This window comes from Strix uralensis, chromosome 8 (assembly GCF_047716275.1).
Source record: "Strix uralensis isolate ZFMK-TIS-50842 chromosome 8, bStrUra1, whole genome shotgun sequence".
NCBI lineage: Eukaryota > Metazoa > Chordata > Aves > Strigiformes > Strigidae > Strix > Strix uralensis.
The window spans coordinates 7778564-7850066 of NC_133979.1; the positions used below are offsets into that span (position 1 = coordinate 7778564).

At 40.1% G+C, this 71503-nt stretch overlaps 2 protein-coding genes and 1 long non-coding RNA gene across 8 annotated transcripts in view; 1 reads left to right on the forward strand and 2 right to left on the reverse strand.

Moving 5' to 3' along the window:
- Positions 1-4226: 4226 nt before the first annotated feature.
- On the reverse strand, positions 4227-27666 carry LOC141946392 (uncharacterized). Of its 2 annotated transcripts, none has more exons than XR_012629826.1 (3): positions 27594-27666; positions 20690-20800; positions 4227-5815 (listed from the first exon to the last, which is right to left on the reverse strand). It is a non-coding gene; the product is annotated as an uncharacterized LOC141946392 (long non-coding RNA). The 2 variants fall into 2 exon arrangements; XR_012629825.1 differs by lacking the exon at positions 4227-5815 and adding an exon at positions 19427-20214.
- A 2645-nt stretch (positions 27667-30311) lies between these two features.
- On the reverse strand, positions 30312-36553 carry CDKN2C (cyclin dependent kinase inhibitor 2C). Of its 4 annotated transcripts, XM_074876085.1 has the most exons (3): positions 36269-36553; positions 35762-35902; positions 30312-32180 (listed from the first exon to the last, which is right to left on the reverse strand). In XM_074876085.1, exons 2-3 carry the CDS (start codon positions 35888-35890, stop codon positions 31806-31808), a joined length of 504 nt encoding a protein of 167 aa, XP_074732186.1. In that variant the 5' UTR covers positions 35891-35902; positions 36269-36553; the 3' UTR covers positions 30312-31805. The 4 variants fall into 4 exon arrangements, with proteins under 4 accessions (XP_074732186.1, XP_074732187.1, XP_074732184.1 ...); XM_074876086.1 differs by lacking the exon at positions 35762-35902; XM_074876083.1 differs by lacking the exon at positions 35762-35902 and having other exon boundaries at positions 36239-36553.
- Positions 36554-41488: 4935 nt separating this feature from the next.
- FAF1 (Fas associated factor 1) overlaps positions 41489-71503 on the forward strand; it is a 172055-nt gene continuing 142040 nt past the window's right edge. Inside the window, exons 1-2 of one of the 2 annotated variants that reach the window (XM_074876081.1) lie at positions 41489-41862; positions 58576-58644. In XM_074876081.1, the coding sequence (XP_074732182.1) occupies positions 41818-41862; positions 58576-58644 (114 nt within the window). In that variant the 5' untranslated portion in view covers positions 41489-41817. Of the gene's footprint in view, positions 41863-53692; positions 53720-58575; positions 58645-71503 lie in introns of those variants that run through there. The other variant, XM_074876082.1, reaches the window with a different exon arrangement.

Sequence of the window (71503 nt, forward strand, 5' to 3'; positions counted from 1 at the left end):
TTACCTAAGAGCAAATTCTGCTGGAACCAGCATGTGCAATAAAAATAAAAATCTTTCTTAGTGTGAGTTGAAGCTATGAAAGGAGCTTTGTGGCTCTTTTCTGTGGAAGGTGTTTCTTCCTCAGGAGAGAGGGAACAGCAGATGCTAGTTCACCCCTCAAGGGAAGAGCATATGAAGTGGGAACAGCTACTTAGAATTCCCTGCACTTAAATAATGAAGCATGAACAATTCAACAAGAGGAGTACAGGCAGATATTAGTATGGTGTGAAATCTAGAGAAGAAGCTGTAGTCTAGGAAAAGAAAATTATTGTGTAAAGCTTGTAATAAAAGGGTATTGGAAAGCAAGAATTTCCTGGGAGGGATTAATGATTGCTCAGAATCCCTGCTCCACCAAGTAAATTCATTGCAGTGCAGAGAACTCCTGGTATAAATCACAGAATCATAGAATGGTTTGGGTTGGAAGGGATGTTAAAGTATCATCTAGTCCCACCCCCCCTGCCATGGGCAGGGACACCTTCCACTAGCCCAGGTTGCCCAAAGCCCTGTCCAACCTGGCCTTGAACCCTTCCAGGGAGGGGGCAGCCACAGCTTCTGTGGGAAACCTGTGCCAGTGTCTCACCACCCTCACAGGAAAGAACAACTTCCTTCTATCTAATCTAAATCTACCCTCTTTCAGTTTAAAACTGTCACCCCTCATCCCATCCCTACACCCCCTGATCAAGAGTCCCTCCCCATCTTTCCTGTAGCCCTTTTAAGTACTGGGAGGCCACTCTAAGGTCTCCCTTGAGCCTTCTCTTCTCCAGCTGAACACCCCCAACTCTCTCAGCCTGTCCTCACAGGGGAGCTGCTCCAGCCCCCTGATCATCTTTGTGGCCTCCTCTGGCCCTGCTCGAGCAGGTCCGTGTCCTTCTGATGTTGGTGCCCCACAGCTGGACACAGCACTGCGGGGGTCTCATGAGAGCAGAGTAGAGGGGGAGAATCCCCTCCCTGGACCTGCTGGCCACACTGCTCTTGATGCAGCCCAGGACATGGTTGGCTTTCTGGGCTGTGAGCGCACATTGCTGGCTCATAGTTTTCCATCCACCAATACCCCCAAGTTCTTCTCCTCAGGGCTGCTCTCAATCTGCTCATTGCCCAGCCTGTATTTGTGCTTGGGATTGCCCCAACCCATGTGCAGGACCTTGCCCTTGGCCTTGTTGAACTTCATGAGGTTTGCCCGTGCCCACCTCTCCAGCCTGTCCAGGTCCCTCTGGATGCCATCCCTTCCCTCCAGCCTGTCGACCGCACCACACAGCTCGGTGTTGTCGGTGAACTTGCTGAGGGTGCACTCGATCCCACTGTCCATGTCACCAACAAAGATGTTAAACAGGACACATAAGGACAGACCATTTCCTTATTCTGAGCAGAAGGATCTAGAAAAAGCCAGTGTTCATGAAAGCAGGTCTGGAGGAGTATAAGACAAGGGCAATCATTCAGTGATTCTTTTTAGATTAGATTTTATTAGAAATTATAATTGCTTGTATATGCCCATATAAGAAGGAAGAAAACTGATGACATCAAGACACTGAAGAGTAATCTGTTATACATTCCCCAGCTAATAGGTACGATAAAATGTTCAGTTGCAGTGTATCATAAACAGAGGGTTAATTGCTAAAAGTTGCAGAGCAATATGAATCTCTCGTACTAATAGATTGTATCAAGGAAATACAGCAGGTCTGGAATCTCAAAGTTTAAGTGTAAACTTGCAGTAATCCACTGGCAGAAGAGTTGTGTAGGTGTATAAAACTGATTCGAAAAGGAATGAAGAGGTGTAACTTGTGAATTGCTATTTTTTAAAGATAAAAAATTAGTGCACATGTAGGTCATGTTAAAAAAGTAAATCTTCATCCTTATGTCTTTATTATGCACATTTTTGTAAATGTTTTCTTTGGTTGTCTCTAGCCTTTCTACTATTTTAAATCTGCATATTAAATTTTTATTGATATAAAAAAGTTAAGAGATGTAATAATACTGATATCAAGTGATTTAACATTTAAAAAGAAATATTTTCAATGGCTATTTGAAAACAAGGCTTGATGTATTATGTTACTACAAAATTAAATATATGCAGTTGAACTCTGAGCACTTGTGTTCATAATAAATGAAAGTCTTCTCTTAAACCTTTGTCTCCATAATGACATTTGAATTTGAACTTTGGTATGTAATTTTAGCATAGTACTTTCTGTTTGATTTTCAGCAGTGTAGGTGTTTGTGGCTAGGTGGCTTATGCTTCAAGCAGATTCTTCTTTTTAATCACTAGTAGGAAAGCTTTTGCTCTACCTCCTTATAAACTCACCAGAGCCAATCCTTCATACCAAATTTCAAGTTTTATTGACCAGACAGTGTTTTATCTTGGCCATTAACTTCTGCAAGGAAACAGTGCTGCAAAAACTATTAAAAGAACAATATTGATGTTACTGTAGTATTTTACCAGAATATTTAAAGTATTTAAAGTATACAGTTCATTACTTACATTTTCATATCTGTGGTATCATGCACCTGTACTGTCCATGCCTTGTGTCTCTTCGTCTTCCAGCCCTGTCCCTTTCTCTGGAGCTGTGGTGGTGCCACATTGCCGTAACCCCACTGCCACTTTTATTAGTCACCGCCGTAGGACCCGCTTCCCCAGAGATGGATCCTGGTCCCTGTGGATAAACAGATCAGCAAGGTAAGAAGAAGGAAAGGCCCCTGCCATCACCAAAGACAACTTGAAACTCTTCTGAACCTTGTCCAAAACGTTCAATAATTCTACTGTTCCTATGGTATTTTTCTGGTATTAATGTCGTGAACATTTTAAAATGGCACCAGCCATTAGTTACTGTCACAACTTTTAATTCTGTGTTTCTGTTTCAAATTTTCCCCAGTTCAATCAGAACCAAAAGTTAATGCCAGTTGGCTAATTTCCAGTGCATGCCTCCACAGAACAACTGTTGCCTTTAACTGGTGGAGAGATCAAGGCTTGAACTGACAGAAGACATCTGTATCTTGGAAAACAAATTAATGCTTATGTTTTAATTTATATGTTCCTGGCTCTTTTATGGTTCCTGTTTTTCAAGTAATGTCTCTTTGGATCCGTAGCTGATGGAGAGTCAAAATGGAAAAGGCCCATGAGAGAATTATCACAATACAACATCTGGTCTGCATTGGAAAAAGCTGAGCAAGATATTCAACATCTCTGAGACTGAGAGGCAGCTATGAGGCACTTTGAAAGTCAGTCTATGAAAAATCGTGCAGGTTGTGGCCACCTGGGCCAATCTAGTATTGTTTTGGGAAGAGCTGCTCTGCTTCCTAGCATCTGAATTTTAATCTCACTTCAGCACAGATATGTGAGAGCTAGGAGTGGTATGAAAGGTGTTTGCTTTTCATGATATTAATCTGAATCCCAGCATTGTCATAATTATATTGTGTTCTTTTGCCAGTCTCCCAGTTTTCTTTTGAGCATGTTAGCTGAAGAGTCAAAATACTTTCCCAGGGCTTTTGGCATAGCTTTATAGGGAAAAGGATATAAAGGATTTTGTGTATTTTTGGAAGAATATTTTGCATCCTGTTTTAAACCATTCCAGAAGGTAAAAGGACATTAGCTAGACTGCGTATTGGCAAGCAGTTTTGCTTTGCCTAATTGTTCCTGTTTTCTGCAGTCACAGACTATGAGAACTGCAAGGAAATCATGGACCAACCCAAGGCATTAAGGGTACTACTGCATTCAGAGGGAACAAACTCCTTCCACCACATGAAACTTCAGTCCTTTAAGTCATCATAGCTCATGCAGAACAGAAACAATTTGACATGTGTAACAAGAAACACTGCAAATTGTTTGCCAAACAAAGACATAGCCTGCAGATGGAAGAACTGATGAAAATTGTTTATAGATGAGGAACTAAATGTAGATTTTTCAAGAACAAGGTTGCTCTCTTCCTTGCCAAGACAAACAAATCTGATAGAACATTTCATTGCTTTAGGCTGCCTGAGGACCCACTGGAAAGTCTAAAGGCCTTTCTCCACAGCAAATTTGTGTGTTGTCAGTACAGAAGTGTGTTGTCCACAGTTGCACTGTGGCAGCTGCAGAGGAAGTGGAAGGTTCTCAGGAATACGTGAGGGAAAACTGGATTTTTGGATTCTGAAACAATATGGATTGGTTTTGGAAACTGGAAGTTTATGAGCTGTATGTTACTGTTACAGAAGTTATCTGTGAGTTAAACATAATGGTGATTAATCTGCTATCTTTAGATCTAAACACTAACAATAGGATGAAGTTGAGAATTCCTGTTCTTTAGAATTGCAGTTTTCCAAGATGCCTTCATTCCTACAAAGATACCCGGATTTGCACTGTTAGAGGTTTTCAGTGTTACCTTCAGAAATCTGTGCACAGATGGTTTTACAAGGCTGTATATAGTCACCCCAAACAACTGTTTTTAATGAGCCAGTTATTTAGGAAAAGCATGCAACAAGAGCATAAATACAATCCCTGATACTGACATAAAACATGTATTAGCAGGATAATATAGTTTGTATTTCCCTGATATATAGCAGGCCCTGGAAATATAAAACTAATCATGTCCTTAAAATTCCATAATATCTGTAAACATATATTGGAAAAGAGGGCCAGTGGCATACTGGGCTGCATTAGGAAAAGCATTGCCAGGAGGTCTAAGAAAATGATTATTCTTTACCCAGCGCTGGTGAGCCTTCAGTGGGAGTAGTATGCCCAGTCTGGGCTCCCCACAACAGGAAGGACTTGGATATACTGGAGCAAGTGCAGGAAAGGGCCATGAAGACTGGAGCATGTGTCATGTGGTTGCCCAAAGAGGTTGTGGAGTTGGCATCCTTGAAGATACTCAAAATCCAACTGGGCAAGCTTCTGAGCAGTGTGCTCTGGGTGATTCTGCTTTGAGCTGGGGTTTGGACTGGATGATCGCCAGAGATGCTTCCAAACTCAGTGATGCTGTGAATATTTGAAGCAGTTTGCTTATGTCTTGTCAGCATTTTAGCTGGAACTTGACTGTGTAGGAATCCTACAGAAAGCAAAGGCTGTGATCGTAGAAATACATCCAGATGGCTGAGGCCCAGAAAAGCCATAATGGGAGCTACTAAGTATTTTGATTGTCTCATCAGAGTAACATTTGACTTAAAAATACAAATATAAAAATGACTTGGGTCTTACTATCCATGACACTGAATACCCATAAAGATCTCTCACTTCAGCTGGACTGCAGATGGTAACAACCTCTCTCTATCTTAATACCTATTTTAGTTTAATCTTGCTCTGGAAAATCTTACCATATACATTACTCTAGAAATGAATAGTTGGTGCTTTATGGTGCAGAACCTGCTTGTTGGTTTGTTACATGCTTTCTTTCTTTACTAATACTGATATTAGCAAACTGCAATGTATTTTGACGTATTACTTCAGTAATAGGCAAGTACTATGTCTGAAGGAGTTGAGAATATCAGAATTTGAGCAAGGTAAAATCAAAATATAATTACATTGCATATTCTATGGCACTTAGTTTGTGACTGTTCTTACAGCACCTTCAGAATAAGAACAAAGACAAAATTCAAAAACCACTTTCATATTTTGATAGACACAAGATTTACTTGGAAAGGCAAAGATAGTATAATTTTTTAGATCAGCTGAATAGTGATAGGAAGATATACCTGTGGTTTTTCATCATGAAAATGCCAAGGAACTAACTTGCAGTGTTAAGAATTTCTGGATCATCCTTCTTTTGAAAACTCTTTGTCTTTCATATTACTTCTAAGAAAAAGGGAAAGCACTCTGGAAAACAAGAAATTGAGGAGCATTGCACAAGAAATTAGGATATAAATATATTATAAAGCTTTTGATTTTTTTTTTACACTTCAACAAATGAAACAGTAAGTAAATAACCTGTTTCTTTATTATCAATATATGGAGTCACATTGGGTCTGGCAGACCAAGACATGTGTAAATAACACCTGTGATAATTATTAGAAGACAGCAAATTTTGCTATGGATGAACCCATCCTCAAACCACAACATTAAGTCTTCAGACATAAATAACATATGAAGGTCAAGTACACTTAGTCCTAAGTTGCCATCTTCTGGTACCACTTTTCCCTGCCTTAAGGCTTTTACAGCGTATCTCCTTTGATTGCAGTAGTCTCTGTGTGGGATGGGTTTTTTGGTGGGGAGAGTATTACTTTAAATTGACACCTAGCAGCAGTTCCTACTTCTACTGTTTTCCTTTTATAAATTTATAGCTTAATATATCTATCAAGGCCTGGCATAGCTCCAAGTCACCCATTTTTCAGTAATACAGAAAATTAATGTCTAATAAGCATAGAGGCTTATACAACCTTCATTAGCTGAAAAAGGTATTAAATAACTTATTAATATTACCTTGTCTTTTGATAGCTAGAGTTGTGCACTTTGTTTTTCTGTAGAACAAATAGGTTCTGCATTTGGACTAGAGAAGGCTGTGTTTATCTGTCCCTTTCTGCAAACTTTCTGAATGTCACCTCAATATTTTTCTCTTGTTGAAGGACCCCCTGAAACTTTCATGTCTAGGGTTTGGTGGCTGTCTCCACTTTTCCCTGTTTCTGTCTAGCTTCTGTAATATGTAAAGTGACATAAGGTCACCGATGCTGTGGAAATTGGTTTTGTAGTTGATATGCTAATTCAGCAAGAAATCAGTTCTTGCAGAAACCCGAAGAAAATTATTTTAATATAGTGCCAGTTGACTTTCAGGAAAGAGATAATTAAAACATTCAAGGGAGTTCTAAGTCTCTGGAGAAAATACCATTATGGAAATACAAGGTTATTTTTACCACACAGGTTATTAGCTTCTTTCTAAAAGCAAATCAACTGGATGTGATGGATACAAAATAACATTTTCACCTGCTCAGGAAGATGAGAAGTAAGGTATTTTTATAAACTGAGTTCAATATAAGAAGAGACTTGGCACAGTCTCTTCTGTGTCACTCACCCCAGGTTTACAGTAACTGCTGCTGCAATTTTCTGGATGAAAACTTCCATCCAGATACATCCAGGGCTGTTAATAAGGCTGCACTAGTGCAACTGATTGCAATGGGGAACAGAATTACATTGATGGTACCTAAGGAGAAGGAGAATCTCTGCCCTCAATATGAAAAAGAGGTAGCAAATGCCTTATTTTTTCAGAAACAAATAATTAATTTAAATTGAAAATAATTTTAATAGTCAATCTCTAGGAATAATTACTAAGAATTTAGAAGCCCTATATTTTTTCCAAACAGTACACTTACACTAGGGAATTACTGAGCACAAGAAGTAAAACAGCTGTAATATTTACTGTATGAAGATACTAAAGGAAAACAATTTTACCAGCATAAACTGCTTCATCTTTTTGAGATGAAGAAGAATAAACAAAATTTTGTTTATTGAAGAATAAACAAAATAAAGTGGAGTTTCTAAGAAACAATTCTGAAAAGATCTATACTGTAAAAATTATATGGTCATTGTCACGTTTTAAAAGATATTTTAATTTTATGAGATATTAAAGGAAAAAAACGACATTTTATTCTATGTTCTTTCATAAAACAGGTACAATACTGCTGTTCCCAAAGGAAGGACAGCAGTTCCAACAGGAGTAGGGTCTCTTCTAGAATGAAGGATAAATGTTTCAAAATATCTACATAAACAAGAAAGTTTAAAAGCTTAATGTGAAAATAACTTTGTTGTTTGTAACAGCATCCACTGTGTTCAGACCATTCTGTTTCAGATGGGCCAGGAATGCAAACAGGTATGACATTACATAATTTTATGTCATTAATGGAAGTGTTTCCTTTAAAAAGCACATTGTTATTTTCTGCTCAAACTTTCTTTCATTAATTCCAAAGTTCTTTTGGCCCAACCATCCCTGTGTATGTTTAGCTATGCTAGCTAAAGGTGCTTTTCCAGTGTTTTCTAATATAGACTTTATACCAAACGATATATTTCATTGCACTACATGACATTTTAATAAACTAACTTTCTAAAACCTATATTCATGTATATTCTGATCTTTCCTGATAATGTGTTTCAGGGTGACATTATTATGAAATGGACTACCTCAGAGGTTGCTTTAGCTATTTTAACTCCATTCCTGTAATCCACTCCGTTCTTCATCTTTCAGGTGGTAACTTCTCCGACAATTAACATTATTATAAAAAGTGGTTATTTAACAAAGAGTAAATTTTACTTTGGATTTCCTTGTAATCTAGGTTTCTTTCTTAGTGCAATACCTGTAAATCGGATTATTTTCGGCTAACAGAGTCTTCAGAGGCCATACTGTACTCCTCATCCCTCTTCTTCCAAGACTACGCAGCAGTGGGTGGCAGCAATGATTATTTACCTCCTTTACTAAAGATACTTAACTGCAAGAATAGAGAAGGATGTGGGTTGTGGAATCCATGTGAGTAACATGTCACCAAATTCCAGTAAGCCACTGCTCCTGGGTAAGATCTGCAAATGCCATTGGAGATGAGTTTGCTTCCCTGGCTGACAGGGCTCAGTATATCATTTTAGCTTGTCTGAGATTTTCTGTGCTTGGTTTCTTCCCAGAGTGGTTTGGTTTTTTTTCAAATGCTAGACCACTTCTTCTAAGAGTTACCTTACATGTCAAGCAAGCATCCCTGTAAAAGTTTGTTAACTACTTGTATTTATTCATTTTGTGAACTCTTATGTTTGCTGTAACACTCCATTTCAGTTAGAAACAGCACAAGGACAGTGGGCAGTTGTGGAGCAGCCTCTGAGGCTACCAGCTGAAAACTTGATTTACTGGTTATTCCTATCACTATAATGATTAATTGGGAAGAGTTTGTGAATGCACAAAAATCCAGAAAGAAACTTGTGCCAACTTCATTTAAAAAGAGATACTAACAAAGAAAAAAAAAATCAACTGAGCTACTTAAAAGAAGTTTTCTCAGCTGAAGGCTGCAGAGTTTCCATGCCTTTCTTTAATAGTTACATATTTGTCTAAGAGTTAAGCTAGAAATAGAAATGCTCTGGTAGGTGGGTGAACTTTCATATACTAATAAGGAGAGTTTGGGGAGGAACTGTGGTATGGTCATTATTAGTCAAAGGGCCTGCGGTGTTTGGGCTGCAGAGGTCCATATCTGAAGAAGAGACATGAAATGAGAGGTCTGTGCCCCAATACTATGCCAGAGACAGAGCAGCTGTTCATCCCAAGCAGAGTTTATGCATGTGAGATCCCCAGATAGAGTTCAGCACAGCCCATTGACAATCCAAGAGGGAGGAACTTGGTTCAAGTCTTCGTCGTCTTCTCCTCCTTCACTTGATGCTAGTGTTAATAACAAGTTGTATGCAGTTACTTTTTGAAGAGATGGAAATAGAACATGCAATTCAATGTTTAATACTGTGCTTTCCAAGCTTACTCAGATGTGCACACACAGGATGGGTGTATGCTGCACACAACTTGGAGATCTCCTTCTGTTTAAAATTCTGACTCCTCTGTGCTTTACTGATTTGCCCATATAGCAGATAGAGTACTCATAACAGTAACATCCTGTTATCTCAACTGTGAAAGGTTGTTCTGGGAATCCAATGGCTAACAGAGTGGAATTTAAATTTATTTATTGTTTTGTTTCTCAGCAAGCATTTAAAAGATCCACCAGTTCATCTCTGTCAGAGATTATTTTTCTTGTGGTTTAGCTTGGATGCTAATCTCACTGTTGAGTTTGCATTTATAGAGTAGGACCTAAGGTTTTCTCCATGTGTTCAGTATTATGGTTCTGATTTGTAAGTCTTGTCGCTTGGGATACTTGCACAAGTCATATCTGTTTGGACAGCAACAACGGAACTGGGGTTCAGATGCTGCTAGTTAATCAAGAAGGAACAAAGATAGTTTTGAAGGCTACCAATTTTCTTGGCTAATGCTCAGAAGAGTTGGTAAAAACTGCAAACACAACTGAGTACACTGATGACAATGTTTATTATACATTTTATTTCATAAGTGGATTTTTAGGAATCAGGTTTTTAATTTAGTTATTTTACTCTGCTTTAGCAAATCATGTGTGAATGTAGTTGTTTTTTCAGAATGCCTGCTCTGTTTTAGTTGCTTTTGTTGCCACTAGTCAACTTTTTTGGCAGTGCTAGGTTAACAGTGGAACTTGATGATCTTAAAGGTCGTTTCCAACCTAAATGATTCTATGATTTTCATTCCATGCAGTAATGTCCACAAGGTGGTGCCACAGCTAAAAAGTTAGCAATAAATAAGACAAATACAATTTGATAATTCTACCTGCTTTTTATAACTGACTGAAGTATCTGCATCGTGAAAGAATTAATAATTATTTTATAAGCATAATATCATCTGCATTTCTAATGACATCACAGGTTTGCAAGCTTTGTTTTTTAAATCACTTGTGTAAGCAGAGCTGGGTCTGTCTGCTGCCTGAGTGGGAGCAGCACCCACACACCTGTGACAGTCCAAAATCATGTACAAAAATTAAGAGACAGCTCAGGGTTAAGTAGACGGGCTGATGAAGAATGAAGACCTGGATCCGTAGAGACTAAGCCCAGCAGAGCTGTGTATGTCCTAGCAGGGTTACCAGTGCAAACACCATGCCCCACAGATGTGTCTTCTCATGGAAAGCATGAGATGTATGTTTAGATCACTTCAGTAGTACTGCAGGAGTCAGCCTGAATCCAGGCAAGCAGAATAGCTCATCCTCAGCTTCAGCTAAGTCAGCTTCCATGCAGTGACCCTAGTGTGGCTATGGCACATTGTAGCCTAATTTTCAGTTTTTTCTACAGCCGGGGATAGCCAGGCTGTCCACTACCCTGTCATGATAATGTACAGTTGACTATTAATTCCAAAGGGGTATGAAGTGCTTATAGGGGGACCTGGTATGAGAGCAGCTGGATTAGTATATACAGGTAAAATTTAGTAGTAGTCTTTTTTCTTCAATCATGGATAAAAAGGCAGCCATCCCAAACTGCATTTAGTACAGGTGGTCAAGTTTATGAGCATCTTTCTACACAAAATCAGACTAGAGAAAGTAAAAGGCAATAACAGGGAATGTAAAATGAGTATATTAATTGACCACCCAGTACAAAAAAGACAATAAAACTTACAGGGAAAAGTTCTTTTTCTGGATCTGAATGGCTACACTGTTTTATAGCAGACTTGCATGTTCCAGAAGAGCTGAAGTGCGGAGGGGCTTGGTCATTCCTCTCAGCATGTGTGTGTTCAGTTCTTCGGCTACCCTTGGCCACGTGGCCATGGTTGCTTCTTGCACCCCTACCCTGCTCCCCTCAATGACCTCTGCAATGCAGGTGTGCATGCTAACACAACAAATATTCTCTATGATCTTCTGCAATGGATAAATTAAGTTTGAGTCATTTATTCATCACATTATTTTGTACCAAAAGCAGCAAGAAAAAGGGATAATTTAAAATACCTTTCAAGCAAGCACTGGACTGATTATTGCGTCCTGCTAGAATCTCTTTTTGGTATGGTAAACCTGTATCGGAAAGAGAAAAATTAAAGGTTTTCCATAATGTATTTTCTCTTAAATTACTGTATTATTATTTTAAAACATACTAAAATTCTGGTGGCTTTTAAGAGACTCAGTGGAAATTATATATACCCAGGAGAGATGGTTCCCCAGCTATAAAGCAGAATGAGAGTTAGGGGCTCATTGAGACCACCTCTAAAAGTTATCAAATACCACAACTGCCACCTCTTTTTTTTTTAAAAAAAAAAAAGGATCATATTTTAAAACTATATTTTAAAGTAGTTTACAGTATTTTAAAACTTTGTATTGGTTTTAACATCCATTTGGAAAAGTCAGAATCAGAGAACTAACTAAAAGTTTAAAGTCCCTGAACATGTCAGCTAGATTTAATTTCGGAGTCGGTCGGTCCAGTTGGTTTGGACTAACTGAATCACAATGGTGACATTCGGTCAGATTATTCCTGTAAGATTATTCTGAGTGTATGGCTGCAATGTGTGCTGCAACTAAAATGACTTTTTCTGTTTTAGTTTAGACTTTGTTTTTTCTCTGACTTCATAAAATTACTTTCAAAAATGTATATTTTTCAGATATTTTACATAGAGAAGTGATGCTCCATTCTAAAGGGTATAGCAGAGCATCTGAGATTATACCTTTAAGTCTCCACTGTATGTAAAATCCAGGTATGCATTATTTCAGTAATTTAACAACCACAGAAATCCTGAACATTTACCCTTGCAATATTTGCAATGATTTTGCATTCTTGTTGGAAATCTCGTCAGTATTTTTAAAACATCAAAACTGTTTTTCCTCTATGTCTGGTTTTCTGGTTTCCCATTTAGGCAATCATGAACAAAACATGCTTTAGCTCTATGTCTATACCTAAATCTATATATAGAACCTATTAAATATTACAAGGAGGTAACTTCCAGTAGTCCAAGTTAGTCAGTCTGAGCTCGGCTCAGAAATCATCCTGCAGATGCACAGTGTTAACCGGAAACAATTTAGAATGGCAGTGGTATCCTGCAGGATGTGTGCAGCTCCTTCGGCTATGTGTTGATTTACACAGGACTACATTATAGATTATACATTCTGGTAATTGTGGTATTGTTATTGCTAGGCTGTATCTAAGCACAGGAAGTACATATAAGCACATTTGAAGTGATAACATCCACTCCTGTTTAAAAAGCAGTATTTTATTCTTGTCAGAAAACTCATACATAATGCAGCATTTGCAAGAGAAAACAGACAATTTCCTAATTAGTACTTAGAAAGACTTTTAGGAAAAAAGCTGATTTGTTATGAGAGGCCCATAACCAGCATTTACAAATAAATTCACATAAACTTTTATTCTTAATCACTTTAAAAATATTTTTTCTAGTATGGACTCTAATCTAGGATCAGGAAGAAGACTACATTTCCAGCTGAAAACACATGAAAGATCAAAATAACATTTCAGTGTGTCACCAAAACCACAGTACTAGGTTTCTGTTAAGGAAAATGAGTAATACCATTCTAGAAATGTAGAATGCTGTGAGTGGGTAGTAATTCCACCTAACTGATAGGACAGATTATGTATTCTGAAACAAAATTGTCCCCTCTAAAATCTTGCCCTATCTCTTGAGCTCAATAAGAAAGCCTACCCACTATACCCGTTTACCTGAAGTCCCTGTATGCCTGCTTGTCTAATATTGGGATTTGGGAATAGGCCCGTTCTCCATCTAACATCCCCAACCCTGTCTTGCCGTTCAGAAACAGATTGGCTCCAACCTTGGCTTGAAAAGAGGCATCTGTTCCTGCTGCTGCTCCCAGGATATGGGATTTGGGTTCATCCTCAGCTCTGCAGCTGGATGTAACATACATTGAGGCCCTTCTCAGAACCTCTCTCACCATTTCTCTTTAATAGCGTAGGCTTCAGACCTGTATATGAACTTAGGAAAATTACTGATCAAGTCAGGGATCTCCCAAATTCCCTCCTGGAAGTGGGTATGGATCTGTCCAGAAGAGGGAGGGAATATCCATCAGATTTTGTATGCCAGCCTCTTCTCCACGGACAACGCTAACTGACAAAACATAGTTAACATATTATATGTGCTATGCCTATTTCTTACTTTGTTTCATCAGGGAAGATAGATTAAAATTGGTATAAAGTTTCCCTCTTGTTCCTCACAACAATAGAAAATTACCAGGGAAGAGAAAATAAGATTTAACTTTATGGAATGATTAGAGGAGAGCATATGATGTTCTCTCAAAAGGCCTTCCAGCTGAACGAGGGTGGGGAGGTTAATATTACAAAACATTCTTGCCTGTATTAATACACAAGAAAAGTAACAGTAGAACTGGTAAGTATGATGCTATGTTTAATTTTAAACATAATCTTCAGTATTTTCCTGAATAGGAATCTCTGACCTTAGTTTAAACTTGTAAAACACTGTTTAACAAAGGAGCAGCTTCAATCGGACTGAGAGTACCTAATGTTATGCAAGTTTCCGAAGTCTGTTACTGGGATCAGGGCTTTAAAAACAAAGGTCGGGTAAAGATCCCTCTTGGAACACACTAGGATATGTTTATTTTTTCTTACCTTTAATATAATTAAATATATTTGTGTGAATCACAGGAAAGGAACACATACATGTATTCTGCTGAACAGCATACCTAACGCAGCTGCGGTGTGTGTGAATCTTTCTGCAGTACATTCAGATGTTGTCTTTCATTAAGCAATAAGAGATGTTGCCTGCAAAAATATCTCACGACTTCAAAAAGAGATTCTAATGTCTGTCTATTTCACACAGGAAATATATTTCATCACTCTTTTACATGACATCAAAATCATTGTGTCCTTCCTTAATTGTGACTGTGGAGGATTAGTTACAATGGAAATGAAAATGCCAAACTGTGCATGCTGTATGATTTGTAATTAGCTCGAGATATCAGGAGGAAATTCTGTAAGTTTCTTTAGTCTCTTCATTTTGCCTTGTCTTAAATCTGCCTGATTTTGAGTTTATAAGAGCAACTTGTCACTGAATTTTTAGTGGAAATATGTTTCAATTGAAGTGCTCTAACGAGTCCTCGTCATTAAGACCCCGTGAGTTCTGTCACTTCCAAGGAACCGCGCAGAGCCCTGGAGCCCTTGTGACTGTTGGATAACTCAGAAGCTTCCTCATCTTGCTTGAGCAGTATCACATAACTCTAAAACACCTGAGATATCTTTAGGGCTTAAATATTTGGTTTAAATATCTAAAAGATAAGAGATTCTTAAGCATTAGAACACAGAGTTTAAAGATCAGATTGAGCCATGCCCCTTGCATTTACTTCTTTAATAAAGCTGTCGGGATGCTGACCAGCTGGTCTGCCAGATGCGCTCTTCCATATTTTGCCTAAGTAATCACTTGGGCCTGGGATCTACTGTACAAGTTATATCTGAACCCATTTGCAGGTATTTTAGGTAACACAGTAAAGTGGCCAGCATAAACCGAGAAAACTTTGTCTAGCACTTTGTCAGCATACCAGAAGAAATTCCTTGGGATTCAGAGTTTAAGGTTTAATTTAAATTAATTGTCAGGATGCTGAATATTATTTATTCCACACTAGGACTCATTTTAATCCAAAACACTGTCAGCTAGCATCAATGCAGGCAAAATTATATTTCTTCCTACATAGAAGCCCATCTAGATATAACCCAGTTTGCTCTCCTGTCTCAGGATTTGGTCTGCAAGGACAACAGGAACGGAAACTGCCTGGGATTCCCTTGCACTTGATTGTGTGTCAGCAGCTTGATCTAATTAGGCAAGGCTATTTTTCCACAATATAAAATTGTTATAGACAACAATATGATGAATTGAAAACTTCTCAAAGTTGTTAAATTACATCTAGTTTTGAAAAGGAGCTATATCAAGCAGATACTCAGCGAGGCAATGAAGCCCAGTGGGCAGAGTGCTGGACAGGGATTGAGAAATCTGGGTTCTTTTCCAAACTCTCCTGACTTTTAAATGACCTTGAGCTGTCACTTCTCTGTGCTTCAGTTTCACTGTCTGTATGAGGAGGATACTAATCCTCCATAATGCTTTCAGACTTACTGAAGAAAGGATCTGTATCAGCAGCAGGCATTTCTTGCAGTAGCCTGAGCTAGAGGCAGCTGTGGTTAAAGATGGCCCAGATTTGGTCAATACCTTGTGTATTCCAGAAAATCTGGGAAACTTTGGTTGTTAAGAGTCCTTGCTTTCAATTGTCTTTCAAAACATATTTCCATGTTAAAGGTCTTTCTTATCTTTCAGGCCATTACAAAATATCTCCAGAACATTTCATATTGTTTAGTTGCTGCATTAATATTCACAGTTCTTACTGATGTTACTGGGAATTGCAAAGTGCCTCTCAAGATCATGCAAATGATAACAGAGATAATGTATTTTTGACCCAAAAAAAGCGTTTTGCAATATTATACTTAACATATCTGGGTGAAATCTTTATCAGCTTATGTTGTAAGATATTGCAATTGGACTTTTAGTTTGAAACATTGAAACTAAAAAAATATGGGTTTTTTAAATTTTATCTTGATTTTACACATTTTGTATTAATATACAACTACAAGCTCTGTGCACAAAAAGAACAGTCTACTTTCAAAACTGTTGAATGCTTTGACCTCAAGGGCATAGAAACTGTTGACTCATTGTTTTTACTGCATATAATATTAGTCCTTTGTCACATCCAGGGAATGACATCATCTTCTTCATTGTTAGCAGCAGGTTTGAATAATAGAAAAAGTACAGCGTTAGTTGTCTGCTGTAGTTGCTCTTAATAAGTGAATGGATATCTGGTACCAAGATTCAGATTAGGATTTTTGAGTAACATTTAGAACAAGTTTGTGCCCAGTCCCTGCAAGGAGCTTCACTCCTGCCCACCATCTGCAGCGCAGGCAAGCTGGCAGGAGCAGACAGCCTGCAGGGTGAATGTCACTGGTGGTACTGGCTTCTCAAAAGCGATAAAGGGAGGGCAGGAAAGGAGGAGAGTAGGCACAGAATGAAACATATCTTTTCTTCAAGGTCAGTTCAGTAAAAGGAATCCCTGAACTTCTGGGAATCATATTTCTCTGGAATCTAAAATTGTGAAAGGTGATTCTCTGAAAATAAGCCATGTCTAGGACAAAATAGGAACTGATTGTCTTCAAAATGCACCAGGATAAGTATTTTACCCATTCCAAATTTGTATTCATATCTATTGGTCTTCTAATCCCTATAACTAAAATGTCTATGTCCTATTCTCAAAGGGTAATTCCCTATTAGAAGGCTTTGCTTATGCCTGCCTGCTTCATGGAAGAAAGATACATCATTATGGGTAGTAATCAGACTAGTGGAAGTCTTCTTTGGGGTGTTAAACCACCCTCTTCTACAGAATTCTGCAGAATTCTTTCATGACAAGCACAATAAATATTCCCAGTGAAACAGAGTTTACTCAGGGAGAGATTCCTTGAGAGTCTGATAAAATGCCAAATCCTAAGATGTCTCCATTATCCACTGCCTTTAAGTTTTCCCAGAAAAACATCATGATGTATTTAACTATAAAATTATAACTTTGTGGTCCCAAAAAGATTTATGTCAAATGTAAGTTCCTGTGTTGACAGACTGAATCAAATTGGACTTTGAAAAGTTGAAATCCATACAGCTGTGAGAGAAGAACCAAGGCAGCAGGCTGGGAAAGTTGGAGGCAGTGGGTTAAGGATCCAAGATTGCTTAATCATGGAGGCCCACATACCAAGAGTGGACTCAGACAAGGGGTACACACATGGAAATACTTCCTAGAATGCCAGAGCTAAAAAAGAAAAAACAAACCTCACTGTAAAAGATCAAATTCAGACCCACTGACTTGGAAGCAACAGGGACCTAGTGTGTTCGCCTTTTTGCAATGGACTTACCTGTTCTCATGCAGGTAGAGACAGCTGCCTTGCAAGTAGATGGCTCAGGTTTGGGCAGGTACATCCTTCCCAGTTCCTATCCCAAACTTGTATTCCAAATTTCAGGATTAACTAAAAACTGTTATGCTTTTTTCTTTATGTTTCATATGCTTTTGCCACATGAAGCCTGACTTCTTTTCTCAGTCTTCTGTTCCAGTCTACAGTTCCTCTTCAATCAACATTTCCAAAAGATCTCAAGTAGCATGAATTTTGGTGAGGCTAAATCACTTGATTTTCCCTTACCCTGCTTAAAAGAGGCCTTACTTGCACAAAAGCAATAATGCCAGCCATTTCCCTTCATCCCTTTAAAATTACTGGCCACCTCTAAAGAACTTGGTCTCTCTTTTATGTCACTTTCTGACAACTCATCTGAGTTAAACAGGTTGCTGTGGCCAAATTAAATGCTTGGAAAATAGACCATACAATTAATTTGCAATAGTAAGTTGTCTCAGCATCATTTCTCTTCCTCTCAAGGGGAATGCTGGCTCAAGCAAAAGAAAAGATTAATATAATAAAAATATTCTAAAGACATCCTGTTAATTGTCCCAAGCTCAGATGGTATTGTCTATTCTTCTGTTGTATGTAGCCAGCAAACAGTGTAAAATTCAGAATATCTTCCCACCACAAAAGTATAGCCTTCAGTGCTACAGGATAATCTCTGTCTTTCTGGAAAGTGGATGAAAATGTGGTGTGGCAGGGCTTTGCTTTGGTTTTCATAGGTGATCTCAAATTTGCCCCATTGATGAATATAATAATAGGACTTGTTAATTTAGACACAGCAGCAACTTTAATGAAGAGAATAAAGGTATGTGAACAAAAGGAAAATTGCAAGCAAAATAACAGCAAATTTGGGGAAAAAAAAGGAAACATTTTTGCTCTGAATATGCAAATCAGGTTTCTCATGTTTGTTTAGGGACAGAAAAGACTTGAGATTTTAAATTCAGCCAAAACAGAAGCTTTCATTTACAACTACATTTGCAATGTTGACCTTGAATATCGCATTCAGTAACAGCAAATCTCATATGAAAAGTAAGATAGTATATCCAGTAAAACTCAGAAATATTCACAAATGACTGAGTGAAGCATAGCTTACAGAAAAATTTAATGTAACAAGTCTGTAATTCTCTATTTGCTCTAAAATGTCCTTTCCTCAAAATGGACAAAGTCTGATTTAAAGCATTTTTGCTTATATGAACATAGTCATAAAATATGTAAGAAAATACAGAATGTTATTTACTTCAGTTCATATAAACTAATCAGGCTGAATGATGAGAGAGTCTTCCTGTAATTCAGAGCACCGCTGAATACTATGCATGAAACAGTGTTCCCCCCCTCATAAACAGCTCGAGATTTGCATATGTATCAGTGTAGAAAAATCAGTATTGACTTATTCACAAATTACTTTTTAGGCACTGGATTCTCAGAAATATATTTGTATAACAGCGTCAAGAAGCAAATGACTTTGTTGATAATTTAATCAGTTTTTCTTTCATTTTATGGCCTTAAAGATGCCTTGATCTTAAAAAATTATGTTTGTCATTTTGAAAAGCAGGACTTTTATCTCAAATATGATGCTCACTTCCTTCTTCTAATACTGATTTTTGACATGGATTCAGTATGCCCTATTTCATTTTCTTTCAGACTGCCAATTAAGATGTTTCTTAATATTTTATCAAACCAGCAGGTTCCCTGCAAGAGGCTAACTTGTTCTCCTGCTTTTATTATTTATGTATCTTTCCAAAATAAAATATTTTGAATGTGGTACAGTTTTTTCATACCTCAAATACGGATTTTTTCAAATTCTGTCATTCTGCAGAACAGTAAGGAGAGAAAATAAATCAAGATGTTCTATCTGATTATACCTTGATCATGTTTTTCTGTGTTCTCAAAAAGAACAGTGTGAAGCTTCACTTGCTCCACAAAAACCATTTTTAGCTTTTGAAAATATTTTAAAGACAACTCAGGAAAGCCAGACCCAACACTAAGAGTGGAGTTCTACTCATCTTACAAAAAGACTCATGTTGCTTTACCATAGTCATATCTGACCATTTAGGATCTCCTGGTATTTAATCTCCATTACATGAATTGGGAAAAACTTATTAGTTGGAGCCAAAATATGGGCAGAATTTCACCCACCATAATATTTCCTATCACTCTCCGTCACTGACATGAGTGGGTGATGAAAACTGTCCATAACTGTGCTTCTGGGTACATCTTGAAACATGGCAACCTAGGAAATACTGACACTGTGTGTTAGGTAGGTGTTAGGGAATTTTGCTGTCTTTGAAGTATAAATTGAAATTAATAATGTTAGTGATAAATTCATGGTGGCCATGGAAGTCTAAAGGTTGTGGCAGGGCTTGTGTCTTTCAACAGACAAGTTAGAAAAGGCAGACAAGGTTTTGGGCAGACAAGAAAGTATAGTTGCACTCCTTGTATGAAACTCTTGCTATGGGCAGAGGACGTTAGAGATTTGTTCTGAATATTAAGTAATCCAAGAAAACAATAGGACTGTGAAAATCCAAAAGTTAGACCTTAATTCTTTTCCATCTCCTTTATTACCTTCTCAAATTATACTGTGAAGATCCAGAGCCTAGACCTCTGGGAAAGCTCCTCAATCTCGGAGGAAAAGGCTGAGAAAGATGTTCTTCAAAATAATTTACCATTTAGTTTCCTCAGTATGTTAGAAGCTCGTTATAGCTCTTCTGGCTCTTTTCAGTCCTCCACAGATGCCTCCCATTTATAAAAGGCACCTAATAACAAGTAAACCTTTTTGAAATGTTTGAAAGACTTCTCAGTGCTCCAAGATAGCTAGTATTCTCATTATTTAAGACATGTACACAAACTGATTTCTCTCTTTTGGTACCTCCGGTGCAAGGTTATTGTCAGAAATAAATCGAGTCTAACTTGTGGGGAAAAGAAATTGGATTCCATCATATGTTTCATATTGTACCATTATGAAAATGTTATATTAAATTCAAATACTTCAATTGTACCATTAGATGGTGTCATTATGTGGCTTGCTAATTGATAGGTTATTCAAATGAACATTATAATTTTAGACTTCTTAGAAACATCCATATGAAGAATTTCCAAACTTCAGAGAAGTAAACTGGGTGTTAGGAAGGAAAAACATCTACTGAGAATATTTCCTAATGCATGTCACTGAAAAATCGTTACATAACTGCTGTGTGCATTCCAGGAGTTGGTGCAGTCTATTTTTAATACCTGGTATGAAAGAACTTCCTGCTACTTTTTCTCTTTCAAGGCTGCTTTGTGGTTCATTAGATCATGCTGGCAGGCCAATTTTTCTTCTAGCCTTAAACCTCATTTTTCCTGCTAAAAAAAAAAAAGGTGAAACTGTATCAAATGGAAGAAGGTGCTGAGCATAAAATACCATTAAGAGTAAGGTATGTTATGTAAATGTTGCAGTGGTCCCAGAACTAAGCACTGCCAACTCAGGCTTAATGTTAAACCTGAAAAGAAATCTAAACATGTTAAACACATACTTTTAAGTAAAGCAAAAGAACTTGTATGCCAAGCAACAGCACCTAGCAAGAATTTTCAACAGATTTTTTTTTTTTTAAATTAAAGTAGTTTTAATTTCATACTCTTCTCCATGCAGTATTATCATAGGTCACCATTTTGACCATAATTTATATAATCATGATAATTAACATAAAGTATTTTGCTTAAATCCAACCAAACTTCTTCAAACATAGGCTATGCAAGATATTTCAGAATATTTTAACTGCACAGAGAGTTTACAGCATTAGTGTAATTTTGCTGTTAAAATCCTAGACAGAGACTGATAGAGATGAAATGGCCAGAGGGACCACCATTTTCACCTCATCTGACTTCCTGCAAAACAAAGGCCCCAGGACTTCCTGAATGAATTTCTTTTCAAGCTAGAACATGTCTTTTAGGCAAACATACAGTCAAGGGACAGACAATCCATTAGATCTGCTAAAAGAATTTAAAAGTATTAATTTTATAGACAATAATGAATGTACTTGCAAATTAACAGGCTGTTCATTGTATATTAGAAAGGACTTCATGACTCTCTTACTTTTATCCATAGCAGAGAAATGGAATGACAGTTTTAAAAGCAAAACAGCATTCAGTGGCAATTGCTGCAACTGTTGCTGCGAACCTGTGTGAAATCTCTAGCAGAGAGGCAGCGGAGCGTTTTAAGTCAGATGACTGAAACAGGTAATAAATACCCTCAGCTGTCCAACCTGCCACTCTGACATACATCACCATTGCCATAAAAGGGAGGTTTCAACATATAGAGCAGCTCCCAAACTGCCTTAGTTTTCAGTTTGGTGTCTGAAGGCAAACAGTCAACTATGGGAGATGTGGAACACCTTTAGGGGCTGTTAGATTATGCTGTCCCTGGGGCTTGTGATGGCAAGCTACACTAACGAGGGTGTGGCAACGAGGGTACCTGCTTTACTCCATGGGTTTAATCCATCAGCACATGTGGAGTGGAGCCAGGGGGATGTAAGAACCCCAGAACTAACAAAATATTTGGACTTCCCTTTCTGTTGCTTTTGTGTTCTCACACCAGAAGCAGTTCCTTTCCCCCCACCCTTCCCTCTGCTGTCTCCATAAAGTTTCACCTCCATAGAATAGTTCTTGATCATTTTTTTCTGCACTTCTGTAGATCTTTCAGGTTGGTTTAGTTGCCAAAGAAACTGCTCCAACCCTCAGTCCCAGTGCTCCCAGTCTCAATCCCAGCACACTCCTTCCTCTCCCTCTTCACATCAGAGCACTCTGGATCATAACCTTTATTTTGAGAGGAAATGTCTTCACCCAAAAGTGTGAAATCTGACTGAATTCTGCTTATTTCGATGAAGTTGTTATTAAGAAATTCATTAGAGGTCACTTAAAAATCTTCCACATTTAGGCCAAAGTTGTGGAACTGCTCTGCTTAATCTTGTCCAGTACTTCATAGTAGCATCTTGTTTTCAGTTGCTTGTAACTCTTTAGGCTGGTATTTTCCAAGCCAAGCATCTGCCCCAGGTTTAATTTTTGGCAGTTTCCAGCTAAACCACTGTAGTAATTTTCAAGAACAAGGTTAAAAAAATATTTTGCCCATATTAAAAAATAATAATTCAGTTGCTTCATTCAGAAGCGTCAGTATCCCCATTTCTCTACAGAAGGAATTTGAAATGGAACACCATCACTGGTCTAGTTTCATCCATGTACCTTTTGAGCAGCAACTTGGAATTTGGCAGCACCATTGCTGTGTTTTCACAGATGTGCATCCAAATGTAACAAAGTTATAAGACCCCATAAAATCTCAGTTTGCACGTGATCAGTTAAGAATTGTTAGCTTTTGGCAGCTAAATTTTCCGAAGATCAGCCTGTGCTGACGGAGCCCGTCCTGCGTTCAGCTGCTGTATGGCGTGCAGGCACCACGTGCAGCTTTTTTGCAGAGCAACCGAGTACGCTCTTTGCCTGAGGCAGTGGGGACCAAGCAGCGTTTCTCTGCAATTTCTCCTCCTGCACTCCTAAGTGAGATCTGGCTACCCTCTCCTAAGGGCGTTATCTCCCTTTCTTCTGTTGCTGCTGAGGCAGTGAGAAAAGGAGGATGGGCCACAAAGATGAAAGAGTTTGGGAGGAGGCCTGTAACCTGCAGAGCGTGGGAGGAGCAGAAAGTGAGAGGCAGAAGGAGGAGATGAAGGTGGTAGATGCCAAGGAGACAACTATTACCGACCACTGCTAGGACTTCTCCTAGGACAACTAGGACATCACGGACAGAAAACAGTTGTGGAAGCAATTCTTCATGACTAGGGGAAAAAAAACATTATGCATATATACCTAATGAGATTCTGCTAGGCAATGGGGAAAGGATATGATATATTAGGTAAGGAGGTTAATAAGCATAATGGAGATAAAGATAAGATGCCAGGGGAAATAATTAAGAAAAAATAAGAGGGTGGATATGCAGATGAAGGAAAGGAAACTAGGAGATTAAAATAAAGCATGAAGAGTGCAAGAAGGCAAGAGCCAGGGAATGGAGGGATGAATAAACAAAGCGGGGAAGAGAAGAGCTGGGAGTTACCAGAAACCAGCACAGAGGAGAAAGAGAAGGCAGGAGCCAGGCAGAAGGAAGATTAGTTAAGAGCATCAAGGGACAGAAAGAGTGTGAGTGCAGACTGAACTCTAAGAATAGGTTGATTTTTTGAGTCAGACATCAGTGCAAATTGTGATTTATCTGTAATGGTATAGGAATAGGAGTGGAGTATGACTAGCATCTATAGCCACACTTTTTTTCTTGTTAGAGAGCTTCTTTATCAAATATTCTGGATCTGTTGAGCCAGAGCTCCAGAGCTAAGGTGACCGCATGTCACTATCCGTTTACTTTTCAGACTTCCTCTGACTTTATTAACAAAAATTTGAAGTGCCTGAAGTGCAATATGCTGCTTTTTTAACCACAGTAAAAAATATATCTGCAAAATATATTTGAAAATATTTTAAGTAATTTAAAAATTATAGGTAGGGCTGCCAGCAATGCCTCTCACTGGCAGAGCAAAGCAAGGCCCTGCGCTTAGCTCGATGGACTTTCACTGTGGGTGTTTGTCATCTAAGAGGGCTTGCACCACCACCACACTAATTAGGCACGCTTCATCACAGGGGTGAGCAGCACTGCCTTTGCAATTTTTTCTGCCACCAGCTAGGAATAACACCACCTGGGAGACATGGGAAGAGAGAGGTGGAGAGGGCTGGGTGCACTGGGTGGCCTCTGTGTGCCCATGGGCAGAGCAGAAATGGAGGTCACTCGAGCAGGAGCCAGGGAGTGCAGCAGCTGGAGGTGGAGTGGGAGGTGTCCTGCCCCATGCTGCAGAGACACCAGAGTTCCACTCTTCCAGCAATAAAGTAGGGGGAAATGGTGATATTTGCCTCTAACAGGATAATTCAGCTTGCAAGCTGGACATTCTTTAACATAAATGGCAAATGCTTCCCCACAACCAGCACGTTTGGTCTGTTATATTCTCTGTCAGCTGGAAGGCAAGCCTTGCAGAGCTGAGCTGCTTTACTTTCCTTTTGAGAATGAAAGTAGCATGCTGTCAGAAGATTAAGTTGTTGGTATGTATCAGGTGAGGAAAAATTACTCCGAAAGTGCAGATGGTCAGACATACATTTATTCTTATATACTTGGGAGCTGCAAGTGTTGATTTGGTGTCTATATATTTGTTGGTCATACTGATAGCTTAAAAACACAAATTACACTCCTAATAACTGCTAGAGGGTAAGGCTGCTGTTACTACTTGATTCCTCCTACAGATTAAACAGAGCTCAGAGTTGATACATTGACCTATTGCTTCTTGAAGCAAATCTCTGTTCAAATTCTGACCTACATCCCAGCTAAAAATGAATTCAATCTTTTCTTAATTTGTAAGAGATACTTGTGTACATTACAAAACCATCTCGCAATTTGGCAAATTAAGTTGTCTGTGGTTAGCTACGGAATTGTAGAGATATTGCAGTGCACTGCAGCATTGCATAACGAGCTTTCCCAGACTTTGCCTTACTCGAGTGAGTAACAGCAGTCCTTATCTCTAGCGAGCATCAGATTCATCCCATTTTTGAGAAAAGAATTAGTATCAAATATACGATGGGCATGTTATGCCTTGTGGCTGCAACGTTTTTTCAATTAACTTCTCTGAATATACCACAATGAAAAGTGTCAGCTTTTTGCCTCAGAGGCCTATAATTAGATTAAATGAATACAGTTAATTATCTACTACCTTCTTTACACAAAACAATATGTTTCTATAAATTAAAATGCTAGTACAGGAAGGAAATTGTTGTTCACTCCAATATATGCATACAGTGCTGGATTGTAAATACTGTGAATATATCATAGTGTAGCACAGCTTTTTGCCTGCAGCCCTTATTTTACATGAGTTCAAACAAATTACATCTGAAAAATCCATAGACATCACACTATTTAGAGCATCTATGTTGGTGCAAGGAGGTGATATTATTAAAAGTTACAGTGCTCATGAAACAAATACACTTTTCTCTTTCACAGATGTTCTCTATAAAATTCCCTTAGAGTGATTAAATACAGCTTTGTTTGTGTACCTACAGACACACCCTCGTAGACTATGGTATGTCCAGATATAAAGCTGCTTTTTCTAGCAGAGTGTACTTCTCCTTTCAGAAAATTTTAAAAAAATCTGTTCTGTAGGGAGTATTTACAATTAACAGCTCAGTTTCCAGGCCTCCTGGTATGCTAGCTAGTGTGGACTGAAAATCTCTGCCTGTTCTCCAGCGTTACTAAATATAAGCAAAAGTTCATGACTGATCAATATGCTCCCATCCTGGCATGCCTGATTTGGAAGTGCAGATATTCAAATGGGGGTACATCACCTCGGTGGTAACATATCTGAAGCAGAAAGCACTCCTTTTGATTTGACAAAGTGTATCCAAATGTCCCTATTTCCATCAGAATAGATGTTAATAACTTAAGGCCTAAACATGCGATCCTCCCTCACCAGAAAATTACAATTAACTTTAGCAGAAGCCCTTATTCTGGCCTGCAGTATACTCTGCATATAAATGCGATGTGTGCCCAGGACTGGTCTTGTGCTTCATTAGGGTCAAACCCTGAAAAGCTTTTGAATACTCAGTGTTCCTACAGGGCATCGCATTTATTGTGGTTTGTGCTGTGTATCTTTTCCTTTAAACGTTCATTAGCTCCGTATATAAGTGTTCATTAAAATATCATTGTGTTGATAATAATCTTAATATTAAGGAGTGAAGAGGGCTGTGTTGCCATATAAATGCTGCCCCGTTTCCTGCTCTGGGGATGTAACAGGAGAAAGAAAGACCATCTTGACAGGCACTATCTGCTGAAGGAAAACTTTCACCAGGAGCTGTGAATTGACTTTAACCTTTTAGTGGCTGCACTGTGAAGCAAAATGTTTCATGCTTCCTACACAGAATGAAGCTTTTTTTTTTTTTTTTTTAATACTGATAAATACCAGTGGCCCTCCTAATTACTTCTACAAATATCAGAAAGCAGTTACAGAGGAACAAAGACATGCAACTGGAAACATGGTTCAGTGGTCTTGTACTTCCCTGAAAAGCTGATTATACTTTTGGCTGATTCAGTTTCTTTCAGAGGGAATTTACCCTTTTTGGCAGTTTGAGTTTCAGCAGTGCTGATTGGACTAACGGCAGAAAATGCATCTTTGGCTGAGGAAATTAACTCAGGGTCCTGTGTGTGTCGAAGTGAATTTTGCCAGCAAGCTCTAGATTTCGTCTTTTAGCCCCTCGGTGTCCCCTGTTTTGTAGGATTCAGGAGCCATTTTAATACTAGTTTAAAAATAGAGACATTTCATTTATGCTTTTGCAGGTGCCTCGCCCAATTCCCTGCTCTCCCTGTATGACTTATCTTTTAGGATAAGCCCTAATGAAGGTCAAGGTTATTCTGAAGTATCCAACATAGAGGCATTCTCTTCCTCATAGCTCCTTAAGATGAACTTCACACAATTATAACTGATACTGTGCTGAAAGGTAATTCAGACATTCTGCGAAAAAGTGCAAAATGACAAGCAGTAACCTTTAGCACTGTAAAATGTCCCTGGTGATTTGTACTTAGTGCTTCTTCAAAATGCAAGAAGCCATCTTACCACTCAGTGCCATGGCAGAAGTTATTTCTTTTCGAGTGGTGCTCTGTAATTTGGGTCTGCAGAGCAAGACCTGGCTCATTTGGCTGTCAGAAATGTGCCATGTAGTTTACATCCGAAGATTATTTCCTAGCTTCTGTGATACAGAAACCAAGAAGCCTAGATTTCTCCACCCCTACCCCCCCCCCCTCTTTCGCCTGTCTGTAATTTTCAAATGTAACAAAAGGTCATGAAAAGCTCTGGCTGGGAAATACACCTTGCTTCCCATTTTTTTAAGGAAACCTGGAGAGAAACCTTCTTCTTTTCGTCTTCTGCGTGGGCTGCGCTGGGAGAAGATGCTTCTGCATCCCTGAAATCTGGGGGGGTGGGGGGGTGGGGAGGAGAGCCCCGAGCTGCAGCGGGAGCGCCGCAGCCCGGGCAGCGGCCACAAATATGTGTCATAAACATCCCCCCGGCAAAGACGTGGGTCCCTTTTCTGTACTCACTGCGGCTGCGGGGCTGCGAAGGCATCGGGGTTGTGCTGAGGATCCAGTCCCGACTGCGGGGAGAAGGAGGGAGAAAAGGGAGGGAAACAGATTTAAAAAAAAAAAAAAAAGAAGAAGAAGAAGAGGGGAGGAAAAAAAAAAAAAAGAAAAAAGGGCGCAGTGCAAGTTGCGAAGAAATGCGGCGGCTGGAGAGGGGGGGTGGCGGGGGTGGCCGGCGGAGCCGCGGCCGGGCGCGGAGCGCTGCGCGGGCCGGCGGCCACCCCCGGGGCCGCCCGCGGCGGGGGGCCGAGGCGAAGCGGCGGCAGAGCCCGCGGAGGAAACTAAATAAATAAAATCAGACTGTTATTTAAGGCGCGTAAATTTAAAAATATTTGGACAGGAAGAGAAAGGGGAGAGGAACCGTAGAAGACAACCTAACGGTTTCGGAGCCGGGCGCCCCCCCCCCGCCCGGCGGCCCCGCTCCCGGCCCCGCTCCCAGGGGCCGCCCGACCTGCCCCGCACCTCCGCCGGCCCCGACCCTCCCTCCTCCCCGGGGATCCCGGCAGAGCCCTCCGGGAGCACCGACATTTTGAATGCATGTTGTTGTGGGGCAGGCTTTTCTCAGACTCGGTGAGAAATCTTTCTTTCTCGCTTGCCTTCTTTCTCCTTTTTTCCCTTCCCCCCCCCCCCCCCCCCCCCCCCGCCATGCACAGTATAACAGTCCTCACAAATAAATGCAGAAGCTTTCCCCCCCCTCGCTTTTTCGAGGGAATTTCAGCACTTTAGTAAGTAGATAATAATGTATGGCTGCTTCTGGCTGCCCAGTGAATTGCCAGGTACATTTGTGGAAGAGACCCTTCTCTTTCTTTCAAAAGCTAAAAAGCGGTGGTTTTCTACTGTTTTAACTCTTTCTTCATGTGAACAATGCAATGGCATTTCCTACGAAGCTCATTTCTTATCCCACCATGGAATAAAGCATTGATTTCATTCCTCTGCCCACCCTGACAACTGGAAAGAAAATCTCTGGGTGTGCTGCAGCGTGCAGTCATTTATTGCCCTGGCGCCTGAGCTGAATTCACCTTCTAATACCTTAGAATTTACGCTCCCCTGCGCAAGTGCAGGGCCAGCCTTGTGTGCCTGCCTCAGCCGGGCACCTCTCCCCCCTCGCCCCCCGCAATCACCGAGCGGCTCTTTCAGCCTCTCTCGGTGCTGCTGCCACAGATGAAACTCTGTCCCTTGCCCGTAGGATCCCGTTAGGATCTGCCCCTTTCCCAAGGGAATTCAGCAGCCCCCGCCGCTGTGCCGAGGATGATTTAGAAACAAAGGTCAAGTGTAACAGCTTTGCTCATCCGTGTAACCGAAATAGGGGAGAGGGCTCTTTCCCCACAGCTGTATTCTCACGCAGCCTGGTCAGCATGAATCCTGCTACAGCCACACTTTATACTCTATTTCTTCACATTTTTCTGTGCTTGCTGTATTTGTTTCTATTTATACAGCTCATCTCGAGGTTATATTGTTTACTGCCTGTCCCTGGGCTGCTGTAGGGCAATCTCTGCTCCTGCATGGGAGACTTACTTTTCGGTTGGTTTATGTCTCAATAAAAGCTCCCAAAAATATTTCGTTCCATCTCACACGCTGCAGTTTTGCATCTCCGGGTAAATATTATTCACAAATATGCGAATTGGTAAAACTGGACTTTCTGATGTTGCCAGGCTACTAGGGAAAATATCACAGAAGGCATTTCTGAAACCACGTATTAGAATCCTTTTTCGGTATTAAAAATCCCTATTAATAAGAATTGTTTTATATTATTTTCTCCTTGCTCAGTGAATGTAAAAACTGCAGGAAAGCCGACCCCCCCAGCACACCCCTGCAGCTAGGCACGTTTTATCACCTGCAGACCCCGTGAGGTGCACGGAATCTACACCAGCTCATTTATCTTTTTGGTTTTCCAGAGGTTTTTTGTAGTAACTGTTAACTTCCCGGGGCAACAAAGAGTAATTTTCGCGTTCAGAGCATCTACCTAGGAATTTCAATTTATAATATTGTGTCCAATAAATGGAGTGGCTTACAGAGAAAATGCAGCAGTAAAAGCAAATAAAATGTACCTTTAAACCAGACTTCATATCGCCCGTGACTCACCCGCTAACGCTATAGGCATGACCGTGGTGCAACACGTCCTGGCTTTAAACGTGGACTTCTGGCATGCAATAAAAGCCGCTATTTCTGACTAGGCGGGGCATTTTTTCTCAGAAAAGCAGTTGTTTTATTGAGCCACTACTTCAACTTCGGCTTAGCGTAAATCAGATGCTGATGAGGCTCAAAACGGGTCTGGGGTGAGGTTTTTTTTTAGTAGCACAGGTGAAAAATAAGTGAGAAAGATGAACATTACCTTTCAGTGTTCACCTCTGCTGTAGCAGCGAATGGGAGAAATCCTGGTGATAGCGGGGATTCCTGCTTTGGAAGAGGAGTGCAGGGCACTTAGCTGGGGAGAAGGAGCATCCTCCAGGACATGAGGAAAGGAAGATGGATAGCAACAGAGAGTGCTTTGGGTCACTTCACCTCGGGGACCTGCGGGTTACGTTGCTCGGTTTTAATATTTCAGATGGTTTGAGTGCTCTTTATACTGGGTATTTTGTGGGTTATTTCCCCAATCATGCATCCTATGTGTCGTACTGCTTGGATTAATTATCTCTAAATCCCTCGTGAACAAAAAATGATGACAAAAGCGCGCAAAACTTCATATTTCACAGAGGTTTTTAATCAGAAAACACAGCAGTGTGACAGAGCGTATAGTAAACGCGACAGACAGGTTCAGCAGATTACTTTTTACTTCGAAACGGTAGTAACTGATTTTGTGGGGCTAAAATATTTTTTTTAAGAGTTAAAATCTAAACTAATGTACACCCCCTCCTCTTTTAAGTGCTATTTTAAGTACTATTCATTTTGTATTTATTTAAAACATGCTATTTTGCGCAATTAAAATTTAGACTCTTCAAAATAAAGCACTTTAAACTGTCCATCTGTCCAACAACTAGATCTTGTGCAAATGTTAAAAGTTTCACACTAAGCTCTTTCTGATACGGTGTTGAGCGTCGTTAGCTCCTGTTGTAGCTGGAGAGGTAAATGAGTTTGAGTCTGCTGAATACTAGGAATACTCTCAGTTGTAGTGCAATGGAAAATTTTCAATGGTTAAATGCTTTTTATGTACAAGCGATAACATAACTTCCCGAATATCATTCCTACATGTCACCGTATTCAAATATTCCTGTTTTGTGAGATGCATCTATCATTAAAATAGTTTCTTTCCAGGCAAAACAGAATAGATGGTGGAAAGCAAATATTTCTTAAAGAGCATCTAAACTGCACTCAGCTTACAAAGCGACCAGAAAACTTGTATTGCAGCCTTCGTGTCCTCTTGCCTATGACAATGGTTCTCTGCTGCTTGTTTTGAAACTAGAAAAACCGTCTTGTTCAGTGCTCAGTAAACACGAACTACTGAGCTGAGCTGTTTAAAACCTCTGGCAATCAAAAAAACACCACTTACACTGTTTCTGGTAACTAAATACAAAACCAGCTTGGTGAAAGTTTAAATACACAAAGGGGAAAAGTGTCATCTACATTTAGAAAGTAAGTGACCTACTTCTACAAGCTCTTGTTAATGTCAAAATGCAGCTATTTCCCAAAGCCTCTAAGCGCCATCCGCTGTCCTCAGGCCAAGCAGCCTTTGACTCCAAGCTCTGCCTGAGCGAGGAGTTGCAGGTTACCCCTTAAAAGGCTATTTTAACCCAAAACAGGACTTCAAAAAGCCTGACGGGGGGGGGGGATGCGTTGAGAGGTGGGAGAAATCACAGCAAGCTATTTCCTTTTCTTAAAAGTCCAGCAAAGTTAAGCATGTGAATATGTAGCTCTTGTATGAGTGACTTAATACGAATGACCTAAAATAAATTGCAAAACTCGGTACTGGAAAGCTAATTATGAGCGACCAACATATACACGGCTGAGTCTATGAGTGCTTTGTAAATGGCAGGTGTAAGAAATTGCTGGGAGCGTGGATATTTCCATTATCTAAAAACCCACCTCTAGAATTTCTTGAGACTTATGCTATCAGCTATTCAAGAAAAATAATAGAAGTAAGGTAGCAACAAATGTTATTAAAAAGGAGGAGAAAAAAAAAAAAAAAAAGACGGCTGAAAGCCTTAGTGTCCAAAGGAGAGCGCGTCCGCATTGGATTTAATTCATGGCTGCAGGGAAGAAGCTGCTGTCCTCCAAGAGCTTCACCACGGCGGATCTCTTGTAGAGCTTGGCCAGGTCGTAGGCGGTGGCCCCCCGCTTGTTCTGGTGGCCCACCTTGCACTCCGCGCGCTCCAGCAGCAGCTCCACCACCCGCACATGCCCCTCCCGGGCAGCCAAGTGCAAGGGCAGGTTGCCCTCGTTATCCTCAATGTTAACATCAGCTTTAAACTCCAGCAGAGTCTGCAAAGTGTCCAGAAAACCCTCTCTGGCTACATCATGAATTACAGCGAAGCCAGTACTGTCTTTCAGGTTGGGGTTTGCACCGCTAATGAGCAACCTCCTGGCAATTTCGGGGTTCCCAAGTTTCATTACCTAAGAAAGAAAAAGAAGAGTTGAATACCGCGGGGGTGTTTGCTCCAGCACTAGGCTTAGATCCTCAGTTCTTATCTCTGGGTATTGTCACGGCTCAATCCTCACTTGAAACAGAGAGAAGAGCCCCCCTGCAAAACCAGTGATACACCAGAACATCTATTTTTTTAAATGTATTTTTTACTAAACTCGGTGAAATTGTGAAAGCTATTATCATTTCGGTGGTAATAGCTTTGTGTCTCAGAGAGATTTATGTCTGAAATAGGTGGTTTAGAATGGGGATACAACAACTTTTTTTTTTTTTTTTTTTTTTTTTTTTTTAGCCTGGGTTATCTCAGTTTCTTAACATACGAAAATTAAGTATGATTCGGTTTTATTTGCCTAAGTATTGAGACACCTTTGCATTACTGTTTAATCTCTTTAAACATCAAATATAGGGTCTCTGAGGAACAGATATTTTACCTCAGCAACAGCAAATGTAGAATGTGTTTTTATAAGCTTTCAGGTGTTTACATTGTCTGTGCATTATCATAAAACAAATATTTGGACTGTACCATAGCTCTGTCTGCTAAGAAAAATAAATGCTAGAAGAATTTTTTCTCCCTAATATTTGTATTTCATTATGTCACCCAAAAAGGAGAAGTTAAAAGGAATGTTTCAAAGTTCCAGAAGTTTTCTTCTAAAACCAGTATATTATATCATACTTTCATAATTTCACTAAAAGTAAACTGTGGCTATAATCTGTTGTTAATAACATCCCCCTTTTTTAAAAAAAAATCAACAACAATAATTGGATTTTCTGACTGTTTCTCTGGGAAAAAAAAACGTTTCTTTGAGTTTTCTCGATTGTGTCATAAAACTGTCATAATTAGAACGCAAATGTCTCTTATTTGGGACTTTAGAGCTTGCACCGATTTCCCCTAAATTCCTCATTTTTTGTTTGCACAAAGACTTTCAAAAAATTAGCATGGTAATGTGTAATCTCCAGCCTATAGGCAGTATTTTCCTGTCCTTGTAACTAGTCTCATTGTAAGTGTCAAATTCGAAAAAAAAAACCAACCTTTTTTTTTCCTTAGAAACATCCACACATTGATTTGAAAATCTTGATAAAAAAATTTATCTGCATAAAGGAGCATTACAATGCATTAGATTTAGCATAGTGTACAATTTCTACAAGGGATTTGCTGAAAAACTCTTCTGGTGAAAAATATATATTAGGCTTTTTAAGAAAAACAAACTATAATAAATATAATTACTGCAGCGTTTGGACTGTAAAGCAGCCCAGTGTATTATATCTACAGACAAGAGCAAAAGTGCAGATAAGACAGGCTGGGATTCAGGGAAAGAGATTTCTCTGTGCCCCAAGGCTTCCAGCTCCGCATGTGCCATTTCTTTCACTTCTGACTAGAGATGGAAGCGATGCAAAAGAAAACAAGAGCATTGTGATCTCCCTTTCTTTAGTAAAATCTGGACATTTTGATCTCTTTTTGAGAGCCCAGGCTGTATTATTTGTGAATTCAAATCATGTATTTGGTTTAAGTGGGAGTTTTCTGTGTTCAGGCTAGGGGACTGAAAGCTTCAGTTAAAGATGCAGGGGGGAGAAAAATATAAAAGGTGATGCTGTTGGGACGTGGGCTACAACTGTAGAGCAAATGCCCTTTATTTTGCAAAGTTTCACTTGGGGGGAGAGAGGCAAAGAAGGAGAAAGCATTAATTGAATAAGTCTGACGAAGAGCAAAAGGGCAGGACATGTACTTGAGGCCTGCATAGGTACACTTCATCAGAAATAAAAAGTACAGAGCAAGACAAGCTGAGCAGTTGTTTAATTAAACATAAATGCAGAGGAAAAATATAAATTCATTGGTATTAATATAGGAGCATTCTCTCCATTTTAATTGAGAGAGAGATTATGGAGAGATTATCTCGGTTGTGGAGAGTGCACTGACAGAGAGCTCTTTCGAGCGTGGTCACGCACCCACAGCACATTTCGGGATGATACATATTGAAAATAAGTCGACAGATTCTCCTGTTTTGATTTTTGTTGTGGTTCATTAACTCGGTTATGATTAGGCAGCGATAACAAGTATTGTTAGGACACGGATGCGTGTTTAATATAGCTCGGTGCTATGTCATTGTGTAAAATATGCCTTAATTCAGGATACGGACAGTTAGCTGCTTTAAAAAAAAAAACAACAAACCAACAAAAACAAACAACAAACATTACTGTAGGACAAAACGGTTTCCAGCCCTCGTCCCAAGGATAAACCAGCTAGCTAAATGTTTCCTGCTTTCTTAAAGAAGTTACTTTGTGTAAGTTTTTAATTTAAATCCTTTCACTCTCTTAAAAGTTGCTGCAAGTGCCTACACTGCCATGCGATGCCCTATTTAGGTGCTAACAGGACAGAGAGGAGCTCAGAGATCTCCAGCTTCAGCGAAATTGTCAAAAAAAGGGTCATTCCTGCTTTTTTAGCAAGAGGTGCTTATTTTCCAGCTCTAACATTTTGAAGTTAAGCCAAAAAGCTGTAAATATCTTGGGTACATTCGCAAGCTCTATGCTGTTTAAAACCCCAATTTTAGAAATTATTATCACTGTTGCGTGGGGGGGGGGGGGGGGGGCGGGGGGGAGAAGTTAACAAACGATTTTTCTAGTGTGTGAAATTAAAAAGACCTATAGCTCCACTTCCACATTTCATTACTTACACCTTAAGTACAGATAACCACACATTTTTTTCTCTGGATTTATAAATCACTTCTTTCACTATTTGATAGGTATTCTAGCCTTTTCACCATCATTATCTGATATTATTAAAAGCAAAATCTTTCATCATCTCCAATAGTTAGCAGTTGGACGAGTTCCAACTCCTGCCTGCACAGCCACACACTTAAAAAATTAGGACATAGCACCCTATACGATCAGAAAGGAAATAGCTGGAACCAGTGCTCTGATAGCCGATCTAAAAAAGCAAAATTTTGAGCCTTAATTATGAATGAAAAAGCAAGTGATTCAGCTGGAACCCTAACTCGAAGGACTAACTCTTAATGTGCATCGAAGGTGCTCGGTTGTGAGCAGCATGCTTCCCAATGAGAAAGGTCATTCCTCCCAAACAGAGTATAAAGGAAAAGTACCATCTACAGCAGACCCCAGAACCGAGACGAGTCCCGCTTTAAAAGCATATTGCAGGGGAAAAAAAAGGAGAAAAAAAGGATAAATCCTAAGCTTCAGAGAACAGCACATTTGTGTTTACAGACCTGCTATGAAATCCTGCTCACCTAAGCTGATTTCTTTTCATCTCAGCTCTTTCATTCCTTGCCTCCTCCCCACGAAGTTACAAAATATTAGCAAACTCGTAGCCCGTTTGACGTTGAGGGTGATCCCCGATTGAAATAATGGTTTTGACCACTTTTATTTCAAGTACGTCATTTTAGGGAGTTGGAGCCACTAAACTTATAAAATATGGCATCCAACGAGTTTGAAAAACCACTCGAATTTCATCCACCAGCCTGTTTAAAACGTTGTCTTTTTTGGAAACCCGGGTCACGTAGGTACCAGTGATGAAATATTTTCTCCCTCTCTGGATACCAACCTGCAGCGCAGTCCTCCCAAATCCATTTTGTGCATTGACGTTTACATTCTTTTGCAACAAATTAGTAAGTTGCACTAGGTCCCCCTTGGCAGCCGCGGACGCCAGCTCGTTCCCAGAAGGCTCGGCCATTCTTTAGGGTGACTGACGATCGGAAAAAAGATGAGATTTTTTTTTTTTTTTTAACCAGGCATGGCATCGGAGACTGACAGAAGGATTGGGATGGTTAATCTTCTGGAGTAGACCTTGTAGTAAATACTCGTAAAAAACCTCCTTGCCAAGAGCCCGCCCCTAACTCACACGTGATTATTCAGCAAAACTGCAGCTCCACTTGAAAGAAGATTTCTTTGCTTCCACATATAGAGTAACTCCTATTAAAGACTTTGGCCACTTTCGAGGGGTAATAGATTAATAGCTATGCAATATATTATATATGTTATAGGTAACATATATACACGTACACCGGAGACTCACTCAGACCTGAGATCTTTGAAGAAGAAGACAACCCACCCTGTTCACAGTCGGGATCTGAGACTTAGCAGCAACAGCTCCGAGGAAAAGTTCTTCCGTAGCAGTGTGCATCCAAGTCCCGCTCGGGATGCCCCCTTTCATCCCACACCGCCGCCTCTAGTCCGGGCCGAGCAGGGAAGAGAAGGACGAGCCGCGCCCGCGGAGGGCCGGGCGCGGCGGCAGCGGCTGCCCGGCCGCCGGGCTCGCTCCCTTGGTGCTCTGGCTCCGCGCAGCAGCCTCACTCCCGCGGCCCCGCGCAGCCTCCGCGCAGCGGGCGGGCGCGATCCCGCCCGGCGGCCGCCCCCGGCGGCGGCGGCTCCGGAGCATCCAGGAGGGCGGCGGGTCCGCGGGCCCGGCGGTAGCGGCGCGGGGGGGGGGCGTGGGGAGCGGCGGAGGGCGGGGGGGGGGGGGGGGAGAGACGACGGCTGCCGCGTACCGCCGCCCGCGCTCAGGGCGCGGAGGAGCCGCGGAGCGGGTCCGTCTCCGCCGCCCGCCGGGGCCCCGCCGTCGCTGGCCGCGCTCCGCCGGGCGCTCCCCGGCGACAGCCGCGCCTCTCACCCCGGCCGGGGAGCGGCGGGCGAGCTGCGGGCGGGAGCAGGGGCTGCGCTGGTGGCCGCCGCTGCCCCGGCCCAGCGGTGCTCGGCAGCCTCCCGGCGCTCAGTGACAGCGGGCGCTCGCCTCCGCTTTCAACTTCGCGAAATAAAGCTGCACTTGCCGGTCCGCGGTCGCTGCCTCCGCCCGCGACTTTGCGCTCCCCCTTTTTTAAGCACAAACAATCGCTACTTCTGTTTCCTACGGACACGAAGCCGGTTTCTCTTTTTTTTTTTTTCTTTCCCCCTTTTTTTTTTTAACCTCATCAGCTTTTTTTGAAAAGAAAAAAAATTTGAGCGCTTTTTGAGTTGAAACACCCGCCCACATTTTAACGGCAGAGATTTAAGGAGGCGCGGCGGAGTTGCGGCGCGGCCGGGCAGGAAGGCCTGCAGCGGCGCGCACCCGCCCCTCGCCCGGCCCCGGCCCCGGCCCCGGCCCCGGCCCCGGCCCCGGCCCCGGCCCCGGCGCCCCAGCGCAGCGCCTTGTGTCGTTCCCTTTGCCGTGCAGCCCGGGCACGGCGCTGCCCCGCCACAGCCATAACAGCCAGGGTGCTTTTAGGAGGAGCGCTGCTGAGGCCTAGGGGAGAAAAAAAAAAAAAAAGAAAGAAAAAAGAAAGAAAACGGAGATTTTTTTTTTAGCACCGGGATCCGCCGCGCTCCTTGCGGGAGGACCGGGGGAGCTCGGTGGGCGGGAGGGCGGCCTCCCGCCGCGGCTCTGTCCGGCGCTTCCCCCCGGGCTGTCTCCACCTGCCCGCGGGGGGAGCGGGCCCGGGCCCGGCCCCGGTCACCGGCCCCGGCCCCGGCCCCGCCGCCCTCGCTCGACTCCCCGCGGGGCAGCGACCCCGGGGTCCAGCCCGGCAGCGCCGCGGGCTCCTTTCCCTAAGGACAAGGTCAAGGATGAAGGGTCAATGTCAAGTTGTCTTAACGGTGGAAGGCGACCGTCCACGGCAGCACTTTCCGCGTTTCTGGTGTCCTTGATTGATCTGAAAGTGCCATTTTGAGGGAGAAAGGCACCCAGCCACCGAGAAGACGCGAGGGCTTGGCTTTTCCTTCCGAGGGCGAAGGAGTGACGATGGCGCGGTGCGGAGATTTCACCGCCGTTCCGCCTAACAGCATTTATTGTCTTAAACGGAGTGCTTTTGGTTTCGGGGACCCCGGGACGGCGGGGTTCTGCCGCAGCGAGGCCCGCGGGAGGTAAGCTGCAGTGCCACGGCTGCCTGCCACGCGTGTGCGTGACCCATCGGCCGCAGGGACAACCCGCTCGCCTGTTTTCTGCGTGGACGCGACGGGAAAGGGAATTTGAATGTAAACACGCGTGATGCAGCCCGGGGAGGTTCGTTCGCCCGGGGACCGGTGTGGCCGGGGGCGGCGGCTCCTCCGGCGCTGCCCTGCGGGGGGGACCCGCAGCCGGGCAGGGGCAGGGGGTGGCCGGGGCCTGACTTGCAGCCGCCAGGGACAGAACCAGTTTTACAGGGAATGAACCTGCGGCCCGGGCAGCTGGAGGGAGTCTGTATGACTTCGGCGCCTCCTTCCAACTTCGGTTGCTTCTTGCTTTCGCGATTACATTTTCCTGTGCTGATTCCCCCACCCCCGCTTGTTTGTGAGAAGGCAAAGGTGACAAGTAATGCCCCGCCTACACGCGGAGCGGGGAAAGCAGCTATGCTCAAATTATCAGCTGACCCCCACTCACGCTCCCACTAAAGGAGGGGAAAAAAAGCGCATTTTTAAGGGCCTTATTATGATAATTCTCGGCCAGAAGTGATAGTGCTAACAGTCTGTAAACAAAAATATAAATGATAACTTTTCTAAGTTAACTGTAGAAATATATGTGTATAAATAGCATCCATGTATTCAAATATGGTTGCTTTTCTGCACAAGGAAGGAATTTATATGCAAAACTTCGAATATTCAGTCAGACAGCTTATAAATGACTTTTGTGACTCATCGGCGCCTCAAATCCTTAGATGTTACCTTAATGCAGAACTAGACCTACAAGTCTTACTACAGTCCCCCATTATTTTTGTTTGTTGTACAGTTCAGAACAAAGCCCCCATCTTCTGTTAATCATGCCACATAACAAGAATAAATTAAGTAAAGTGTAGCTGGGGTGCTGCAGGCCTTCTGCAAGTAAAGATGCCCTGCCAGAAAATGCTGTCAGACCTCCTTCACCGTGTGGGTCTGTCAGAAACCTTTGCAGAAAGCAGCTCGTTAATCCCGATCATTTCCTTTCAAGAATGATAAAGGTACTCCTCTAAAACAGAAAGAGTTGCCTCAATCGGCTCCAAAATCAGCAGAAAAAACGTCTTCTGGATATTGTCGCTGGGCATTGCAAGAAGTAAAATAAGTGACTGTCCCACCGGCTCTCTAATTTGTCTGACACTCGTTGGAGGAAAAAAAAAACCCACCTCGAGTGGCCCGGAGTGAGGGGTTGTGAGAAGGAGAATAGAAACTTTCGCTGTGACACGAACGTGAACTTCCTGCAATGTGGGGCACGTGCAGCTTTTCACCTTTTCTTCACGTTCTGGATCAAATCCTTCCTGTTTTGATCTAATATAGATATCATTATTTAAAATATGACTGTACTAGACGTGAACGCCGTGTAACTCATCTTGACAACATACCTATAGCTTCAATTCGTGCCAGGAATGAATTGGTTTTAATCCAATTGCTAAAACTCGCTTTTCAGCCTTTATGATAGTTACTCTCTAGTAATGTGTGGGTGGATTTGTTCGTAATTTAGCCTAGGCTGTCCCTGGCATCGCACCACACCTCGTACCTAGTACAGAACTGTCTGCAACATCAAACTGGGAAAAAAAAAAAAAAAAAAGGCAGGTGTGAGGGCAATTACTTTATCACCCCTCCGGTCGGTGGTGGGGAGCTCGAATTGTTAAGCTAACGTCAGCGGGCAATAAAAACCTCTTGGCAAACCCTGCCAACATAAACTAGAGCAGGAACACGATAAAATGCAAAATCCAACTTCTCTGACGCTCTGGCTTTGCATCGTAAGCGGCCTCAACGCGCCCGGAGACCCTGAACGACTCGACCGCCGCCAGACACCCGCCCCGGCCGCCCTGAAGCCCTCGCTCCCCAGCAGCGGCCGCAAACAGGCTTTAAACAAATTCCCAGGAGTAGTTTTCTGGGGAACACGGACTCTCCTGAAGGTACAGTTTAACTTTTCCTCCGCCCCTACCCGCCCGCAGCGTTTGCTCGCTTGTCTCTCCCCGCCGCCGGACCCCGCCGCGGTGGGTGGTCGCGCCGGGCCCCCCTGCAGCTCCCCCCCGGTGCCAGCCCGGCTGCTGCGGCAGGCAGCAGGGAGCTCGCAGCTCGGAAAAACTCGTGGAAAAACCTCACGGACAGAAAAAAAAAACAATAAAGAACTGTGTTTCCTAAAAACGGCAAAACAACTCGATTCAATGGTGTCATCACGCAGCTTTATTAGCTAATAGGAAACGTGCTTGGTGTATCCGTGACCTTAGGTAGCTGCGACACCCCTACAAAGAGCAGAGCAAAACATGCTGGACTAATTAGCAAACTGGTGTCCGAATGCGTGTTTGTGTTTAATGCCAGTGCTAAGGGGGTAGGTGAACAGCATCAGGTTGTAGGAGGCAGACTTAAAAAGCATAAATTACAGCCAGATTTGCGTTACTTTAAAAAAATATTTCTCTGTGGTACATAATGCAATTGCATCTTACAGTGCTCAAGTGAGGGCCGCTGTGCAGATCACGGTCTGTTGGCTCAGAAACCTGTGGAAAATGCTTTTCCTCCTTTGGAGAGAAGTACGAAGACGGGGAAAATCACCGTTTTACCGACCCCTCCCGCCCCGGGGAGGTTCGGGTCACTCAGAGAACACAAAGTTACGGGTTGGCAGAGCAGAGGCGAACGGCGCTGGGGACCGAGTCACTGTATTCCCTGATGCCACCGCGATCCCGCCCGCTCCTCTGCCCCGGGGGGCGCGGATGGACGCCCCGCGCCCGCATGGGGAGGCGGAGCCGCCCTCCGCCCGGCGGCTGCAGCGGCCCGTTTCCCCTCGCCCGTCGCCGGGTGGCGGACCCGGCGTGGGCTGGCTGCAGTCAGGGCCCCGCCGACCCGTTAGGCCGCAGCCAGCGGCGGAGCCCAGCCGGGCCACCCCTCGCCGCCGCCGGGCCCCGGGGAGCCGCCACCTGCCGGGGACGGGGCGGGGGGAAGGGGCAGGGGGGGCTGTTAGCCCCCGGGTCAACGCTGCGCCCGGCCGAGCCGGGCTGGGGGCCGGAGCTGCCCCGTCCGCGCGGAGGAGCCGCTCCCCTGCTCTGAGGCCGGGCCGGGGCCGCCGCCGCGGTTCCCCGCAGGCTGAGGCGGTCTGTGCCCTCAGGAGAGGCCTACGCGCGGGCCGCGGGCTCCCTCAGCCGTTCGCGCGGACCGGCCGCCCGCGGCCCCGCGACCCGGCACCTTCGGCCGGGCAGCGGCGCGGGTTCCTCTCCCCCCGCTCCCCTTTCCCGCCGGGGCCGGGGCGGGGGCGCGGCGGTCACGGCGGCTGCCGGAAAGGCGCGGCCCCACCCCCTCCCCCGGCTTCGCTGAGCGCTTGACAGGAGGGTGGTCACGTGCCGGCCGCAAAGCGCCTCTTTGCGACCTCAATGACAGGCAAAATGTGCGACAGGCGCTGTGGAGGCAGGGAGGGAGCGGCGCTGCCTCCTCCTCCTCCTGCTCCCCGGGCCAGCAGCTGAGGCAGCGCTGCCCGCTCCCGGCCCCGGCCCGCTCCCAGCCCCCTGCCCGCCTCTCTCCTCCCCCCCGCTCCCCTTCTCTGCCCGCCGCCGCGCCCCGGCCGCCGCGGAGCTGCCAGGCGGGGCAGCCCCGGGGGCGCCGCGGGAGCCTGCGAGGAGCCCGGCGCCTCGATGAGCTCCTAGCTCCCACCCTGCCCCGTCCTCGCCGGCAGCAGCTCCAGGTGCGCGGGTCAGAGCGGAGCCGGGGACGCAGCTGGCTGCAATGGCGTCCAACATGGACCGAGAAATGATATTGGCTGATTTCCAGGTAAATTTCAAGCCGCCGCCGCCACACAACCGTGGCCTCTCGCTGCTTTTCTCTTTCTCCTCGTTGCTGTGCTGCTTGTTCTTTGTGGGAAGGTCCAGGGTGGTGGGTGTGAAGCCCACCCTCCAAAGCCTCCGCTCTTTCTTTCTTTTTTTTTTTTTTTTTGTCAGAAATGGGGAACATATGCCCTCTTCTCTCAAGGTGCGTGAACAAAATGTCTTCTTTAACTTAGTTTCATTTTTTAATAAAAAAAAAAAAAGCTTTTTCATCCACTTTGCTTGTTCCAACCCTCTACAACCACCCAGGCCCTGGGACAGCTGTGAGCCAGCTCACTTGGAAGAGGCAAATGCCAGGGAGGATACAAAACTCATCGCTCCTCATGATTTGTCACGGTGTTTGTAATGAATCACTTACTGGTACTACAGATTAACGCTGAACAGAGGTGTTTCCATTATAACATCAACAATAACTTCATGGTTGCCTCAGCCTATGACTGTTGTAATGATGGTAAAACTCTTCCCACCCCATTCCAAACAGCATGTTTGTGTAGAAAGGAGGAATATGCCCTTAAAAGTTTGTTACCTTTCCTCCTCCCTACAAAAGGGTTATAATTTAACTTCAAACTCTTAAATCGTATTCCCAGAATAAAGTCTTTCTCTAAATAAAAGTGATGTGTTCAGAAGCCTGGTTAATATGTTTAGTATATTGCTTCTTAATAGTGCTTGTTTTTATATTGTTTTTCTAAGAACAAGTAAACAAACAAGTGGAAGATGCCTGCATTTGGAATAGTGTGGAGAGCTAGAAGCAGCTTGGAAGGGTATCAGATTATATTTGAATGTATTTTTTTAATACTTGTTTTTCAATCGATTTTTTTTGTTAAGCTTTCTCCATTTGCAGTGGTTGTTCTTAACATGGATAGGCTCCTGGATATTCTTGGATTGAGTTGTAAAACTGCTGTCTTTATGTTCAACTTCTTAAAAGACTGTTTCTCAGCTATTAGCAGTGAAACTGTTTCATTTAGTTTAAAAAAAGTAGTCCATTTACTCTGTGTTTCTTTGGAATTACAGGTAGGGTGACTGTAGTGTACATTATGTAATTCCTCTTTTGCAAAAGAGATCTGATATCTCACTGACATAACACATGGAGTTCCCAGATGATAACAGGGAAGTGTTTTCTCTTTCTGTACCTGAGTATGTTACACCTGTATTGATTAAAATTTTTAACAAATGTTTCTATAATAATCCTTTATTTTCTAGTGCTCAGAGATACTTTTGTGTGTGTAAGGAGTGACATCCCAGTTTGAAGGCTGGGGTTTCATAAAGGAGGTCTTCCAGTAACAACACAGTGTGTAAAAGGAAACTCACTCCAGTTCTGCACTCATATTAGTGGAGACAGACTTTTATGGAATCCCACATTATTAGCTGAAACAGGCTTACATTCAGGAATCCCAGATAATGATTAAGTTAGTGGCTGGTGAACGTAAGATTTTTTTTTTTTAATAGAGTTTTCAATCTGTATCCGCTTTCCAAGATTTTTAGTGTCAATGTTATTTTGCATTCAGCAGTATTTTTGTGCTTGGGTTTCAAAACCAATTAATAAAGGTATAAGAGCAGCTGCAGTGTTTGGTACCATTAAAACAAGTAAGTATTATTGCAAACTTGCAGATGGGTGGTGGAGTCACAGAAACCAGTTGTAGACCAAGGCTGACATAATGTGTTTGAACCTAGGACCCAGGAAATACTTTATCATATAACAATTCTTATTTAAAAGGAACCCAAACCTTTTCCTCTTGTATTTCAGCAGACAACTTTGTTTTTCTGTTTCATCCTCTTTTTTTTTTTTTTAATAATTTCGAGCTTCTGCCTCATTCTGAAACACTGAACTGTCAATTGTCATGCTGTTAAAGCTTCAGATTAGTAAAGGACAATGTCAATCATTATTAGGCCTCATATCTTTAGACTGTTACAAAACGGTAAAGGATTTGGGGTATTTTAAATACTTGATGGAATTTACGACTCATTAAGAATTTAAAATGGAAAATAAGACATGTGCAAAGTAATTCTGCATGATTTTCCCTTCTGTATTTTCTGTACCTTTTAATGAATAAATGTTTCTCAGAGTTCTGCTGCCATCTTCTCTATTTGTGTGAGGTATCTTGCTGAAGAATGTCATACACACTGGGAATCTTAAAAACAATTCTTTGTAGTTTTGTTTAGCTAATCTTTGCTGAATTAAATTGGGAGGGAAACTTCCCTCAGCATTTCACCCTTGCCTTTCTCAGGTTATGTTTAAGAGGGATAGAGCAGTGGTCTTTAAACTTTTAAAACTTGAAAGAGTTTTCCCTTCCCATAAAGAAAATTTCAGTGAAGTCATGATTATGCCGATGTTTGCTTTTGTGGAGCTTTCATGGACTTATTTTGTATCTTTCAAAGCTGTTAGGGATTCTGCCATTGATTTCAACTAGAGCAGGATCTTGTATTGCAATTGCTTTTTCCTTTTAGCTCTGATTGTTGTAGCAGGTTACTTCTGCATTCTGAAGTACTAAAGAGAAATACTTAAAAAAATATTTTGTATATATACATAAGTATACATACAAACATTGAATAATTTTATAAAATATTTTAACTACAGAGTAAAACACAGTAAGTGATCCACCAAATATTTTTTTCTTAATGTCTCAAAACAATTTAAGCCTGTTCTGTGTGGTTTATAACTAATTTTCTTTCCCTCTCCTTTTTCTAATGAGGTTACTGTATGCTACCTGAGGAGTACAAAGTATGTATTCATGCATGTGGGCTGTATAAGCAACCTGTCTAACTTTTCCTTCTTAGGCCCTCACTTAGGAAAGATTATGCAGAAGCTTAGCTTTATACATGAGTGGTCTGATTGTTTTCAGTGGAAGTAGCTAAAGTAGTGGAGTTAAGCGCACAAACAGGTTTTAGCTGTTTTAGTAAATGCAATTCAGAATTTCTCCACAAAGTGTCATTGGCATGTAGGAAAAACTCCATAGGAAAAAACCCAACAACTTTTGTTTGTAGCATAAATTCTTTAAAAAGGTAAGTATATGTGAATTGGTTAAAGAGTGATGATGCAACATACCTCATGTACTGGGAGGGAATTAAGGGCATATAATTTCTACTGATTTTTGTTAACATCTCTGTTCTTTTGTTTGTTTTGTTTAACTGCAAAATGTTCTTGTATCTCCAGTGGGATACCCAGGTACTCACATAATACAAATATATTCATAATCTATGAGGTTTGGGGTCCACTTTTCATTATAAAGAAAATAGATATTTGATATTTTTTTTCATCTTTTTAAATTGCAAACTTTAGTTGCACTGAGCTAGTTAAATTGGCATAGTTAAACTGTTCAGGAATAAAAAACAATCCTTGAGTACTGGCAGAAGTGTCAAACATGAGCATTTTTGTATGCTAGCACCTTTACTTTTGTTTTTACAGCTTCATTTAGGATGGGAGACTGTAATTAGTAAGAATACCTTTTTGTCATTATAAGTCATGTTCACCTATAGGACCACTTTATTCATGCCATGTGGTTGTCCTCACAATTCCAAATGTAGAGTGGGCCTAAGGGTTGGAGTATTGTGGGAGTTGCCAGCTTCTGGGTGTCCATATATTATGATAATATCTGGCACATGGAACTTCAAAAGGAAGTTTTTCATAGAAGTCTCATTTTTCATTCACCAAATTACATAAGTAGCTCAAGGTTTGGTCAGGGCAGGAAGGCTTCAGAGGGGAAAGGCAAAACTCAAAAATCCTTGCCTTTCATTGTAGCAACAGATATCTAATAGTTTTCTTCTTCTGCCTTTCATCTATGTTCATTGTGAAACAGTTATGTGAGGTTTTTCTTCTTGCTTTTTTTTTTTTTCATCTGGGTAATAGACTGCTTTGGTATCATTCACACACATGTATATAAAGTCTCTTTTTCAAACTTCGCCTTTGTGTCAATCTTTTTCATAAAAACAGAGGTTTGTGGGAGGAGCAAGGGGGAGTTGGGAAGGAAGAACCTCATTGCCATCAGTTACAGAAAGGTGAGAAAGCATGCTAGATAATCATGTTTTAAGTTATGAAATTGACTGTGACATTGATACATCAGCTTATTATTTATTTTAATTTTTTTGAGATTTAACCATAATTCAAATTACTCATTGCCTTCTGGAATGGCGAAAATTAAAGAAACTGGAGAATCTTTTTCACTTGAAAGTTAACACAGTGCTGTTAAATAACTGACAAGATATATTTTAATTAATTTTTTTGTCGTTATGAAAAACATCTGTCTGCATCAGCCCTATTCAAGATTATATCAGTTATGCATATTGTTTTCACTGTCTAACAGTCTATGTGCAGAATTTACATGTGTATTCATTCTTTTGAGGGGGTGCTAAGGGAGCTTTGCTTTCTTCTCTGTGTGTTGGCATGCTGGCTCAGGTTTTCTGTTGCTTTTAAGTTGTTGCTAGTATGAAAATTTGATGGGTGAAAAAGGTAGGCAGATCAGGAATAGCTTTGGGTCAGTACCCTTGATTCTTGCCATGAACTGTGACTTATGCTGGGGGCTGAAAAGAGTGTTTCAACCATTCTCCATAAGGGTAAACCATCCACTAAGGGGTTCTGAACAAATAGCAAAGTTGATGCCCTTAACATTGATTTCTGAAAGAAAAGGTGGTGTTCTGTCATTAAGGCATTGGAGCAGAAAGGACTGTTCTTGATTTCTTTGCAGACTTTTTGTGAAGTGTTTGACAACTGACTTGGAATAAGATCCTCAACAAAAGATAGGTGCTGAAGAGATTTCCAGTCAAAGTTGAAATCTTTGGAAACTGTCCTCCAACTTATGTTTAAAGTTCTCGGAGGCCTACATTTTCAGCAGAAAGTCTCCCTAGGCACCTAAATATCTAGTTTTATATGTGTTCAGATCTGTCTGAGCTTAAAACTTCAGTTTTGCTCATCCCAAACTGTTGTTTTGTGTGGCCTCTCTGTAGAATATAATGCAGTGGGTGCTCCCTGAGCACACCAGCTGGACTGAGTTCTGCAACTCTCTCCATAGTAGTTGTAAGGCAATCCAGTACTCTATACATTAGAAATCAGAGTTTGGGATAGACAAGTTTGTTTCTTCATACCCTCATACTGGGTATCTGTAGGTAGAAGTGGACACTGCTAGGTTTCTAATAGTCAGGTGCCAAGATGCTCAGTGCTGCTTCACCTGACCTTTTTTTGTGGATATAGGTTACTATATCCTTAGCTAAATTTTGAAATAGTTAACAGGGTTGTTTTTCAGTGTAAGAAATAGGACTTTAGGACACTGTAGGATGCTGAAGTTCATACCTGTGAGGCCTCTTAATTTACATTTTGATTAGAATTCCTTTTAATTCTTGTTGCTTTTTATCATGTTTCAGTTTTGTGCATTACAGTCAGTAACAGCATTGGAACTGGTAGCTGGACCTCTTGGTTTGCAACACAGTTGTTTTTTGTTTGCTGTAAATGGCCTTAGGGTCGAGAGACATGATAAAAGCATGCTCCATGCTTAGTGTGTGTTAGTTTTGTTATTTTGATTGTTGTTGTCTCCTACCAAGACTATTGCTTCTATTAATTTGTTCTTTGTGTTTCTGAAGAATCAACAGTTTAATTTCTTTAGATGCTTTTAGACTCAGCTGTAATCCCGAAGCTCATATTCATCAGAGCAAAGCTAGTTTGATTTACTAGTCACCTTTCTGGCCTTTAAACTGAAGGTGAAGTGGATTCCAGAGTCACAAATAAGAAATTGGAGTAAGAGTGATGTCCATTTAGAAACATGATAACTTTGATATTTCCACTGATAGCTGTTCATGGAAAAGCCAGCTAATTTCTCCTATATAAGGACAGATAGTTAATTAGAAATACTGTCTGACATTTATAGAGAAGAAAGAGGATACTATGATTTGTGTGCATTACAGTCCTGCTGTAAAAACCTAAATAATTTACCAGTGGAGCCCCAATTCATCTTTAGAAAGAGATTTATGCTGTTCTTTTCATTCAATTACCTTGAAAAGACTCTTCACATCATAGCAATCATGTCACCATTTCCCTCAGCCCATTCATCTAGGTATTTGGGTTAGTAGGTCACTGAAACAGATTGAGAGGTGGTAGCTGTAGGATCCTTTTTCAAATGCCATGACAACTAATACTAATTATAATATTGAAATTATTACTTATATATACTCCCAGAGGCTAGGAATGTGCTTTCATTGAAAGGTAATGTGAAAATTATTTGACACATTGAAAATAAAATGTGGCTAATACTTCTTGGTAAGCAAGGATCATTTACAGTAAACACACTTACCGAGTTCATATTTTTGGGTGGAAGGAGGTGTGAAAGAGGAGAGGATGAGGCTTTGAGTGATTTGCTACATGTTTTAAGGGGTCCTGAGAGTCTCCCATCTTGACAATATTGCACTGATGCTGGAAAGTCTGGAAGGGTAGAATTTTCACCTCTCTTTAGGCAGTTCTTATGATTCAGTTACCACTGCAAGCCTAGTTTTCATGCATTTCCCTAATAGAAGCAAGAGTTAATAGCTTATTAAAGGAACGACATGGCATATCTTTGATAGGACTTAATGTTTTTTTTTTTTAGTCAGAGGATAAGTTTGTGCATTTGTGAGGCAGCCATTAGATGAGTCCTTTCTTATAACTACTGTAAGAACTAGAACAAAAAGCCTGGGGAAGTACGTAACATTTTACTCATCCCTCATAATTTGGATGAAAGGAAATGACATGCTTACTGGTTGTGTTGATACCTACTAATTAATACCATTTTTTAGAGTTGACTAGATAATGTGAGATTGTGAAAACAAACTGCTCAAAGAGGAAACTAAAGCCCTAATGTATGCGTTACATGTTGTTTGGTCTATCAAAGTAGTCATCTACTGGTCCTCTATGTCTAACTGGTTGAGCAGGTCTTTGTTCTGCGGGAGTAGTTATGCTTTCAAAAGATAGTTCATTAAAGCTGAAGTTCTTAAGAGATGTTTTGAAACTAGAACAGAGTACGTTAGCCCTTGAGTTATTTTATACAGATTTCATATTTTGCCTATTGCAGGAAACAATTTGTAAAGACAAGAACTCTGAAACTGAGTCACCTCTATTATTTTTTTTTTTTTTAAAGGTCAGGTTGTTTGTGTGAGCAAATATCAAAGGTGCCATATCAGCTCAGATCGAAGACCCATCTGGCCTAATGTCTCATCTGCAGCAGTGGCTGATCCTTAGGAAAGAGCCGAAAGAAACAGAGTTTGAATGGATTTGCCTCATCCTATTTTCTGGGAGTCAGCGCTTTAAGAGCTTGATGGGGTTTGTTATAAGACTTTGGAAATAAACTGTGTCAGCTTGAGTTAGTCTTGCGTCCTTCAACTGACTGAGCTCTTCAGAGACATCTGAGTAGTTTTGTGATATATGAGTTTCTTCTATAGAAGCTGTGTTCACTTTTACTCAGTATGTCATATATATTCATGTATATACTAATTCTAATCTATATGCTTTATTGGAATTTCTGCTATTTCTTATGGTACAGAAATTTGTCTGAACTGTAGAAAACTTAACCCCTTCTGGTTTGCACCCCAATAAAATTCACCAAAATGCTGTCAGCACTGTGGGAATGTGAGGTTGTTTTAACCTTTAATTAAGGCTGATTTAAGGAGCAGTCTGCTGTGAAAAATTCATATTTAAGTTCATTTGAAATGTTGGGGACTATCATCTGGTCCTGGTGGTTTGTTCTATATATCTCTGACACTTTATGATGGAAGAGTTCTCTGTAAAGAGCAGCTTTGTTATAGGATGGTCCCTAGGTTCCTCTGTAGTGAATGTGAGCTCACAGAATTCATTTAGCTTTTCCAGTATGTCCTTAATTTCTTTGAATACTTCTTCCTTTGGTTCCACTGACTTGCTGGCAGGCTTCCTCACCCTGATGCTTTTAAAAGCTTATGTAATTTTTATGTCTTTAGAGAAATGGGGTTTTTTGCAGTCCTTGTTGGCCTGCGTTATGGTATGACCCGTGCTTTGCTGGGATTTGAGTGTTCTTCTGTTTCCCTATTTTGGACACCATTTCCAGGTTTTGAAGAATATGTCCGTTCCTTGTGGTCCTGTTTTTTACCAAAAAAATATGAGTGTTTCTGGAATGTTGAGTAAAATATTTTTTGTATGGATTAGTACTCTTCCTTTGTGTGCTTATCTAGAAAGTGGCTTTTATTTATTTGTTAGTATTTTTAAGGTTCTACCATTTTTGAGGCAATGAGGAGAAAGGAGGTGACTGCAAATATCCAGCAAGCAAAAGTCTGACCCCTGCAGTTTTTATCTGTTTTTCATCAGATTTTCTTCTTATGTGATAATGTGTAAGATTGTGTAAGAGCAAAATGACTGTGATTCAGGAAATCTTGAGGTTTTTACCTTTAATAAAAGAATTAAACAAGCACAGAAACTTTGGGACAATCCTAATTAAAGCTTTTTGTGGTTGTTGGGTAAAGGCTGTCTTCAGACCTCAGGAAAGACAAATGGGTTTAGTAGTCCAGAGTACTAATTAATGGGTACTGACTTTTGTTTTGGTTTTTAATTCAGTTTGAGCACTGCTCTTTGTATGTAGTGCATGTGACTTAAACGCTAGAGTGTTAGCATGGGGCTTGAGAGGCTAGAGTTCATGTCTTGGCTCAGTTCATGGACTTCCTAGGGATGTGCCTTGGTATTCTGGAAGCAGAATTTGCTCTAGAGTCTTGAAACTGTTCAAAGTCTGCTGAAAACCATTTGAAAGTGGTTAGCATGGTGCCAAGTTAGCTAGTTCTGCTAAGAAGTGGTTAGAGCTTCGTGCTACCAGTTTAGACTTCGTACCCCGCTTGCTTTGTTCAGAAGGCTTGCGGTCATCTCAGAGCATGGGCAAAGTTCACTCTTGTCTGGTTGGTAACTAATAGGTAGAAATGTCTTCTGTGACCTTCAGAAATATAATTTTTTTTTTTTTTTTGCTCCCCATTCCTCCTGCAGAAAGGGACTAATGCTTCCTTATGCTTAAGGTGGTGCTCAAATAGTAGAACTGTGAAGCTTGTAAATAGTTGGGGGTGGGAAGTGCATCGGGCAAAACTTTAGTCTGGCATATTTGCCTAAACCGTTTCTCAATTTCTGATACTGGTAAGTGTATTAGCTTGTTTTCGTTAAGTGAACAGCTGGTGAATCTGCTTAATTTTTACCAGATGATCTTCCAAGTTATGTAAAAACAGAGAAGCATTCTTATCTCTTCATTTAGATGTTTGAGTAGGTGACCTTTCAGTTTGTGTCTCAGTCCGTATGCCTGGATGGGTTTTTTTAAGTGTTTGTCTAAAACAGAAGGAAGTAAAAGTTAATTTAATAACCATGGATGACTCATAATAAGAACAGTCTCATTACATCAGTAGGGTTGTTGCAAGGTTAGAATGATAGGGGATGCCACAGAGGGGCATGTATGTACCTGATGTTGCAGTCTGTGGAGGTGGTCCTGAGATAGGCGGGACTTTGCAATGAGAAGAGCTGAAGTACCAAAAAACCTCAGATTTGAGTGTCCAAATGTGCTGAATCTCTTCATAGCCTAGAGGGGAGTTACACATGGATCCTAAATCTGATATTATGGTACTAAAGTCTTTACTTGCTTGGCTGAGCATGTTGGTTTAACTTAACCTGGTTTTGGGGAACAACTGTTAAGCTTTGTTTCAGTTGCCTTGAAGTAATTACGGTTGCAACAGTGTATGTGTGAATTTTCAAGAAAATGTTCTCATTTACTAATATGTTATGGGTGAATTAGTGTCCTAAAGCTTTCTGTGTTTAAGTAGACTGCTAGCAGATATGATCTGGAGCTGCCCTTGGCTGCTCTGTAGACTTTTAATTATTATCTTTGGTTACTGAGCCATTCTCCTCATAAGGGATGGGAAAAGGAAGCAAGATACTACATTTCACTCTAGAAACAGGAAACTTTGGGTTGGGTTGTTTTAAAAATCCTACATCCAGAAACCTGATTTTTATTAGGAATGCTTAGAAAGGGAATTATGGTTCTTCTAGTAGAAGTAGTTGCCACGTAGTAGGCTGCACTGGTATGCCATGACACTGAGGGAGGCCATTCTTCCCCTCTACTTGGTACTGGTGAGGCTCCACTACTACCAGGAGTACTGTGTCCAATATCAGTCCCTCCATTGAAAAAGTGGAGCAAGTCTGGTGGAGAGCTGCCTGGGAGGGGAGGAGGCTGGAGTATGTTTTGTGAAAGGTGAGGTTAGAGATGCTGGATTTGTGTAGCCTGGAAGAGAAGGCTAAGGGGAGATCTAGTTGCTGTCTCAACTGTACAGTGGGTGATAGCAGACAACATAGAATCAAATTTCTCTTGGAGTTGCACAGTCTGAGGGTGAGAGGCAGGGGATACACGTTACAGCAAGGGAAATTACAGTTAAACGTAAGGAAGAAAAATTTCCCAGTGAAGGTGGTGAAGCAGTGGAACAAGCTGCCCGGAGAGGCTGTAGACTTGTCTTTGGAGATCTATAAAACCTGATGGAAAGCTGAAGTGTTTCTGTGAACTGATCTGTCTGGTTGTAATTGAAGAGGTGAATAAACCAGCAAACTAAATTATGGTTCTATTGCAGAGGAAGTATGCAAGGAGGTAAGTATATATGAGATATTGCTATATCTCATATGCTATTAAGAACAGCTCTGAGTGTTTTTTGGTTTTAAGCTGCTGATCTGGAGAATTCTGCCATACTCCTGAGCAGGTTAGTGGCCTGTACTTGAGAAGAGTTTTCCATGCTTCTAGTCACTCTTACCTTTTGAAGAGTAAGTTACTGAAGGGCTAATGAATTGATTTTAACAATATTTTTTCTTTGCCAGCGTTTCTGATTTCTCTTTAAAACCTCATATATCTTTGCGGAATAGAGTTAGCTCAAGTTAATTGCTGTACCTAGTGATAAAAACTTATTGGGTACTTTTCAAAGTAAGCATTTCCTAGGGTGCTGTCTGTGCAGTTGCAGTGGATGGAGATGTATTAATGCTGGCTTCCTGGGTTTTGTAGGAGATTCCAAAGTTGAATCTTTTGGTGCCTTAATGTAGTTGTTTCTTTGGGCATTGTGGTTTTGTATCAATATTAAAAAAAAAGATGGACTGAGCTACAGTTGCCACAAAATGCTAGTGACAGAAAGCTTGCTCTCCTTTTTCATCCAGCACAGGAGAGTCTGTATCAGCTGTTTCAATGTCTGAGGACTAGACATCAGATTGAATCACAGTAGCTTAGTCTTATTCTGAGACAGATGGATGTGATATTAGCGAGAGGGAGAAAGTCTGTTGACAACTGGTGTCACTACCATGGAGATCAGTTGTCTGAGTTTGTTGCTGTACTGAGTTATGGAGATATGGCTCCAATTTTATCCTTTTGGTTACGTGGACTGAGCATGGTACCTGTATTTGCATCTGCTCTAAATTATTGCAGGAGGCTGCAGCTGAGGACGTTAACTGCAGAGTGCATGTGGATATTAGGCATAAAGTGAGATTTTTTTTTTTTTTTTTCCCAGCTGGCTGTTACAGGAGAGACTGGTGCACCATGTAATTCACACCCATTTGTCTGCCTGATTTTAATGGGCCTGGACCTGTTGTGCAAAATGTTCTAGGCTAAAGCCTAGTTTGGGTTAGCTTAGAGGTGGTCCCTGTTTGGAGAAAATATAGCTACTGTTGGTAGTCAAAGGAAATACTGAATTGTTCAGCAAAAATGTTGAGAGAGGCAGACTTCTAAGTCCTCCATATCTAACTTCTGGCTGTTAGGCTGAACGTGTCTTCTGGATACTTTTGACGGCTGCATTTTGCCTTGGCAAGAAGGGGAATGGTGCCACAGGTGAGACGAATTCTGCCTTGCTGCCAAATACCATTTGCTCCCAGCTTCTGTGCAACAACTGCCACCCACTATCTGTCGGGGCAACAGTAGCCTGACTCTGTATTTGAGTCAGCAACAGCTGTTTTCTGCTTTCCCAGCTTTTGCAGAAGTAACAGCCTGGCTCTCTGTGTTAGCAGCAGCAGTTGTCCCTTCCAGCTTCGCTGTGTAACAACTGCCTGGATCTCTGCAGCAGGTGCCGGAGGAGCATTTTCAACAGCAGCTGCTGCCAGATGGGGAAGTCAGCTGCTTTCCTGTGATGTGGAGGTAGCCTAAAGCCTGGGCTGTTGAGGTGGGGGGTCACAGAGGGTCTCAAAACTCAGATCCAGCTGTTACGGCTGCTGGGGTCAGACCACCCTGCAAGGGATTTAGAAGACCAAGTCTGTCATCCTGCATTATAGCTTTCTGGAAGCAGTTCCTAGGTTTGCCTTGAATGCCTTGAAGTCTGTCTGCCCTCTGACTTTTCTCCTACTGAATTGTTTCCTCAGTGGCTACTTTGCTTCTTTTATGTAATAGTGATTAAGGTTACTGTGCCAGTTAAGTAGGACCCCTAATGGCTAGCTGTGAATCTTTCCAAGGGTAAGCTCTCCATCACTAAGGTGATGGTTAATCTGCGAAGCTACCTGAAAAAAAATTGGAGAAACACTCTGAAATTTTATTATATGCAAATCTAAATCTGTCTGGTGGAAACACCTGGCCTAGAAAAGCAGGATGCTAAGAAAGTTGTTTTAACATTCAATAACTTTGTCTTCATAATCTGATTTTATGCATTCAGTGCAAAGCAATAGTTTTCTCATCTTCATGTTAATTTTCCTCTTGTGTGGTCTGAAAAACCCACAGAAGAGACTGCACAGTCTCTGGAGCTGCTGTGAAGGGCAAAAATGCTATCCTAGCTTTAGAGGAAATGCAGAGAGGAGGAAGAAGAGGAGGAACTTGTTCTAACTTTTCTTCCCCTTTGTCCTTCGAAAAAAATTCTTCTGTTTCTTTTTGATGTGTAAAAAGTTTACACATCAAGTGAGCCTTGAAGGTTTTACCTTTACTGTGGTGGTTTGTTTCTTTTGGTTTGATGACTTAGAGGATGTGCTGGCTGTTGGTTGAATTGAGAGTTAGTATTCCAGTAGGAATTTTCTTCTAAAATATTTAATGCCTTTTAATAAGTAGGTCTCATGAAAATAAATCTGAATACAATCTGTGAATAAAAAAGATCCCAGCAATTATCACTTTACTTGCTTATAATAACATTGCTTATAATAAATAGTAACAAAGATGTGTTTTTGCATCTTTGGAGCTCATTTACTTTGTATTTTGAAGGTGTGTTTTTTCCTTCTGTTTCTGTGCAAATTTAACGTGATTTTTTTTCTTTTTTCCTATTCAACTATTTTTTTTGTTTGTTTCTTGCTTGGGTAGAATGAAAGGTGTAAAAATGAGCAAAAAATCAATAGTAAACCACGTGACTTTTAGTCTGCCTTCCTAGATAAGTTAAGGCATATAGCCTTATGGTGCCCAGGTGTCCCCTGGGCTCATACCAATTAAATTATTCCAAATTTCCTGAAAATACAGCCAGGTAACATGGAAAGAAGTCCATCAAAAGAAGCTCTTCTAAATATTCTGGCTCTAGGAAAAGCTTAAGTCAGCCCTTGCAATTATGGATGAGTGACAAAGCCGTGAGGATCCAGACTTTATTAATTTTGTTGTTCACAAAACCTGCTGGTTTCCTGCATGTGTTTCCGTAAAGGAAACAAAGGCAGAAGCAGGCCGGGTTGTTCTGGGACTAATCTGCCACTACAGAGTCCTTGACATCACGTCATGCTTACCAGTGAGGGACTACCTGTCTTGTATGCTTAATTTCTTAGAGAAAATTAAAGACATGCAAACTACATGATTTTCTTGAATTTATCTTGCATGGCGTGATGCAGTTAAAAGGAAGCAAACTTTAATTTTACTTGGGTTTTTTTTTTTGTCTTACTGATGGAGTATGACTTGAGGCAGGGATTTGTATGTGCTAGTGTGTAGTGTCTGTTGAAATATTATTCTGAAGACTCCTAGTTTGCTGCAACTGCGACGTTGACAGGGTGTTGAGGAAGATCTTGGAATGTCTGTTTTGTGGTTACATTGGTAAGTAGCACTCATTCATTCATTGTTGTCATTCAGAAAAGTTTGTTTTCTGTTTTATTGACAACTAGCAAAAGTAATCCATCTGGAAAGTGAAAACTTAATTTTAGAACTCAAAATCAAATGTTAAAAGTGATTGTAATAATAGTCCCAGGGTTTTCAACAAAACTCCGTTTTTTTTGGGTATTAAGAATTCTGATGTTTTTGGTAGTTTTTACACCTGTCCGTTCCTGTTACCCAATGAATCTGCATTGCAAAGAGAGCAAGAGCAGGGTTCTACTTTAGTTTGTGAATCGCCAGCAAGATGATTTAGGAAGGATGCAGACATACAAGTGAAATAGTTGCCTAATTACACTCTGCCTCCACTGTGATGAGTTTACTCCTTTTGCTGAGTGCTCTGGCAGAAGGGTGAGCTAATTTTGTTTAGTTTATCTCAAAATAAAAGTAAGCCAAAGTGAGCTGAATAGCTCTGTGGTTAGTATGGGTTAAGAGTGTGCATATGGACAGTTGCAAGTCAGCTGAGCTGCGGGGGTGCTATGAAGAGGGGGCAGCTGAAACTGGTGTTTGAGCTCTGAATTCTAGGTACCCTCTCCTTGACTTCATCTGCCCAGCCTGGGGTTGAAAACAACATTGTTGGTCAGGTTCTTATTGTAGGGTGGGACACAACTTAGTTTTTAGAAAACTCGTACAGAGTTTGCAGGACTGATAAATGAGGAATAGTAACTATTTCTGTGATGACCAGATTTTAAAGTGTATTTCACTTAACCGTAAACAGAACCTCAGACTGTCACTCCTGCAAAACTTTTTCTCAAAAGTAAGACTACTTTGCAGAAAAGCTGTCAACATCAATTTCAGTGGCAGGTTTATGGTAGTATGAACCCCCCTGTGATTTCAGAAATTATAAACTCAAGCCCTGCACTCCTCAAGCTTACCTGGTGTAACCTTTGCATTTGCTAGGGAATGTGTTAAAGTGTTGTCTCATTTTTAACTTCAGAAGTAACTGTAAGAAGTAATTGAAGAGAAGGCAAAATGATACTTCTGAAGAGCAAAACTGTATTCTAAAAAAAATATTTAGCACTCTCAATGCTAAGTGGGTGAAATTCAGTATTAACACAGCATGCTGTGAGCAATGGAAGAAATTCTACCTTGTTCCAGAGAGAATCAGTCTGGTCATGAGAGCATTGTGGATCAATAGAAACTGCTGCCTCCCCTCTGTAGGCAAAGAAATCTCTAAAATGCCTTCTTGTGATTCTCGCAGTCCTCCAGACTGGTCCATTTTGTGTAGACATACTGTGTGTAATGCTTCGTAAGTGTGGAATTCTTCAGCGTTGAATTTGGGAGGAGAGAATTGGCTTAGAATTTCTCTGTGATTTCTACTTTTTATTTCTTTGTTGTAAATTGGAAGAAAAGTCAGAGCATGGAAAATGTATGACCTGATGGCTTTTTATGTCTTGGGAGAGAAAAAGTGTCTGGTTTTGTGCCTAGCACCATTTTTTCTCTTATCACATAAAGGAAAACAGGACTATATCTTTGGAATCAGGAAAACTGATGTTTGCTGCAGCTATCTAACTCTGTATTATTACTGTTAAAAGGTTGGATTTTTTAAATGTAGTTTTATATAAACTTTATATAAACCTCTTTTCATATAACTGTGTGGTAGAGCAGAAGCAGCATGATTATGTTTCAGATCTTGTAAAAGTCTGAACTCCTCTTGTGTGCTTGAATACAGAACATAGCTTTGATTAGGATGAAAGATAAATTCCAGAAAGAAACTTAACTGTTTCCATTTTTCCCCTCTGGTGATATATATCTGGTATCCTTCGATGTGAATGGTAGCAAATATGTGGCAGAATGAATAGCAATGCTCTGTCTGCTGAAGTTGAATAGATGAAAAGGTATGGGTATCAAAAGAAGAAAGCAGGATGCTGCATCAAGGTTTCTGCTGAGCAGAGGTGCTCTCTTGTATTTGGAGTTAAGTTCAATTTACAATACCATTTTGTGGGATGTTATCACTACTTTAATAATGCTATTGGATTATATTTCTTGAACTAGATAAAGCCAGAGTACAGGGCTAGAACAACATGCAAGTGTTTTGTCTGAAAGGCAAATGTAAATGTTTCATTATATAGTCTTTATTTTAAATAGTTTCACAAGGGTTGCTCATTTGTACACGCAGTAGTAAGTTGGCACTTTGACAATCAAAAATTTGTATTTGCCACCTTCTTTTCCTCTTATACTGCACTGTGTAACACCCAGAATGAGTAGGGGTGTAAGATGATGGTGGAGGCAGTAGGGTTTATATATGTGTTTCTGGCTTTAGACAAAATATTTGAGCCATTCCAAACATCATTTTAAGTATTAGGTATTTTTGTGCTCTCTTTTAAGTATGTTTCAGTTTTGAACACAGAATTCTCAAAACACCTTCATGAGACAGCACTATTGTCCTAATTTTACAAATAACTACTTTGTCTTGCTTTCCTAGGTGTCTTGCTCAAGGTTACACAAGAATCCTCTGGTGGAACAGGGAATTATATCCAAATGTTTGATATTTAAAACTTGAAATCTGATTTCTGGATTACCCTCTCCTAACAGAAATGAAAGACCTATATCTTTCCTGTCATTCAGCTGAAATTAATTAAATTATGATTACTAATACTCTGATTTGATCAATTCTTTTAATTCTGTTTACTGCTTCTTTTTCTTTTTAGGCATGTACTGGTATTGAAAATATTGATGAAGCTATAACGTTGCTTGAACAAAATAACTGGGATTTAGTGGTAAGTATTCTAAGAAAATGACTTCATAGATCAACTTCATGTAACAGTGGCGTGCAATCTTGCCAAGACAGCTGTTATCTTTATTTCAAATTTGGGTGTATCTTTTATGGCTGGGGCAAGCAGGTTATATGCAGACTGTTTCCGGTCTGTTAAAGCCTCATTGCCAAGTTAACATGATATTGAGTTGTACATACTCTGGTATACTCTGATTGTCTTCGAGCCCTTTTGTTTTGTTTCTTTTCCTTTAAATCAGTGTTTCATATTGTGTTTAGTTTCTTTTTTGGTTAATTGTATGCATAATTTTGTAAGTAGTATTCTTAAGGATAGCATTTTTAGAAGACATCTTGTGTATACACACAAGATTTTCGAGGATTTAGGTGTGGAAGGAATGGAAGGTACCACTTCAATCTTTCATATGCTTTTAGTTTAAAAATAACATAGTTACTCATCTATTGTTGATTCAGAATTGAGTCAGAGGTTAAGGCTATACCTTATTTAGATTTGGTGTTGTGCAGACACAAACAAAAAAACCCAACAAACTCATCTTAAAAAACCCCACCTATCATCTAGTTTGTAACAAGGTTCAATTTGCAGAGAAATAGGAGGAAACCAATAAAACAAGCAAAAGAGTCTTAGATGTTTTAAGACTCTGCATAGGATTGTCAGGATAAATAAAGAAACCATTAATCCAATTTCTTAAGATTTAAAAGTGTGAGAAGAAAATTAAAAAGCAAACGATCTATCTTTAAACTGTAATCCCTTTGATTTCCTCCTTTTTTTTTTCCTTGTCCAAATGAGTGATCTTTGGACCAGTCCAAATTATCAAAAAACTATTTAAAAAAATAAGTCAATTAGATTTTCCAAAATATACTGGGGATACAGCTTCAACTGTCTGCCACATTGTGTTTCCAGCATATTGTTTAGAGTGTTCTCTATGTTTTAAAAACTACAAACTAAGTATCAGAGAGTTTAGGGTGGGGTTTTAAACTGAGTTTGTAGAATGAATATTCTGTTTCTTTTAAGGCATAATGATTAAAATGACGTGTAATATTGTAACCTATTGTAAGCAAACACTATGTACCCTAAACACTTGAAACTAAATGTTTAAAGTGAATGGCGGCCCAAGTATATGGAGTCTTTCTTTTGCAACATGTCATGGTGTAAGCAGGAATGAGATACCAATGAGCAAAAGGGAGCCCATCTGGTCAGTGTCTTCTAACAGAAAAAAACAAATGTATGGTGCCAAAGTGGTATAGTTAAAAACATATTTTGTCATAGTAGTTTGTTGTGACTTAGTGTGGGCTGTTTTGAAAATAGAAGTGTTTATGGAAAAGCAAGGAATAGCCTTATGCATTCTGTTTAGGTTGTAAAGTTTTCAATACAGTGCATTAAATCAGTTGGATATGGTTTTGTGGGATTTGTAGATTGTAGAGTAAATGCTCACAGGTGTGGTTGAATGAGAGAACTGTGATTAAAAATGTTAAGAACAACTATGGGAATTTGTTTTGATTTTTTTTTTTTTTTTTTCCTTTTGTGACTCTGGAACGAGCAGGAAGGGAGACTGAATTATTTAAAGCTACAAGAATGGCTATGAGAATAGTTTTAAATACTTAATTTTATTAGTGATGATTAAATGATCTAGAAGTAGAATATAGTGGGGGAAGAAGCAATGACCCAAAAATGCAAGCTTAAAGAAGGCATAGGGAGAGTAAGAAAAGGAAGAAAATTAGGCATGTAAGAGGTACTTCAGAAAAGTACGTAGTTCTTGAAACTAAACAGAAGATGAATGAGAGGAGTGTCTATGAAAAAGAAAAGGTAAGTTGTGAAAGAAAAGGAGTTTGGGAGAGTAAAAGTGAAGAAGATGCCCTAAGGGTCTGTCATTAGTAGGACACTGGCTTCTTTTTATTAAAAGCAGACTTCTTGTAAAAAAAGGAGTGAAAACCAAACCATGCTAATCTAACAGGGAGTTAGAATCAGAAGAGTGAAGAAAGAGAAGACGAAAGAAACGTGAATGTAAGAAGAAAAGGAGTTGTTAGCTTGAGAGAGAATCAAACATCTCTTTGTTAGGCAAGGGATTTTAGCATTTCAAAAGTTGAAACAGTACATGAAAAAAGCCTCGTGACTTATGAGAAATGTAGCATGTTTTATTTTAACTTTAAAAGTGTGTGGTCTGTGTGTGGTGGTTTTTTTTGTTTTGTTTTTTAATACCTCTGATTCATTAGTTAAGTACAGATTCAATGCCAAGAAATCGGGGAGGAGGAAAGGCTTTGTTTTGATTAAATCAAAAGGTCTTAGGGTTTTTTAGGAGAGATGAAAAATTTAGAAAATCCTTTTGCTTGGCACTAAATATTTCATTCAGTGCAGAGCAAAACATTTTTTTTTTTTTTATTTGTAAGAAAAACATGATTTGTAGGACTTGGTTCACAAATTGTGAAGACAGTAGTGAAGTAGTAGTGATTTTGGTAAGGGTTCCTCTATTATCCTTTGACCTCCAATCTGTTAGGTAAATGAGAACAACATCATTTCTCTCTTCTCAAATCTCACTTTGTTTTCTGCCTCTTATTCAGAGTCTTGTTTCCAGTTCAAGTTTCTGATAAATGTGACATGTAGTAGTAAAATATAGTCATACTGGTGTTCAGGGGTTTTTTTTGTTAAGATGTTGATTCTTTTACTTCCATGATTTCGACAGTAAAATCAGAACTCTGTATTTGATCAGGAAAGCTTCTGTAAGGCACCCAGGGTAATATGAAGTAGAGAGCTAAGCAAGTCTGGTTAGGATGTGATCAACCTAAGTTCAGGGGCACTTCTGCAGCACTGAGATAAAAAACAGAAACATAAGTTAAGGAAATTCTTGTCTTGAACAGATTGCTTACTTGTTCTTCATTTAGGCCGTCTGTATCCCAGTTGTATTTTCCTGTTTGGGAAAAAAAGTCATGCACTATCAGAGGCTGTGCTAGGGACTCAGGTTAAAGATTCCCTTGAACACCTGTTGCTTCTTGAACTCTGAGACTCAGCTCAAGGATGCTGTTATTTCTCTGGGACTTCTACTGAAACAACCAAGAGCAAGTAGTTCTGGTGAGTTGGAAAGCAGAAGGATCCCAAAACAGAAACAGTGACGTAGGCTGACAGAGACATACATCAGAATGCATAGGGACAGCAGAGGTTATATAGTTCACAAAACAAGTTTCTAATGTCATGCTGCAAGTACTGTGTTTTTGTGTAAGCTTTTTTGAGGTTTCTTTGTTTGCACTGATGCAGTATTCCTGCTCCTTATTTTCTGCATACTTTTTTTATTTTTCTGGTCTTGCTAGTAGATTTTAGTATCAAGGGTTAAAATGTCACCAATGTCTTTCCTGTTACTTCAGTGACTGTTACTGTGTTTTGTATCTTTCGGACGTTTGGTCTTACCCTTAAACAAAGCCAAACCTGAGTGAAGTGTAAGGAAATCCTTTCTTGGTTTAGTTTTTCTAATAGCCACTTATGTTTTGTATTAAGAATTCATCTGAATTATTTTTTCTTTTCAGTTTGGAACTGAAACATCTGCTTCCTATTTTTTTTAACTTTTAAAGATTACCCACCCCCGATTAGAGGTCTTCATGTCTATTCCTCTGCATGGGATACTTTAAGACAATATAAACCACCATTTGTAACTAAATAAATCAGATTTAAATGTCTCAGAGTTATATACGTTTTACAGTGTTCAAATCATGTTTTTAGATGTTTGAAGTGATATAGGAAACCGTCTTTCATAAATGTTTGGTTGCTAGGCTTTGTTGAAGTGCTTAAAATCAAATTGATCACAAGAGTGTTGCAGAGGAATTCATATGCAGTAATAGTGTATGAACTGCTTGGTGGGATCATGAAGACTAATCTTGCCAATAATTAGTTTCCCACTGTTGCATATGACTTGGCCTTTGTGGTGGTCTGCTGCATATATAGCAGCTTAGACTTTTTTCTGTATTGGAACATTGTAGCCTAATTACTAGGCTTATTATAGGTTGGGTGATGAAATGTTTCAGATGCTCTGTGAGATACAGAAGATCAACACAGATAATATAATGATCTCTTCAGGCCTTCATCTTTATGAAACCATTCTGCAATAAATACATCCAACTCTCTTAAGCCTGCCAAGATTGCTGATCTGTTATTTCCTGAGTGTCATTTCTTCGAGCTCTATTAATTTACAATAATTTTTAACATCTGAGGAAGCAGAAGTTAGGAATTTCTGTCTGTTGTAAAGTCTGATGGTTTCATAGCTTGCCCATTTAAATTAGGGCCTTCTGTTTTGGCATTTGAAGGTAAGGATGACAGTATAAATGTATTTTAAACTTTGTGTAAAAACAATAAAAGTATGAAAAATCCAAACTATGTGTCTGTTGAAATGTTTCTGATGATGCTTCGTATTTAAAGGAAATGACCCATTAATGCAAGAATCTATAATCTACTTATGCAATATGGACCTATGAGGTTTTTACATAAGTGATGGCATTTTGTTTTCCTGAAATCAAATGCTTGCATCTGTGCATGAAACCCAGTCTCCTGTACCTCTCATAGATTTAATGAGAAACTCAAATCCTTCATATATAGCATGACTTTATGTCCTGTACTGGTAATCAAAACAGGTTTTTTGAATGAAAAGCAGGACTCACCATGTTTAATTTTCTACTTTTTCCAGTATGGCCATTTCCATTCTTACTCCTGTTCATTGGTTTAAAATTGGTTTTATTTCATGTCTTGTCTAATAGACACTGTAATGTGGGTACTGCTTTACATCACTAAGAAGGAAATACATTTCATCAAAATAAAGGCAGGGGAGTTATCCCATATTCACTTCACTATAAATGTGTATAATGATTGTTAAAAAAAAATTGTTTTTTATTTTCAAAATATATTCTTAAAATGATCTTTGTGCTTCCCTGCTATACTTGGCTTCGTTATTCTGTGTTCTGGTATAGGCTCAAAGCACAGTATAACTTCAGTAAAACCAGCAGTTTAGTGCACCTGGAAATGTGATGGCTTGCAGTTCCTGTTGTACACAGCTTCCAAGAGCCATCTGACAAGAAGCATTTCTGTAGCTTGGAAACAGAAATTGTATATTTTGAACATCTGTTTTTATAAAGCTTCAGCTCTCAACTATAGTTTTTTTCTTTTGAATGGGTAACTTACACAGAAGATGAAGGTTTTTAAAACCTCTTAAAAAATAGTTATTTGTCAGACAGGAATTTTTAAAAATATAAGTACCTATTTTATTTATATATTTATATTTACTTCTATGTAATGGTGTCTTTTGGAAAGAAAGAAGTAAAAAAACCCTAAAACATCCAAACCAAAAAATTGAACTGAGAAAAATACTAAGGCTTTGCAATTTTTCTTTTTTGTTTCTGTTGGAGGTGCCAGTTTAGATGGGATTCCTAGGCAGGAAATGGGCCATTGGCTTTTGACAATTATCAATGATCTGTTATTTGTATTTTTCATTGCTTTTTAACCCTTAATTTAGGGGTTTTTTTATAATGTGTAGTAAATCTCAGTACAAGTTGGTAAAAACTAATACACTAACAATGTCTTTTGTCTTTTTTTCTAACTGGTTTGCCCTGCAAAAGCTTTGATGTGGTATCTCTTTGTATGTTTTTTTTGATGGATTTGAATTAGTCTGCCTCCAGAAACTAGGTGATTAATTTAAGTTTGGCACATGGCCATTTCTTTCCCTTAAATGTGGGCCAGCATTGTCATATGTTTAGCAGCTCTCTTGTTTCATTCCAAGTGGGCTGTATTTCAGTGGCTGGAGAATCAGGACTACACATTATGGTGATCATGTTCATCACATTGGCCCCTTTTATCTTGTATTGTTGACCTGCTGTTTCCTTTACTTCAGAGTTGCAAACTGAATATGGCACACCTTTGACAGCACTCACTATGGGTCTAGTGAGATGGCCATGGTGTGCTCCTCTCATTAGGTCTAGATCTGAGGGATTTTCACTGTTAGGAACAGGGGCTTATCTATGTGCTAATAACGTTCTCCTGTGGTCAAATGAATGGTCACATCTGCCTGTTGGAACCAGAGGTTTGTATCCCAGGTTTTTTTGGAGCTTTTAAAGTTTTGTTTTAGACAGGTGTCCTCTTCTGGATCTTGGTGTGCTGTTGAACATGTTATTGTCAGCTCAGTTATTTTATGCTCACTGTTACTGTTGAGTTGCCTGGACAGCATTCCAAATCCTGCTGCCAGCAGAGCTAAGGCAGAAGGAAGCTTTGAGTTAGGTAATGACAAGTAGTGCTGGTGGATGGGCATCCCGCTGGTGCAAGTGTCCTGTGGGCATGGGGCCTGTTCTCCAGGAAATACAGGAATTGCTGGTTTCTTGTGTGTCCAACTGCAGCATTAATCTCTTCTAGTAGGACACAATTAAATTGTATGTGAGCTTTTCTTTTACAAAGGACTACAGAAATCCTTTTTGGAAGTCTTTAACGTACTTTCTGTTAAATTAAGGATCCCTGCTTGCAAAAATGGTTTGATTTCTCATTCCTCGTATTTCCAGCTTTTTGCAGCTCCCAAAGTGACGTTTCTGTGTCTTTGAGTAAGCTCAGGTGCATGCCGTGTATTTTATGCAGCTGGGTGGTAGCGAGGAAGACTAGCTAATTCTTAAAAAAACCTATGATTATTAAATTCATTGTCTTTGAATGCCTTCATCTCAGGTAAAACAGATGTTTCCTTTTTGTATATTTTCTACATTGAAGACAATATGAAATGGGAAGATCTATAGACAATTGTAAGCATGGCTTTCCATATAGATGTATGCACATTCATATATTTAAAAAAAAACCAAAACAAAACCAAACCAAAATGCCACCACTAATATACGTGGAGGAAATTAATGGTTTTTTACTTGCAGAATGCAGAATAGGAGTGCTGCTTTGTCACCTCAGTGTGCTTCAAGGAAGGAAGATTACCTCTGCTAGCAGCAAGGTAGCCCAGTATTTATGGTCCTAGCAAATCCAAACTGCTTTCTTCTGAGACTTTTAATAACGGCAATAGTTGATACCTCAGGTGATGCAGGAAAGTGTTCAATGTATTGTCACTGTGACAGTCATTTCATGTGACTTCAATGAGAGCACAGATTGCAATTGATCCTGTTGTGTCTGCATCAGTCTTGGTCTGTTGCCTGCAAGTGGTCTGTTAGACATCAGAAAGTGGTTACAGTTTGAAATAAAATGGAGCCAAACCCAGTAAAAATGTCACATACGTGTTCTGACACATGCAAGCATGGAAACAAACATACTGAAGGGAGAATAGAAGTAGCAAGTATCTAACTTGTGTGTTCTAAACTGTTGATTGTTTTGAATAGAACTATTATTTTATTACCTATGTTGGTCCCTTGGATTTTTTTTTTTTTTTCCAAAAAGCTTAGGTGGTCTTTGGATTTGTTTTCTTGTTTGGATGACCCTTTGCTCTTTCAAAAGAGGTTGAGAAACACTGCTTGAATTATGTTAACGTTGCCATATCTTGTGATTTTTATGAGGAAACCCATGAAAGTGGTAATCAATGTTGTAGCTACTGATATTGTGTAAATATCCAACAATCTCAAGTTTCACAGTGTTCCCCCTGTAAAGAACAAGGCTGGGAAGGGGGCAGGCTCTGGTTTGTCTGTAGAGAAAGATTGAAAAACTGAAATGAATTGTTTTCCTCATCTGTAGTCTGCTATCCCAAAGCTTTATTAGATTCTCATGGATATTGTGTGGGACTATTCAGGTACAAAAAAACCCTCTCAAAATGCACTTTACCCCAACAAATAATAGCTAAATTGTTTACTAGACCCAGAGGGGTGTTTGGTTTCTAAAGGTTATTTCTGTCTTTTTATTTTTTGGTCCTAATGCAGGTAAATGTGTAAGAAATGCAAACTCTTCTTTCCCCACCCCTGAGGAAACTACTGTGTTTCCTTATCAGGACAAAGCCTTGTCTGAGAAAGATTGTTTGGAAATTTGGTGAAAACGGTTTTAATTTCTTTAAATTGCTCCTCTGCTGAATCATGGTGCTTATTTCACAGAAGTCTTGACAGCCTCAGAGCTTGGGAGGACTTGAGCTTTCATTGTGGAAAACTGGTGCTGTGCAGTGTCATTCCTGTCTCTATTTTCAAGGCACTGCTACAATATTAACATCATAAAATTATTTGTTGGTGACTAAATGTATTTAAGGCTTATTTTGGTCTACCATGTTTAAACAGATTGAGGCCAAGGGATGTGCAGTTTGCAATGTTATGGAAACCATGAATTAGGGTTAAATACATGAAATATTTTGTCCTTCAATTCGAAGGCAGTCCTTTGGGAGGATGAAAAAACTCTTAAGGAGTTAGGGATTTTTTTTATTCAAGGCAGTTAAGAGTCATGGCTTTAAACATATGTTTTCTTTAGTGCTGTTTTATATATGCTTTTCAGTTTTGTTAATTCATCAGAAGGGACTAATTCTCACTTTGCTGATTGAAGGAAGGTGTAATGAGGTATGTATCTTTCCCACAGGGTAAAACTGGTATAGCTTGAACAAAGTGTCTTCTAGATGAACACCCTTTTGTTCCTGTTACACTGAAATAATTCTCCAGTATCTGTGAAGAAATCCTTATCTTTCGCTCCTTCACAATTTTAGCAAATGTAATGGTTATCTTGCAATATAGTAGATAGTTTTCTAGACACTAAGGGGTTATGTTGATCTGAAATAGTTTATTTTGGTTTATAACTATTGATTTTAATTTTTCTAATAGAAAAAGCCTGCTTTATTCACTGGAGTATAACAAAGGGATTTTGATTATGTTTTTTATATCCATGGTGCTGTGATGAAGCATTTGAAATTTTAATATCTGGCCAGAGAGTGGAGGAGATGTTTAGGTAAAACTTTGCTGTCAACATTGTAAAGTGAAGTGAGTTGTGCCTCTCATTTCCAAGTAACAGAAGGAATTTAGTTACTTAAGATATAAGCTCCTTTACTTAAATTTTTCTTGCATAGTGAACAAACAAGCAGTGGGACTAATAAACTTAGATTTCGGTTCATGGAAAAAGACTCCCTTTTCTTGTAATAAATAGTTTTGTGTTCTGAGAGTAATCAAAAAGCGGTACCCAAGATCACACTAGTACCTGATAGTATTGCTGTAGCTATATGTATGGCTTACCCACCTGCCTTACCTTTTACAAATACTTATTTTCAGAGGCTGGTACCTCTGTAGTGGCAATTTCTGTGAAGATTGCTTAGCATTAATTTGTCCTGAGACATTCCAATTTAAGAGCATATTTCTAGACTATATTAATAGTGAAGTGGTTGGTAATGAAGTTACTATAAGTAGTTTGTAGTAAATTACTCTGTGACTAGTTGAACTGAAAATTGCATACATCTTATAAACGTGTGTTTGACAACTTAGTTTGTCGTGGAGTCATGCTGGGAATGTATGAGTAGGAGAAAAATGAAGTAAATTATTTAATTTATGAACCAGCATCTGTGCCAATACTGTGACTATTTTGCAAGTGAGCCTTAATTGTGAAAGATTTTACCACAGAAGCTAGGAGTCATCTAGACCCGCCAGGCTTTATAAGCAGAGTATTTTAAAAATGGATTTACTTATATTACTCTTGAATATCTTAACAGTTCTGTCCTAATTTTGTTTAAATAAACTCTTTAGCTGGTCCTGGAAGACCTGCATTGCTGCAGTGCCAGCAGTATAGTGTAGGCTGTTGAGAGGTATAAGGAGAAATACTGTGGGACAAATTGTAAGTTACGTACTTTGGCTTGGTGTTTTCTGGTTTCCAAGCTTTTAAGCTAAATCTTGCATCATTATTCTTTTATTATGGATTAGTGATAAGGCAGTCTGACTGCTGTTAGGGTAATTTGAAGCTCTGATATAAGATATTTCATGTTGTTACAGCTTTTCAGTGAAGGTGCCTTAGTCTGTAGGCAGTACTTCTAGGACATTTTGAATTACCTTATGTCATGAGATTTCATCCCTGGTAGTCCTTGATAAGAACTAGGATGTTATAACAAGTTATTTTTAAAAATTACTATTTTTATAAGACTGAACAAAAAGTATGTTGTCATGGGATAGCCATCCCCAACTTGTGTATGTTAGTGTGTTGTTCAAATTTACATAAAATAGTCAGGAGAGGGGTAGAAATGTGGGAGTTCAGTACACAGATATTTTTTCAGGCATAGCCTTTGTTTTATCTGTCTCTCCTGCTGTCTAGCTTAATATTTCAAAGAGTAACAAAATATGTTTTGATATCAAGCATAAGCATTTCTTTCTGTCAAGTTAGAAGGTGAAGCAATATTAGTGTAAAAAGTTGTGACGTTAATGACCACAAGATACATATATGTGTGTCAAAGTAGAGCAGACTTTGGTCTGCATCATGGTCTACTCCTCTCCCTTTCTATATGAATGAGTTTTGAGTGCATAATTCAGAGTAGGTTATTTTCCTTTATTCCTGCAGAAATAGAGTTTCAGCTCAGATAGATACTGGTCCATAAACTTCTTACAAATCTGTTCATGTTACTTATTTTCATTATGCTAAGAAAATGCATCCAGTTATGAATTTACGCTTTGTTTGGGGAATTATGCAGTGACAATATAAAATTAAAGAACTGTTCAAAATGTGGGTTTTTTTTCCCAGGATTATAGAAGTATATCTAACTGTTGAAAGGCTTCCTAGTGCATTTCGGCATGTTGTAGGAACTATAGGAAAAAGTTTGCTGAAGCCACCAAAGAAGTAGGGAGAAATGGGAAACCACATCTAGAGTGCTAATTGTAAACTATTTCAACGCGTGCTCTCTTGCTGATGAAGTGAATCATCTGTATGAATATATTCATGTGGCATTTTTTGATGAAATGTTAATTTTTTGCTTTATTAGCAATTCTATTGTTTTGCAGCTTTTCATGAAGTATATTTGTTGTAAAGAAAGCAAGCTGAAATAAAGCAGAATGCATAGAAGACATTTCATTGTAGTTCAATTACAGCTTTTGGTTAAATTTTAACCACGATGGGGACAAATGTTGGCATTCTGTAAAAACTTTGTGGGTGTAACTTCACGTCTAGCACTTGGAAATACTTTGAGACTTGCAAAGCTGGGGAAATGCCAGCAAGTATAACACAAGCTACAGGAAAAAGCTGACTCATTTCTTTGCCTTGAGAAGCCTGCCAAAGATAACAAAGGTAGAGGTTGCTTCTGTTACTACTGGGCCACAATTAGTAATTTTGAAATTTAAATATTATTATATTCATTTAAAAATCCAAAGCGAATAATATTTTTTATAACAAACTCATAGCAGTCATTAGTTGTTAAAGTAGTGGTTTCAAAGTAGCTGTATATGTAGGAAGGTGATAGTGTGTCTTGTTTGTAAAAAGATTCTGGTCTAAAATAATTGGTGTTTATGCAGAAGGTTTTATGGAATTTCTTGTTTAGAATAAGACGTTGCAGACTTGCCTGTACCAGGCAAGATTTGATAGTTGCATAAAGCTGTACAGAAGCCATGTTCCTCTGCTTGGGAATCCCATAATACAATCTTGAAGTCTGGGGGCAGAAAGAAGTGATTGTATTAAAACTGGTTTCAGTAAACCTTTATTAATCCTGATTGAGTGCAGTATTTGACTAATACTTGCAGTGTGTTTCTGTCAGCATCAGTTACTAAAACTTCTGCTGTTTATTCCCAAATCTTCTACTTTTTTTGTTGTTGTAAGCTGATCACAAGAAAAGTCTATGCATAGCCTGTCTTACTGTGATTTCAGGGAACTGGATAAAAAGTATCAGCAGGTCAGAACAAATGTTTTGACACCTCTACATCTGGCATTACCCGTTATTATCAGTTCTGTTGAAAATACAAGCCCAAACTAGTAGTTGCCAAAAAGAAAGTTATTAGGGGAGCATTTTTCAAAACATTTACTGTTATTACTAAAATATATGCCTATAGCAGAACCTGGCAAGTTAGTTTCATTGTAAGAAATACTTCTGTGCTCAAAAGGAAATAATAAATCTTTGCGCTTCTCCTGTCTTGCTTTGCTGTTGTGTATAAAAATATGTTCCTTTGTCACTCAGATTTATAGTTTGGAAGCAATTTAAAATTCACTTTTGCTTTTTCTGCCCTTTCGTGCATGTTTTGTCTCACTAATGCTTTCCTTTATCCCTTATCATTTAATTATTTGTTTTCTTCTCTGGATAACATTTGGTCAGTTTTGGGATTTGTTTCCTTTTTTAAAGTTCCTCATTGTACAAAGCATTTAGAATTTTATCATCCATTAATTTTGTTTGAATAGTAAATAAAATAATGGATTTTAAATCTTTAGGATAAGCAATTTATCACATGAAAGCAACAAAATTAGAGTAAGAATATTGTATTTCAGGGGGAATATCACTGTTAGCCCAAATTAGGAATAGGATTAATTGCAGTGGAATTACAGTTGTAAACACAGTAGTGTAAATGACCCTTTTGATGCTGTGGAAATATATCATAAAATACAACAGATAAGAAATATCTTTTCTAGTGTATTATAGATTGCTAAATGGGGGCCTTTTAGTGTATTTCATTACACTTTTAGCTTTAAAAAACCCCATGTTTATTTGTTTAAGTTCAACAAGTCTTGAGTGATCCTCAAGCAGGATGGATTGATAGCACAGAGGAATACTGGCTGATATTTTCAAAGTATAACTGTTATCTTTTTTTTTATTCTACAGAACTCAAAACCACAATATGTTTGTCTTGTATGTCATCTCTCCCCCTGTAGTGAGGTTTTGTATGTAGGTTTTGGTGTTATAATCACTTGTGTAATCAGAGTGAGATATAAATTAAGATTAAGTGCTGAAGGGGTCAGCCAAATATTCAAATAGGTTTCTATTTGTTTG

Bases quoted from the DNA above. Each gene is read 5' to 3' on its own strand.
- CDKN2C (XM_074876083.1), bottom strand. From the start codon at position 36,370: ATGAAAGGGGGCATCCCGAGCGGGACTTGGATGCACACTGCTACGGAA. The intron at 32,181-36,238 runs GTCTGAGTGAGT...TTTCTTTCTTAG, and splicing joins TTCTTCTTCAAAGATCTCAG to GTAATGAAACTTGGGAACCC.